The sequence below is a fragment of the Calypte anna genome, chromosome 8, assembly GCF_003957555.1.
Source record: "Calypte anna isolate BGI_N300 chromosome 8, bCalAnn1_v1.p, whole genome shotgun sequence".
NCBI classification, from domain to species: domain Eukaryota; kingdom Metazoa; phylum Chordata; class Aves; order Apodiformes; family Trochilidae; genus Calypte; species Calypte anna.
Window position 1 is genome coordinate 30,797,591 of NC_044254.1, and position 61,957 is coordinate 30,859,547.

The 61,957-nt window shown below is 43.2% G+C and overlaps 2 protein-coding genes and 1 long non-coding RNA gene across 3 annotated transcripts; 2 read left to right on the plus strand and 1 right to left on the minus strand.

The window, feature by feature from the left end:
* The first annotated feature begins 4,208 nt into the window (after nt 1–4,208).
* On the plus strand, nt 4,209–8,154 carry FPGT (fucose-1-phosphate guanylyltransferase). Its single transcript, XM_030455753.1, has 4 exons — nt 4,209–4,845; nt 4,970–5,137; nt 5,689–5,781; nt 6,216–8,154. The coding sequence occupies exons 1-4, from the start codon at nt 4,209–4,211 to the stop codon at nt 7,658–7,660; spliced, it is 2,343 nt and encodes a 780-aa protein (XP_030311613.1). The 3' UTR covers nt 7,661–8,154.
* Nucleotides 8,155–14,623: 6,469 nt separating this feature from the next.
* LOC103534742 (serine/threonine-protein kinase TNNI3K) lies at nt 14,624–59,528 on the plus strand. Its single transcript, XM_008500732.2, has 25 exons — nt 14,624–14,663; nt 15,287–15,395; nt 18,687–18,772; nt 20,078–20,175; nt 21,260–21,370; nt 24,423–24,521; nt 25,668–25,806; nt 31,475–31,619; nt 31,845–31,949; nt 32,559–32,653; nt 33,281–33,430; nt 34,537–34,623; nt 35,770–35,826; nt 36,786–36,878; nt 36,964–37,021; nt 37,146–37,340; nt 37,710–37,814; nt 47,709–47,761; nt 49,044–49,096; nt 49,823–49,955; nt 52,134–52,243; nt 53,957–54,016; nt 55,507–55,676; nt 58,296–58,375; nt 59,432–59,528. Exons 1-25 carry the CDS (start codon nt 14,624–14,626, stop codon nt 59,500–59,502), a joined length of 2,502 nt encoding a protein of 833 aa, XP_008498954.1. The 3' UTR covers nt 59,503–59,528.
* Nucleotides 59,362–60,117, minus strand: LOC115598672. Its single transcript, XR_003987820.1, has 2 exons — nt 59,865–60,117; nt 59,362–59,720 (listed from the first exon to the last, which is right to left on the minus strand). It is a non-coding gene; the product is annotated as an uncharacterized LOC115598672 (long non-coding RNA).
* Between the last annotated feature and the right edge of the window lie 1,840 nt (nt 60,118–61,957).

A 61,957-nucleotide genomic window follows, 5' to 3' on the forward strand; every position in this document is an offset into this window, starting at 1 on the left:
AGACATCAAGGAGAAGACTTTCCTCATCAGGAATTACACAGTATCCCGGTGCTTTGAGGGAGAAACTGCCATTAACAGCAACATGCCCACGGGTTGTTTTCAGGCTCAGTGGGGTATCAAAAGAGGTGAGGCCCATCAGGTTAGGAATGGAAGGTAACAAATGCACATTAGCCACTTTTCCAATTGCGTTATCATAGATGTACAGTAATCTTAATGTCTTCATGCTTTCCTGGGAAGATGCCTTATCTGAAACAATGATGAAAATTCACCCTACAGAAAAATATAATTTATTAACATTTATTAGGATTATAAACCATCATAACAGGCCAGCTCAGTACTGGAATAAATAGAAGTGACTTTGCTGACTAGACAAGGGGTGAAGGTGTCCCTGAGGATGATGATGCTAAACTGAGGGGTCACCACAGCAGTGCTGAAATGCCAGGCACTCTTTGAGCACCCACCTTGTACACAGCTATCTGGATTTACTGCAAATCACCAATTAGGCTCTCCCTAGTATTTCTTTATACAATTTAAAACGTGCAAAATACTCACAAGTTTTATCACTTTATCTGCACAGCAAAGATGTTTCTCTTTTCCAAACTACAGCCCTTAACCCAAATCCATTTCATACTGAGAAAAATCTGGAATACACATGTAACTAACTGTGTTACCATCATCATCCTGTCTGCTCTCTTACAAAGGAAGGGAGACCTCAAACGCTGAACCTTCTGCCAAACAGCAGGGTAGGCAGGAAAAAAGCAATTGCCTTTTTAGCATAAATGGCAAAAATTCTGTGAGCCCAAGATTTAACCACCTGTTCCTAGTAAAAACATTATTATGCTCAGACAGAAGAGCCTCCTCTGTGAATAAATCATACTTTATTCAAAATATACATTGCTTCTGAGAAATACAATTACACAAGCCTCAAGTCAAACCAGCTTTGATTTTGCATCTTCGCAATGTATCAGTGTTTACACAACGTGTGTGGAGCTCCAGCACAACACCAAGTGAATTGACATTGGTAATGAATTATTTGAGAGGATGCATTTTGCAAGTGAAAAAACAATCCTGCAAACGCCCCACACTCTTTAGACACCAGCTTTGATCAACACTTTGTCGACATGCAAGTACCAGGTTTTTGGAAGCAGAAACAAGACACTGAGTATTCAGTTAACTTCTTCACCATGAGCTCTCTTTGATTTATCCCTCAGAGACCCAGGAAAAGAACATAAAGACTACGTGGAAGGTTATGTGTTCAGCTTTAAAAGGATAATTTCAGATAACCCCAGAAAAATACTCAGGTATTTTTTTTAGTACTACTGATGAAATACCCTAGAGCCAGAGGGAAGAACTCCTCCAGCAGCACTAATGGTTCAACACCACTGTGCTAGCAGCCTCCTGCACAGGGCTGGCTGCATCCCAAGGGGTCAGGGAAAGTTCTTTGCTAACTCCTGGCACGAGTCCATGGTGAACTGTGGAATTGATCCATTGATCCATCTTCTTCAGCCAAGAGGACTGAGCTGCACCCACAGCAGGGTGAGGGACAGGCAGCAAGGCAGCTCCCAGCATCACACAGCACCTCTGTTTTCTGCTGGGTTTGAACCACTGTCTCCACAGAAAAATGCAACTCAAAAAAATGGGGACTCAGGCTTCAGTTAAATAGCAGTGGAAGGAGGTTTGCTGTCACAAAACTCTCCTGGCACTCGTTATCAGGCACAAACACTGAACACCTGGGCTTCCATCACTCACACAGAATGTGTTTCCTGGAGCAGTTCACTGGCTCTGCCACAGAGTCTAAGGAATCACCAACACTACATTATGTATTATTTGAAATTCTGGGGAACAGAGCAATGAAGTATTGATGAAATCTATTATTTCCTGGAATCAGCTACCAGGTTAAGCAATTAATCTGACAATATTTTGCAGGGGTGTTGGAACCAGGTGATCTTTAAGGCCCCATCCAACCCCAGCCATTCCAATTACAAAATAGTAATACTGGAAGTATGAATAACAATCCAACTGAAGTAAATTTAAAATAAATTATCATCAACAGGAAGAGTTGGATCCAACAATTATTCTAGACTTGGGTTGTCCTAGAGAGTGCAAACAGAAACACTTGCATTAGGAAGTCTGACTCATGGTGAAAACATTTAAAACAAAAATTCTGTTGAGCTGCAGCAATATTTCATAGCAAGCATTAGGGTCTCAATTATAGCTTCAAAGGCTTGCTGCAGTTAAAAAGGAATCAGTATCATTGTCAGTAAGCCATTAATTACTGTGCATCTCTAGTAGTTCCCTAAATTACTTATAAATTAGCAGGTATTTTTAACCTCACCGAAAACTGTCTCACCATTGAGCAAAATGTATCAGTTACAAAAGGTAACTCTCCCAAACTGCATTTATTACAACGTCTTAGGACAGAGGAGTCAGGGATTGATCAAGAAGAGCACAACAAGGGGGAATCTACCACAACACAAAAATAAACATACCTTTTCTTCCAGTTCAGAAGGCCAGGAATGCCCTCTTTGCAAATAAACTACAAGGAATGGGGCATGGGAAAACTTGCTGGTTAATATGTGAGAGCTCCCAGCTTTGCAAAGAACCACTCATTCTTCTGACTTAAAATAGAAAATGTTTGCTTAATGTCTAGAGCTTTTTGCAATGTAATTGGGGTGATGCCATTTTTAATTGGGTTCATGAAACACTGTCAGCTGATGGGATTCATCACCAACACTATATTAGGAGGAGGAAAAAAAGGGGAAAACAGTCTCAAACCAGCAGTGGATCTTCACCTGTTGTAACTAAACCTTCAGCCTTTAAACCCGGACTGGGGAGCCAGCAACTTTTTCTGATTGAAGGTGATGGAGTTGTTGCCAACAATGCAAACTCGATGCAAAGGAGAAGAGCAAACGTATAGTTCTGACAAGAGAGGCTGCGTTCTCTACTAAAGCTGAGAACACAAGGAAGGATCAAACAGATCTTTGTGGTGTACATTACTCTGATTAAGGATGTGTTCACATGCATCACACAAAAGTCTCAAACTGATAAAGCAGCAGAGAACATTCATCTTTTTTTCTTTAATCTTCTCTGTCAGCAGTTTACAATCATGAAAAACTGTGGATTTTTTTCTAACTTTTTAAATTCCTACTTCTTTTTTTTTCAGTAGTTCCCATAGTGCTTTGGTAGCTACTTTTGATTGTAAGCTTTATGCATAATGATATCTTATCAAGACAAACCTTCCTTTCATTTTTATCTGTTTGTATTTGTTATCTGTAGTCACAGCAGATTCTAAATTCAGGAAGACAAATGAAGTTCACAGATCAAAACCAACAATATCCAGGGCAAAGAAGTGCAGCAGGAAAAACTGCCAGTAGACACCAGGTAATTGTACACAACAAAAGAGTCTATGTTAGTCCTTGTAGGAACTACTCCTTGTAGACTAGTTCACATGCAACTAGAATTCTAGTCCTAATTAATTACCAAACCAGCAATCTAATTCATCCCACCCCCTCCTGTGACTGCCACATAGATGTAGCTTACACCTCCAAACCAGGCTCAAATTCTACATTCTGAAGCAGCCAAGGATTCCCAAATCTGAAGTTGTACATATGATTTTTTTTTTTTTTCCTGAAGATCAGGAAAGCCATTTCTCTCCCCAAAAAACCTTGCTTTGCATTCGATACCCCCAGGGCAACAACACAAGCTAGGGCACCAGGTGAGTGACTGCTTCTCTTCTGAAAAAAGCACCAGCAGCAACATCTCCAGAGCCCAGCAAACAGGACCTGGGGATGTCAGCTATTCAGTAAGTAAAACTTCTGGGGGAAAAAAGTCACATAAAAGAAAACAAAAGAAACATGCAGAATAAAAACAGGGCTCACATAATAGTGAAATAGTAAAAATTAGGGAAAAAACCATATTTTAGAAATTAGAGAAAAAACTGGTAGCAAACAGCCGGGTCTGAGACAGCCCCGCAAGAGAGAGGTGAAGGGATTGGAATGAGCGGTGCCCACAACTTCCCTGGGTTAAAGCCTTGAGCAGAGGGGAGAAAACGACCGGGTAATTGAATGCACTTTATTAACATGTCATTAACATATTAATGAGCTGTTAGCATACTAAAATACCCACCCTGGGCTAGATGCACCCTGCCAGCACAGAGCCCTCAACTCTTGTAGCAGGAGCAGGGACATTTTCGCGCATTGCCCCTTCGGATGAACCCGGGCGTGGGATTCCCGGGCGTGGGTGGGGATGATGGAATGATGCCAGAGGGGAAGTTCCCCCTCACGATTTGGGGTGTAAAGGCAGCACTGGCGTTTCGGGCAGCTGGCCCAGCTTTGCGGCACTCCGCCCGGCCCCTTCACTGCGCACAGTGGGTACCAAAGCGAAGATGTCGGCTCTGTGGATCGAGTTTCACACACCGGGTACCGAACGCGCTTTGGGACACGGCTGTGAGCCCAAACACGAGGGGCAAAACCCACGGGCAGGGCAGGGCAGATGTTGGCCCATCCGGCCCCGGGTCAGGCAGCACCGGGCGGGATCCGAACCCCAGCGCAGGTTCTGCAGCCGCCGCTCACAGGGGCGGAGCGGTCCCAGCCCCGGAGCCGCCGCCATCGCTCCCCCGAGCCGGCACCCGGCACCGGAGGCCAACACCGACCCGGGCCCCGCCCGCCGGCCCCTCCCTGGGCCCCAGCCCGGCTCTTCCGGGTCGCTGGCTCCGGTTCCGCCGCTCACGGCGGGTCCGGCGGGGCAGCCCGGGCCTCGGGGAGAGCGGGGCCATGGCGGGGGAGCGGAGCGCGGCGAGGCGGGAGGCCACGGCCCGGCGGCTGGAGCGGTTCGCGGCGCTCAGAGGTGGGGCGGCCCCGGGGCCGGGGACTGGGGGGGGAACCTGCCCGGCCCGTCTGCCCCCAGCCCGGGGCCTGCCGGGTCGGGTCCCGGTGTGTCGGTTCCTGAGGCGGTGCCGCTGTGTCCGCAGGGGAGGCCGCCCCGGCCGGGCAGTTCTGGGACGTGGTGGCGGTGACGGCCGCGGACGCCGAGCAGGGCCAGGCCTACAGGGAGCAGCTGGCCGAGAAGCTGGGCAGGGGGCAGCTGCCCCGCGGTGTCCGGTACCATGTCTGCGTGGATCCCCCCGGACCCAAAATCGGTGCGAGGCCGTGCCTGCCTCCTGCTCGGAAGGGCGGAGGTTGATCGGCACAGATTGGGTTCTGAAGCCCGGCAGTTACGGTTCTAGGAGCGCGTAAAATGCCCCAAACCATCCCCTCGTGTCCTGGGTTGTCAGTGTCAGAAGTCTGGAGGAGTTTCCGCGAGTCTCCGGCGAACTTTTTGAGTCTCTTTCCCCTGCTGGAACTGGTTCCAGGGTTGAGTTACAGTCCGGGAAATGCTGAAGGTCTGGCTGGGGCTGGGAGGGGAAACGCGGCGATTGCCCCCGGAATGGTTTGGGTTGGAGGGACCTGAACGCCCTCCCAGTGCCACCCTCGCCATGGGCAGGGACAGCTCGCCCCAGCCTGGCCCGGGGTGCACAGGGCTCCCAAAATGACTGCATGGAAAGCAGCGTTTAAAACACACTCCCTGATCACCCTGCCCCAGCACCAGGTCCCAGTGTGCTTCACATGTCCTGGCAGGTACTCCTGGTGCTCTTTGCCGCAGGTACTCCTGGTGCTCTTTGCCGCAGGTGCTAAAATATTTTTCCTTTAGGAAATGGGGGATCAACACTTCACGCTCTCCGATGCTTGGAAGATCTGTATGGTGATAAGTGGAGTTCTTTTCTCGTGCTGCTAATTCATTCTGGTAAGTTCTGGCTTACAGTTCACACTCTAAAGTTGGACCTCTTTAAATAATGTGATGGCAGAGTTAAAGTTTTGAAATACAGTTCCCCCTGAAAAGTTATTCTGGATGGGTCTGATCCGACCACTTGAATTGGTACCAATTGGTATTGGTACCAGTGACATATTACTGTCACTTAAGCATTTCCTCTTGGGAAATGCTCATTTAAGTTGTTCGATCAGTGAGTAGAGAAAGAATTGTGAATCAGAGGATCTAAATTAAGCTGCTGCTTTGAAATGTTTGAGAAAGAATGATTAATGATTTTTACATCTGTCATTTTTTAAGCAGTATTAGTCTGACCTAGCTGGGTGTGAGGGAGTCGATATCTTTGTATTGGTTCAGGTTTTGCTTACTGAAATTCAGTGCCTCTGTAATTAAAAATGTCTTTTTTTTTCAAGGTGGTTACAGCCAACGTTTACCAAATGCAAGTGCCCTGGGGAAGATTTTCACAGCTTTGCCTTTCGGTGACCCCATTTACCAGATGCTGGAGCTGAAGCTGGCCATGTACATCGATTTCCCCGGGCAGATGAAGCCAGGGGTTCTCGTTACGTGTTCAGATGACATCGAGCTCTACAGCACTGCAGAAACCATCACCTTCGACAAACCCGGATTCACTGCCCTGGCTCACCCCTCGGACCTGGCGCTGGGCACCACTCACGGGGTGTTTGTGTTAGATCCCTCCAGTTTTTCAGGGAAAGGAGGGCTGGAGTACACGTCTTGCCACCGTTTCCTGCACAAGCCTGGTGTCGAGAGGATGCGCCAGCAGGGTGCAGTGTGCCCGAGAGGGAGCCCTTCCCAGCTGGGTCCCTCTGGGCACCGCAGCGACCCAGAGGGGTGCTCCGAGTGTGTCTACACAGACAGTATTTTTTACATGGATCATAGCACTGCAAAACAACTGGTGACGTTTTACAAGGAGGTGGGCACTCTTTGTTGTGAAATAGATGCATATGGTGACTTCCTGCAGGCCCTGGGACCTGGAGCCACTCAGGATTACACAGAGAACACCAGTGGTGCCTCAGAGGAGGAGGCGCAGCTGGTGCAGGTGCGGCAGAAGCTGTACTCCCTCCTGAGAGGAACTGCACTCAACGTTATAGTCCTGCACAACTCCAAGTTCTATCACATTGGGACTACCCAGGAGTATTTGTTCCATTTTACATCTGACAGCAAGCTGAAATTTGAGCTCAACTTTCTGCCTGTGGCTTTTAGTGTCTCTTCTTGCCAAGGGGAGACCTTGGGTCAGTCAGCGAGTGTCATGCAAAGCATTCTTGAGCCTGGGTGTTCTGTGGGACCTGGGTCTGTTATTGAGTACTCCAGAATTGGACCTGAAGTCTCCGTAGGGAAGAACAGCATCATTAGTGGATCCTACATAAATTGGAAAGTAGACATCCCTTCAAACTGCTTTCTGAGTTCATTAAGCATAAAAATGAACAATCAATTAAAGTATATAAGCATGGTGTTTAGTGTAGAAGATGACTTGAAAAAGAGTGTGAAACACTTGTCAGATATACATTCACTCCATTTTTTTGGAGTCAGTTTACTAGAATGCTTGGACCTCTGGGGTGTGAAGGTTTCAGAGCAGCTCTTCTCCAGCAGGAACACTCGTTTGGGGCTGTGGACTGCTAGAATTTTTCCTGTTTGTTCTTCTTTAAGTGAATCAGTTAGGATGGCACTAAAAATGTTAAATTCTGTACAGCACATGTCAGCTTTTAAATTGAATGACTTTCAGCTCTTGTCTGTGGAAGAAATGCTCACTTTCAAAGATGTAGGAGACATGTTGAAGTTTAGGAAGCAAATCTATGATGACATCTGTCTACAAAGAGGAAAAGAGAAGTCTGGTTTGTAGAAGGAATGGTACTTGAATAAATTCCCTGTTTTCATTTGTGAATGGTTGATTACTTCCCAGCTTGTAAAAATCATAAAGAAAAACTACACAGATCTTTTCTCTGATGTAATTGAAGTAGAAATAATGAAATTGCATTAACAACATTGCTACAGCATAACAGTAATGTAGCAAATGCAGATTCTTTTGATGAAAGAAGTAATGAAATATTTAAGATTTTTGAAAACACTAAAACACTAATTGCTGACTTTCCTTGGGGTGCACATTATTATGTTTTGTATTCTTTGGCAGTAAGACAGGACAAGTAATGCAGGACAAGCTCATTTGAAATGTGGCTGAAAACTGCTTTAAAAGTTTCTCAAAGTAGAACACCAGCTACAGCAATATGGAATGATATATTAATAACTTGTATTCCCTCTTTTCGTGCTGTCTTTGCAGCATGAGTTGGTTTCAAATAGGTGGAGATTAATTTATTAAAAGTACTTTTTAAATCAAAATGTCTTTAATGTTATTAATTTCTTTTCTCAATTTTGTTTGCATCTTTTAAGTTTTTTTATTCTTTCTTTTCATCAGAGTTGTGTGGGAGATGAGTCTTTCCACTATGACTAATAATTTGGGGGTCAAAAGGTGGCATCAAGACACTGATTGAATTTTCCTACTGTTTATTGTTTGGTAGCTGATGGTTTAATAGGGCAGCTACCAACTTCTTGTTATCCACAGACTTACTGATACGAGCCACATGAAAACTTTAATTTCCTATTTCTCTGAATGAACTGAGTCCTTGGGGTGATGCTTAACCCTCACAGCAGGGAGGTTGGTACCACAGTGTTGTGTGTGGTACCACAGTGCACACCTGCAGAGAAGCACACCACACCTCTTCTCTCTTCCCCTGCTCCACCCTTTTCTACCAAAAATGTCCTTTTGTTTCTAGCTTGGGTGCCAAAGATCCACTCCAAAAAGGTAAGTTGCCTTTTACACTTTCTGTTCTGGCCTGATGAAAAAAGGGAGTGCCTTATTTTGTATGTACTCATTTAAATGTAAATGTTAAAATGTTAAATTTACTTGGTCACCTCTTCCCTCTCCCCCTTTTTTGGAAGCATGGGAGGTTTCCTGTCCCTGCCAGGTCATACCAGTGCTGTTCTGCTGTGGGCTGTGGCACCACCAAAGTGATGTGCAGGGAGAGCTGCAAACCTGTCCCACTCCTGTCACCCACTGTGCTGACAACAGCTTGTCCCCTGAACACTCAGTGTGTGCTACAAGGTGGAAAAAACTTTGTTCACACTAAGTTTAGATTCAGATACCTCAAATAATTTAATTTTCCTTCTATCATGACTGCACCTTTAGTTTTTCCATTTCGTTCTATTTTTATGAATGCACTGTGTATTATATCAGTGTAATTTGTCTGCAAACACAGGATGTCTTTTTCTCTGGCATTTACCTGTGGGTTTTCATGTTTTATTTAGTGTATCATTATAGCAGTGTTTATCTCCCGACTGACTGATTTCCCTAATGGCATCTTTCCTACGCTGCCTACCAGATCACAGTGTAGTAGCTCATGAATATTACCCAGGCTGGTTTAACCTTCAACAAGTTTCTTCTCATTGATAAAGAGATTCAAGAGCCATAGTACTTTCCCTGAGGATTTCTTCTGAGCAAGAAGAGATACAAAGGAGATAGACATGGAGGCTAGGAATGGCTGAGGTTGGCTTCAAAGGAATAAGGAGAATTTCTGAGGAAGCAGAGGTTTCTAAAGTCATTAGTTTAATGATGGAAACAGCAGTAGATTTGAGAACCTTAGAGTCAAAGACATGCATGAAGTTGCAAAGTGAAAAGTCAGCACATGAGCATGAAATGGTGGTGTGTATATCCCCCAGCCTGCACCGTAACTCCTCTACTGCTCAGAGTATACAAAAGTTTTGGGAAAAAAAAAATGTTTGGCATGGACTTGGCATCTTCCCTTGGCAATCAAACTTTAGTTCTGAGAAGACTTCCCTGATGATTACTTTACTGCTAGAAGAGCTTTCTGGATGTTTAGTAACAGTGAAGTTGCATTCTTTTAACAGGATCATTCACTTTATCTGTTACAATTGCATTTATTCTAAATTCCTTAAGTGCTGTGTATTGATTTCATTACCAAGAGCAGTCTGGATATAAGTAGAAAATGGATTAGCTTCTGACATGTAAGCAGTGGGGAAAAAAGGATGAGGAAAAGCATAGTGTAATGGAGTAAGTGTAGATTTGATTTAGGCAGAAAGCAGCACCAGGCTGTTATAAGTCACACTTCCACACTAAACATCTTTGTCTCAAGTTTTAGAAAGCAGAGTTTGGTCAATATTAGACATAGGTAATGTCAGAAAGCTTAATGAATTTATGCTGCAGGCACTGAAATATCTGGATTTGTAGTATTTTTCATTTTTAAACTAAGAGTTTAATGTAGTATGTTATGAAAACTTATTAAATATGTATTTTATTTAATGGAGAGCTCTATTCATTATTTTCCCGTATGTTTTTATGGCACATAGAGTTACATGTGTGCATGTTCACTCATTGTGTAAATTCATTTTTGGGCTTCACACTAAGAAACAAACACTTTTATATGTTTATGTGTTTCCACTAATTTCCATTGAGCCACAGGAAGTGCGTGTTTGCCCATTAAATTTCTAATGCATCCCTAATCCTTTGTGGTCCAATAAAATTATCATTGTGAAGTATGAGATTAGAAAGTTTATGGAAATAGTCAGAGAAAATGGACCGTGTTGTAGAGAATGTTAGTGCATGGAAATTGATAATGGTATTGGCAAGCCAGGCATCCATCTGTCAAGGGCTGCTGGAGTTTCAAAATTAAAATACATATCCGTTGCAATTTGATGAATTTTGGTGAAAGGATATGGTAGACATGTGGCACATTTTGCTGAAGGCTTTTTTGCGAGTATTAAATGCTGAAAAGTGGCTTTTCCCTGTCAAGCTGAAAGTAGCTCGTTCTGTTGACTTTCCTCTGTCAGCTCCAGAATAAAAACCTGAATTCATTCCCTATGTAACTGAAGTCGACAGGAGTTTTGCTTTTGATCTGAGCAGCTTTTGCCCCTGGCGAGTGTGCTGATGGGGTGAAGGTTTCTGGAGTGCAGCAGGGACAGAGCCTGGGGCAGTGCAGAGGAGCAAGAGCTGCAGAGCTCTGGCTGAGCATCCCAACAGCATCCCAGCCCTGGGGACCCTCCTGCCCCTGGTTCTGGGGTCCCTGGACAGACACAGCCCTGCAGCTGGGGTGCCCAGGCTGTACCTCAGCTTTCTGATTCACAGTCTGACATGCAGGTAAAGGATGGCAATTTTCTCAGGGCAAACTTGTCCTAGGGAAAGCGAGAGGCCGGTGAAAGGCAGGCAGTGAAACTCAGCAGCAGTTATGGGGTTGCTGGTTTCCAGGATCAGGACAGGACTGGTCTGGCATGCTGGCCTGCTGTTTCCCAGCAGAGGATGCAGTGCTGGAGAAGGTGGGACCTTCTAAGGACAGGAGGCTGAAATTTGGAGCTGGATTTTGATTGAGGCTTCTGGAGTTTGCTTGAGGGATGCAGTGTCCATCAGGTCTCTAGGTCATGGTCTGGTTCCATCTATCCTGCAATGCAGCTCAGGCTAGTGCACCCTCAAATAAAGCCAAGATGAGTGTTTAATTATTTTATTCATGTCAGCTTTCTTTATTTAATTAGTTTTGCTGTGTAGTGCAGTAATAGGGCTCATAATGAACATGATCTTAATGATTTCCCTGAATGCTTTTAGAGCATGCTGTAATGAACAGAGATTTATCCATACTGTATATGGTACACTATGAAATTTGAGAGAGGAGGATTACTTCAGCAACCTTCTAGGCAGGAAATTGAACACTGAGAAATTGGGCACTTAAAAAAGAACACAAGGGAAGGCAGCTGAAATAAAAATGAGCAGCTGAAAGATCTGTGCCAGAAGGATTTGGGGAACTGGAGAAACAAAGTAAGCTCCAACAACCATTTGGATCTGCACAGAAATATGCTTGACTTGGGCAGGGAGTTTGCATGTTCTGGAGCTCAGCAGTTCCAGCCTCTTCTCATTCCTAAATCTCTGATGCAACAGCTTCATTTTCTCCTCCCCACACCCCTGGAAGTCTAATTCCTGTGCAAATGCCACTGCAGTGCTGGGAGAGCAAAACCAGCAGCACTGCCCTTCTGTACACTGCTTTTAATCCACAGCCAGAGAGAAGCCATTGTAAACACCTGGTTCATCTCATGGGCTGCACAGCTCTGGGTACTTTGTTTTCAGGAAGATGCATTTTGTTTTAATATCACTTTCATTTTCTGTGGTGTATCTGAATGTCACCAGAGTGACACTGAAATGTGTAGGAGCAACTTGCAGCCTCTTGAAGTAAGTGATAGATACAGACATGTTCTGATGGCTTAGAAAATAAAGATCATTTCAAATTACTTAGTCCTGTGTAGGCTCCTGGTGAAGGACATATAAAACAAGAAACAGGAAAATAATTTTTCAGCTTTCTCTTGTAAGATTGAATGACAACTGAATGTTCCAAACATAAAACTGCATTAAAACTTCTAAATAATTAATCAAAGAAATTTTTACAGCTCAGTATTCTGTAAATATTACATCTGAAGACTTATTGAAAAACACTACTCTTGACATTTTAGTGCTATTTGTATGGATGTTAATTAGAGCTGGTCTGGCACAGTAGTCAGTGCAGTTATCCCTTTCTCCTCTGTTTGCTAACTGTCTGCCAACAGGCTTGCAATTATTATTAATTTTTGTCTTTTTCCCTGCCTAGTTTCAATTATTCTGCAACTGCTTCTCATATGTGTCATCACCCCTCACCTCACCCCTGCTGAAACCTCCTGCTGCTTCAAGCAATTTCCCACCAAACTCATCAATGCCCTTGGAGCTGCTGGATCCCACCCCCAGCTACAGGCACCCTACAGGATCCATACCTTTCCTCCACCCTGCCCACCTCAGGCCCTGCTTCCAGAGCATCTCCCACAAGCACTGGTATGAGGCAGAAGGCTGATTCATCTCATTTGCCAACCCAAGGTGATGCTCCTCGTATGGTTCACTCTCTCCTCTGTGCAGGTACCAGGAAGCTCCAGTGCTATGAAAAGACAAGGTGATTCCACTGGTGAGCTCCTGATGCCAAGTGTCCTGCAGGAAGGTTGACCCCACTGCTCTCCAGTGGGTGGGAGGGATGGCCAAAACCCTTGTCTTGGGCATTTTAGATATTCAAAGGAAACAAAGGGCACCCAGCACAGAGAAGCAGAGGAGGTACCTGTCTCAGCACTGCTTTGCTAGCTCTCTCAGTTGCTTGGCAACAGGATGGGGAGGATCAGTTACCAGAGTGGTGCTTTTTTTTCTTTTTGCAAATATTTGGATGAATGTCACAGGGTGTATTGTAAAAGCAGTCCAAAGTCTTCTGAAATACACCCTTGGTTTTGTGTGTCAGCCAGAGCAGGTGAATGGGAGAGCTGGTGCAGTGTCAGGAGCAATCCCAGGGGAGCAAGGCTGCTTGCAGTGGGATGCAACAGGTTGGAGATTTTATATGTGTGTTATCTATCTTCTTGCCTGAAATCACTAGCTGTGAAAACTAAGAACTTACACTGAGGTCAATCGACACACTTTACATATACAAATTGATACGTAAATACATATCTAAGTACATAAAAGTATGTATATTTTTATGCATTTGTGTATACCAAATAAAAAAGTAAATATAAAAATATATATTTTAAATATAAAGTAAACAAAACAATACAAACAACAAAAGAAGGAAAAGAGACATACAGAAACCAGCATGAATCCTATAACTGACTGGGACAACATCCGTAAAGTTGTTCCATTTGACAGAAAACACAGGGAATGGGTATGAAAAGGGCAGGCAGTAGGTGAGCAGATCTGTGCTAAGCACCTTGCTGTGGAGGTTCAGCCTGTGCAGGTGGAAACCAGAATTTTTTTGCTGTTGGCAAAACTTTCCTCAGCACAGAGCCTCTCAGGATGTGTCCGTGCACCACAGTCCATGTTCATTTTGGTTTGTGTGTGGGTGCACCCTGAGCCCAGCTTGCTCAGTTCACCCTTCCAGCTGGCCAGGTTATGGGGGTTTTACTGCATTCCTGTGGCACCAGGTCCAAGATAAATACCAACCAAGAGGAGAGAGAAGGCTGAGGACAGCATTCAGTCACAGATCTATGTAGATCTTGCTCCTGGGTTGTCTCACGTGTGGTCTGCTTGGGATGTGAACAGAGCAGCCTGACTGTGTCCTTCCTTTCTGGAGAGATTCCACCTCAGCAGAGCAGCATCAGAAGGACCCCGGGGTGTCCATCCCAGCCTCCCCCAGGTGATGTCCCTCAGAAGGACTCTGTGTCCCTTTGTGGAACCCCTGACTGCCCATTTCCCAGTCCAGCCCAGGGGCACTGCCCTGGCACAGGACCCTGCAGACACCACCGGGCTGCAGGGACTCCGTGTTTGCTGGCGAGACACAATCTGCACCTCCTAAAGCCCCCTCTGCTAGGACACATTTTATTATTGTCATGGGTGGAGATCATGTCTGTCCTCTCCAAACTGGGGACCCCCAGCACTCCTTACAGACCCATACAATATCTTTGGCATTCAGCTTCTGAAATTTTTTTTTTCTACAAAATTGGTAGCAAGCTGCTAAATTTTACCTGCTTCCCACCAGCCTGAGGTGGCCAACAGATGAAAGCAAAGGTTTCTCCTGGAACTGTCAGTAGACCTCCAAGCAAAGGGATTAGGTACCTTTGTTATATTTTTTACAGTCACCAGCACAGACTTGTGCTCTGTGTCATTGTTGCATGACATTCCATTTGGCACAGGGTTTATTTTTAGCCAGAGACTATCAAAAGTATTTTTCAGTAGGACTGTCACTGCTCTTGAACAAGGAATCATATTACTGCAAGAACTTTGCTGAAACAAAGAAGATAGATTGGACGAATGGGAAATTATAAATCTAGACCAACCCAAACTTGCACTGGTAATTAATGTTGCTTTTTTAAATGCAATATACCATCCATCCATCTATGAGCAGCAAATGGTATTTCAGGAAATAACTAATTGCTAATCCACTCTAGAGTTCAAGAATTAGGTATTGTATTGTTCTGAGCTTACAAGAAGAGTGGCTTGACCCAAACTGCAGTCTGTAAAATGGGATAAAAGGCTAGTAAACTAAATGTCTTTGTGCAGTTGTATAAGATCATATTAATTTAGATTATTGTTGATTTAACTTGTATTCATTAGAAAAACCTTTAAACTTCCAACCTCTCTATGCTGTGTCTATGCTAAGATTTAGGAAACGAGCTAACAAATGCAACCAGAAGTTTGGTTTTTGTCATGTTCAAATTAAAAATATTTCTGCTAAGGATTAACACGTATTAGGTGTCTCTGAAATCAGTGTGTATGTGCTTGGATTGGCTGCAGCAAGAACACTGAGAGATCTGTAATGTGTTAGACTTTCATACTCTAACAGAAGAATATACAAAACAGTGTACAAATGCATGCTTAAAAATGAAGTGCTTTGGTTCCCGGGACATTTTGCTTTGAGTTCCTGGATTTTGTATGTTTTGAAGGGTTTTATGAATTGGTGTTTTTTGTTGTTAGATGAATGGAAGAAGAAAGTTAGTGAGTCGTATGCTATCATCATCGAACGACTAGAAGATGACCTGCAAATCAAAGAAAAGGAGCTGCTGGAACTGAAGCATGTTTTCAGGTAAAATATTCTGGAAACCTGTCTATTAATTTCTTTCAAATGAGTATTTGCTATTGAACAGTATTTCCAGCTTCAGGTGTTCTTTTATGGAAGGAGTTTGTCACCTATGGAATGTGTGTTCTGTAATGTCTATTTCTGGGGATGTGTCATTTCAGTTCAAGGCCAGGGTCCCACAGCACAGCACCCAAATTAGTGGCTGTTAGTGCTGATATTTTACATTTTGCATACTTTTGTGAAGCAATTGGCTTTAATGGGGTGTCTAATTTGGCTGTGTACTTTTCAGTTTTGCCAGTGTGTTTCTTCAGACAGGAATATCGCTGAAGTAACACATTTTTAGCACAGAAGCTGATTTTCCTCTGAGAGGGGATTTCAGATTGATTATTATAATCTTTTTGTCAGGACAACACCTTGCCATCAACAAAGTAACTTGGTTGCCTGCTTGTTTTCTGAAAAACTCCAATACAGAAAACAACCAGGCCATTGAGTAAATTATGAAAATGATCAGGTGAATAATTTCAGACATCAAAAGCACCTGGAAAAACAGGGGATTCTGATCAGAAATAAATCACCAGCTCATAGCAGCCAAACTGGTCATATAAATTATTCATTATGCTCACTTTCAGCTACCATAATCACTGCTTGAGCCTGAGACATCCAAGCCATCACTGGTTTGTCACTGCAATGTGCTGCTCACTTTATCTGTGGTCCAGCAAAGTACCTTGGTACTTGGCTTGTCCAGGCCCCTCTAGTAGTAAAAAATAATTATCTTAACAACTCGGAGCCAGAATACTCTTTATCTTAGATAACCAAGACAACTGGTTAGACAGGGAAATTGCTTAATTCCTGCATTAGGTGTAAGAGTAAAGGAAAAGCTAACTTCAGGGTGAGCAGACCCTTGGCAGTTCAGGTTGTCATCTCACTGCCCCAGGCAGGTCTCACAGCAGCCAAACTCCTCTTGGATAGAGAGCCCTGCTCTTTCCCACACAAGGAGTAGGAATTAATGATAGTGGCCACATTCCATTGCAAAGACTTTTTTTTTTTTTCTGTGAGGCTTGAGAAGTCATCAGCCAGTGATTTCTGTTCCAAAGGCTTTACCCATGGGTGAAGAAATCACTCAGATTCTGTGAGTATTTAAAATCCTGGGTAAAAAAAAAAATCAATCTTGACTGTATGAAAACCATTTCTACAGTAGCAGTGGCTATTTTTGGAAGACTTCTCATTCCTGAATCACCAGAGGAATTCATTTTTTTTTCTCCCACTATTATAACAAAACCATTTCTTAAAAAAGATGGGGACTGAAAATCCAGATTGATTGGAAGCTAAGGAAAATAAGAGTAATTTGTCTGATGAAAATGAAACAAGGAGTTGCTAAAGTCCCTGCTCTGAGAGATTTGGAACATAAACAGGACAAAAATGACAAAGCCTAGCAGAGGAAAGAAGGGTCAGCATCCTCATTTTACACTTAGGGACCACACGCACAGGTCACTGGGGAAATGTCCACAGCCACAGAAAGCCAAAGCAAAGCAAACAAAGCTGCAAGAGATAAAAAGTAAATTTATAAGTAGCATGGCACCTGTCACTTCCTAGATAAAAGTTGCCCCTGTTCTATTCTCATATCTCAGAGCTATGAATGCATCCTAAAAATAAAAAGTTGGAATGTCTTTTCCTTAAAGCACACAGTTATGTCTGCAGAAAGGAATTAGGGGAAGTAGAAATTATTCCTTGCAATATTTTCTCACAAAACCATTAAAATTTTACCTGTTTACAAGAACTCAAATCAGATTAAGATTGAACATCGTTAAGAAAACAAGCTGAAACCTTTTATCATCATTTTTCTTGAAAATGGGAGGAAAGGAAAAGTTAAATATATAGCTAAAACTGTTAAACCTGGCTTCTTTGCCATACATGAAGTGCTGGGACTGTGGATTTTTAGTGTGATTCTAAAACTGAAGCAGCAGACATGACTTGGCAGTAGGAAGATGCTCTGTGGGTTTGAGACTTGCAGAATCCAGACCTCAAACAAAGCACTGCACCCCCCAGGGCAGGGCTGTACCTCCATGCACACCCAGCACCTCACAGCACAGGCAAGTCAGACACAAGGGCTTCTTTCCCAGAACCTGGGTTTTTTTCCTTCCTCAACGGCCCCTGAAGGGAAACCTGAAGAACAGATGAGCCTGGTATCAGTGTCATTAATCACAGTATGTCAGAGAGGAGCCGTGTGGAGATAAAATGTATTTGGAGAATGAGATTTTATTTTTCCTGAGCAAAGCATCTCCCACATTAGTGAAATGGAAGTGGCAGGTGAAGGGCTGTCACCAAACAAAGGCAAACGTGATTATAATGGGTGAAAAACTTCCAGGCACAAGCAGTTTGCATTCACATCATCAAAACGAGTTCCCTCACCAGCTGACACCCTGCTAAGGAATGCGTGTGAAAATCCAGACTGGTGTAAGAATTCATCTCCCTGAAGCACACAGCTGGGGCAAAGCAAGGTGAATTCCTGCATTTTTTAATAATTCTGGTTTTATCAGGCTCGTGCCCTGTTCAGCCCCCAGCCTGTTCCTGAGCACTGCAAAGCACTCCGAGCCGGGGTCAGGCAGGACTGTCCAGCTCAGCTCACTGCTCTGCCTGACAGAGAAAGCATTTTCCAAAAGGATAGATTTCATGAGAGGAAAAAAAAAAGCCAAGATTTCTCAGGCAGAAAGGTTTAAATTTCATTGGGTTTAATATTTAATTGCAATTTAATTTAATTCTACTTTGAATCACTGAACTATCTACTTACCTGCACAATACTTTGTATGTCTCTATTTCACACCACCATTTTCTTCTGTGGGTGGACATTCATGGAGTGCTCCTCTGACCTCATCTGGGGAACACAACCTTACCTGATGGAAGATTTTTTTCTGGTTATTTTTCTGCCTTACTTTGTTTGCAAATCCTGTTCGTAATTTCAAAATGGATTTATGGGTTTTTAAATACTTTTTATTATTATTATTATTGCTTCAATAAACTGGTTTTGTATAAGTTATATTTCTAATGAGTATAATCTCATTTTTCTAATTTAGCTGAATTTAGAATGTGTACACTGTGACCAAATAGCAGGGATGATCAGAAAACTATAAATCACTTGGTATCAGTAAAGTATTTTTAGATTTAGGGTGTAAACGGGCAAACATTTAGCTCTGTGCCTGAACAAATCCATTGAGTTTTATCTTTTGAATTTTTTTCCTAAATGAGAGAAACTGTGCTAAAGGATGAAAACAGTAATCGTGTAAAATCTGCTCCTTTCAGCTCTGATGAAGCCTTCTGCAAAGTCAATCTGAATTACCGCACCGAGAACGGGCTCTCCCTCCTCCACCTCTGCTGCATCTGTGGGGGTAAGTGTTTGAAATTGGTGTTCCTTAAGCACTTTATTTACACGACTGCTGTCTCGTTCAGTCTAACAGTTGTCAGGAAGATGAACTTTTCAGCACGTTTCTCTCTGTGCTGTCCTTGCTGGCAGCTGTGTAAGCAGCTATGAGCAGTGCTCCAAGCCCTTCTGCCCAGGAGGTTGGACCAAGTTATGCTGAACCCCATTACAGCTGAACCTTCACTCCAGGAAGGTGCTGGTTGGTAATGTTGCAGCTTTTGCTGCAGGTGTTCCACTAATTCAAAGTCACTGGCTACGTTCACTAGTGAATAAACCCACACTCATCATGTCCTATTGCTGTACTGCCCCTGGTACAGAGCGGGCTGGGGAGCCAGTGTTAGCAGCACTGCCATACACACACCTCTTTCCTAGTGCAATGAAAATACCTGTATTTCTTTTCATGGTGATTAAAGGTAGAATAACTCAATTGCTTTAGTGAAAAATGTCGGCTGATAGCATTTTTTGCAGCACTCCTTTACACAAGAAAGGAGTGCAGGATGTCTTCTGGGATGCTCATAAAAACACTCTAATGGTGGAATTTTCCACTCTGTTCCACACTGATGCTCTGTTATCCACACAGTGAGTCATTAGTTCATCCACTTGCACTATTTATACAGTATTCAGCAGAAATTGGCTGAGGGAGGCAAAGAGAATTTTTTCCCTGAGGTTTCAGCTCTGCAAACTACTTCCTAATAACATGCATCAACGATTTGCTCAGCCTTAGTTAGATGCCACCATGAAGGAGGACCTGGTCCTGCACAGATGCAAACCAAGGGCATTTCCACTCTTACTTTAGGGAGTGCAAGATCATATCCAAAGGTGGCACCAGTAACATCAGAATGATTGGCTGGCTTGCTGAGAGGAAGTTTAAAAAAAAAAAAAAAAAAGTTAATTAATGAGGTGATGTGAGCACATGAAGGAAGAAAAGAAGCTGTTAGATCCATCCTTGTCCTTCATTACTGTCTCAAGCACTGGGAGGCAGATACAGCTGGTGCATCAGGAAGGCAGGAGCAGGAGTGCTTGCCATGCTGCCAGCCACCAGCACCCCTCAGCATCACTGTCCCTGCAGGGATGTGCAAGGACAAGTGTCTGAGGAGCCAGAGGCTGCACAGCCACCTGGGAGTTCATGGAGCTCTTTGCAGCGTGGTCTGGGTGGCAGAAGAGGAGTCTGTTTCTTTAGAGGTTCAAGGACTCCTAAGGAATCTTTATCAAAGGATTTCTTCTGCGTGTTCTTTTCTGTAAATTCCTTTGTTTTCTGATTCTCCCCCTGAAGGTAACAAATCTCACATTAGAACTCTTATGCTAAAGGGACTGCGCCCATCCAGATTAACAAGAAATGGATTTACAGCTCTGCACTTGGCTGCCTATAAGGTAAATTATTTGAAAGGGAAATATGAAAAGAAAACAGAACTGAACAGCTTACTTCTCCTAGCTGCTAGTTGGATTCTCCAGTTGCTGCTTCTGGTGCAAATACAAATTTCACATTTACAGTATGCAGGAAACCAACCCATAGAGATCCCAAGCACCAGAAATCACCATGTGCTTCTGCAGAATCATCCATGAAGGCATGATATTGCTGTAGAAACACTGATTAGATCATGCAGGGCAACTCAAGATACAGGACTGTTCTTTTTTTTTTAGGTTTGCTATTAATAGAAGCAATCTCAGAAGAGTTTGTTTCACAGTTTCCCTCTTTTTGCTAACCTTATTTTGCTAACCTTTTTTGCTGTTCTGCAAGTTCAAGTTCCACCTTCAGGTTCAATATTGGTTTTTCTCACTATTTTATTTGTATTTTAAGACTCAACAATAACAGCAGCAAGGAACAAAGTGGACAAAGGCAGCATATTCCTGAAGAATTATGATTCTTATTTTGAGATGAAACATCCTGGAACCTTAATCCATGTATAGACTAGCCCCAAGGTACTCAGCTTTTTAGAGGGAACTCAGAAGTTCAGCCTTAGGAAGTCCCACGGGTGTCACAAGGTCACAAGATCCTCTTTCTTACGCAAGGTCTCATGGCAGATGCCATTCTGATTTGCTGTGTGCTCAGAGCTGGCAGAAGGTTAAGGAGCTTGACATGGGGTGCTACTCGACCCGTGTGGGGTGTTCCTTATTCTGCTGCAAGAGGGCACTGATGTGGGTAATGGTCCTTTACCCAAACACCCATCACTGGAACTCTGACCATGCCCCAGGGGTGTGGAGAGAGGTGTGAAAAGAGCTGGTCACCCAGCAGGCTGCAGGCTCAGGCACGGGGATGCTGCGGGTGCTGGTGCCCTGCATCCCCATGGCTGAGCTCTCCTGGGGATGCTGCGGGTGCTGGTGCCCTGCATCCCCGTGGCTGAGCTCTCCTGGGGTCTTGTCCCCTCCCTGTGCTGGAAGGGCTGGTGCTGCTCTCCCTCTCGGCAGTGCCCATCGCCGTGTCCCAGCACTGGGGAGGTCCCCGTGTGTGTTTCAGGACAAGGCGGAGCTGCTGACAGCGCTGCTGCACGGCGGAGCTGACATCCAGCAGGTGGGGTACGGAGCGCTGACAGCCCTGCACATCGCCACCATCGCCGGACACCCCCAGGTACGGCTCCTGGCAGTGTCACCAGGGACTGCTTCCACCAGCAGGTGCTTTGGGCTGACATCGATGCCACTCAAAACCAAACCAACTCAAAAGTGGTTTAGTGCGGCTGAGGTTACCCTGAACAACATGCCCAAGGAACAGGGGTCTGTACACCTCTTACCTTTGTATAAATACCTTCAAAGTCCTGGCAATAAATGGCATTGCTATCTAGTGATCAAAAGTGTTAGCCAATGGATACATGCCCAGCACACTCACTCCTACATGTCAGGATTTCTGACGCTGGGTATGGAGTGAGGTTCCCAAATGCTGTTTGGGTGTGAAGGAAGCACAGTGAGAGTTTTATTCCCCCCTCTGGGGATCACAGGCTCTGCTTCACAACTGTGATTTTCCCTTCAGAAAGAGACAGAGGCTCTCAGTTCAGAGCTGTTTCATACTTCGGATTAGTGCAGAGAAAACTGTTGTCAGGGTAAGTTTAGCATGAATCTCAAACATCCATATTGAGAAGCCTGCAATGGGTTGGAGACTTATCACTATGGGGAGCAGAGGAAGGAAGAGAGGGATGAGATTCCCCAGATGCCTGCAATCAGGCCCTTCCCTTTCTAGACATGCTGTCAGTCATGCATCTGTTTTCTTATCATTTACTACCTCCGTTCAGTCATTTCACACATCATCTCATTTCTGTCACCTTGGCAACAGCTCACTCAGTGCCATTTATTTATTTATTTTTAATCTCTTGAAGTACTGGGTGTGCAAAATTACTTCAGTAATGAAGGGTTTATGACTGTAAACATACTCATGAATTCAGGTATTTCAGTTTTTATCTCCTTTGGGTCCATTAAACAAGTAAAGATTTTGTCCTTTGCTTGAGTAGAAGTTTTAGCTCACACAGAGAGCTGGACTTATGTATGGTGACAGAAACATCAGCATTCTTAGAAGAGAGAGAGTCAACAAGAAATGCAAGGAAAAATAACTACAAAGAAGGCAAGATAGGTGCTGCTCTTACTTCCCTTTACACTGCAAGTTTGGTTGTGCACCTCAGACTTACAAATTCAGGGGCCCAGGCACCTTCCCTGCAAGTTCACCTACAGCTGCTTTTATTGCTTTATTCTGCCTTGTGCATCCTATTCCTGAAAAACAGACAAGAAACCTCCACAGCTAATTGTTCTGTGCAAGGATTGTAATGGAGATATTACAGCCTTCAGTGGTATTTTTCACTACTATGGAGTATGTATTTAATGATTCCTCTGTGGGACATACAAAGTACTCTTCCCTGCATCTGAGTTCCAAGTAATTTTTAAAACATCCAGGCTTTGTCCTGCAAATGTCAAAGGCAGCCTGCTGTTTGCCTCGTGTTTTTAGTTCCTGCTGAGCTTATTGAAAAATAAGGGTGCTCAGAGCCCAACAAGGATAAGACCATTAGCTTGATAAGAAATAACTTATTGTGACTGGTTTTGAAAAGCCCCTTATTTCTGCCTTGGAAATGATCAGATCTTTATCAGAAGTATTCTCCAGAAATGGAGTGGGACTCCATATAACTCATTTCGTTCATCTGCTGGCCTGGGAACTGAAGATTTATAGTACAAGTGTAAGCTTTTTCTTTCCTTCTTTATATAGCTTTGGTATTTTCTGTCAGGTGAGAATCTCCTCTGCTAGATTAAATAGCTTGTTTTGTCCACACTTTCATTAATATTCATGGAAATATACAATAATTTTTCCACCCCCCTCAGAATGTAATGAATTTAAGAGACAGTTCAAAAAGCTTCTGAATAAACCCTTCATAAGAGAATTTTAAGAAGAAAAGCTGCAAAGTAAGAGTATTGCTCCAAGTGTGGCTTTGTATCAAAAGGAAGCAGCAGGCATGGTTGTCATTTCTGCAGCCGGGAAAAAGGTATCAAAATTCACCTGGTTTTAAGGGTATCATCAGAGGGGGATCCACATTGCTCCACAGATTATTTTTTTTTTTCATCTTAAAGATATACTTTGACCCTTTTAGAGGAATCTATGTTTTGAATTCCAGCTTCCAGAGAGATGAAGGGAAGTCATAGTTGTGGTCATATCCCTGAGCACCTCACAGCCTCAGAGCTGCAAGTCTAAACAAAACCCAAACTGATCTAAACCTGTTTCAGCCATGTTCTTGTAAAAGCTTCAGGTCTGAACATCTCTTCCCAGAGCCAACATCTGCAGCTCCAGTTTTATGGTTAGTGTCTGAGATGAATCAGTCCAAAATCTGCAAGCCATGAAACCCCAGAGATTCTCTTGAGAGCTGGTGTGGGCTCAGCTCTCAGCATCCTGAGCCGCAGACACTGCAATTCCCCAGATCCCAAAGGATCTGTGATCCAAGCCCCTCAGTGTGCCTGAAGACTCCCCAGGGCTACAAAGAAGTCAGCAGCCCTCAGGCTCCAGAGTGCAATCCAGAGGGGTTTCCTTAGGATTCTGCATCAGCAGGTGCTCAGAAAGCCAATGCTTGATAACTCGTAGCTGTCCAGGAAAACATTGGCCTCCTGAAAGACCAAGAGAGGAGAAATTTGAAAGAAAGCCTTTAGGGTTATTGCTTTAAGCCAAAGGCCTCTTGTCTTCTAAAATACAAAGAAAGCTTTTTCACACTGAGGGAATTGTGCTTGGGGATTTACCTTCACACATTTATATTTAAAAGGATCTTCTGGTTTGGTTTTTGTTTTCTTACTCCTAAGCACTCTGGTATGTTTACTGCTTTTTGTTCATAATGGTTAAAAGAAAATTAAAGGTTATGCTGAAAAACTCCAGACAGCAATTTCTGTGCCTCTTACTTCATAAATCAGTCTTTTTACTGGCAAACACATTTTCAGGCTTATTTATAAAGCATCAGTGACATTCAGTGTTCAGTTAAAGTACTGTAAGTTAATCACTTTTACGTGTTGTATGCAGTTCTTCACCCTTATAGCTTGCTTGCTTGGGGCTTTTTGACCTGTTTTTTTTTTCTTATTGGAGCTGTAAGGTTTCAAAACCTTGTTTTACTAGCTGCCCACATATCTACAGTGCTTCTAATTAGAATTTTCTGTTTATCTCCTTCTAGGCTGTTGATATGCTTCTGCAGCATGGAGCTTATGTGAATGTTCAGGATGCAGTTTTTTTCACCCCATTGCATATTGCTGCCTATTATGGCCATGAACAGGTAAATACATGGGGGGATTTCAGAATCATCATCTGATGGGTTTTTATCCCACATTTCAGAGGCTGCATAAGGAATGTGAAGTTGCTGTGTCAAACCTCTCCAAGGAAGTGAACTTCACTTCCCAATAATAATTAAATGGCAATTCTATTGGCTTTCACTGGAATTCACAAACTCAGTTGTGGCCACTTTAAAGTTAAGGGGAAAAATGACCATTTACAGAGCAGGATTTCCCACGGAGTACTGTGCTCTTGAAGGTGCTCGTTCACACAGATCATGGGCTTACTGAAAATATATCTGAAGTTCTGAACGAAGCTGGCATCAAAACTCCCAGTTCTCTTTCTTTTAGTGAAGTGTAATTGACATGCAGTTAATCCAGCAGCCCAGTCATTTGCTCTGAAGAGCTCTTTTATGTGAAGTACAATAATGGCTCTGTTTTGGCTTAGGCAATGCATTCCCTACACCTTTCTTTAGCTAAAAGCATGTGTTCTGAGGTATTTTCAAGTTTCAAAGGATGACCTCTAGGCAGAGAGCATTTTTCATTTCAGTGACATGTTACTTTGAGTGCAATGAGAGTTGTTGTAGGAAAGGCTTTTGAAAGAACAGAGTCCAGAACAGAGGTGATTGACAACTTCTGGGCTGAGTGACAGCAAGGTGTGAACCAAGGGTGTCTTCCTGAGATCCTTCTTTTCTTGTCTATCTGCCTCATAACCCAGAAACAATAAGAAACTCCTTGCTTGTTGGGCTGAGAGAACAGTTTGGTTTTTTGCCATGAGCCCCTTCTGAACAAGTAGCCTTGTGGAATTATGCCCAAAGCTCCTGCAGTGCTCCTCTGGTAAGAGACAGAGCTGAGGCTCTGACATCTGGGGAACCTGAGGCCATTTGCTTCATTCTGCTGAGTGGCCAGTTACATGACTGCAGGGGTCAATGCATAGCATTGTAGAGAATGTGAGAGCACTTGCTTTTGAGAATTTTAATATTTTCATAGATACCTCACTTAGAAATGAGTTTTCTATTAAATCTCATCTCCCTGTTTTAGCTTCAAAAAAGATGCCTGCTTACAGTATTACCCAATGGGATATCCTGCCTGATTTTTGTCAAGAGATTCATTTTCATGTGATATTTCAATTACCTTGATGAAACACTTAGGTAACCCACCTCTTACTGAAGTTTGGAGCTGATGTGAATGCAAGTGGTGAAGTTGGAGACAGACCTCTCCATCTGGCCTCTGCCAAAGGCTTTCTCAACATTACAAAGCTCTTGATGGAAGAGGGAAGCAAAGCTGATGGTAAGAAAAGATATTTTCAAAATCACTTCTGACATACTGAGTTTCATAGACAGAGTCAGGACCTGCCTCTTGAATGAAACTTGCTAACTCATCCTCTATACCTGTTTGTGTTCTACCTTTTGGCAACTGAAGCAAAACAAATCAGTTGGAGAGTTTTCTTCACTTCTTTAGTATGCTTGGTTTGTGATCTTCCATTCATGCTGTTTCCATTAGTAAGTTAGAGATGAAAATCAGCAGCAGAAGACAAAACTAAGACAAATATACAGAAGTAACTAAGTATTGAGACACCCAATCAAAGAGCTCTTGGCTGTGTGGTTTGTAACTCAAATCAGAATTACTTCAGTGCAAAGTGAACTCCAGGAGAATGAAACACAGATGAAGGATTTTAAGTAAAAATTATACAGCGAGTAATTTAAAATAATTCAGATGAGAAATTGCAAATGGTTCACAGACAACTCCACAGAAAATGGGATCTTTTTAGCATATGGCTTATTACACTGCACAAGCTTCGTGCCCCTCACAGGGGGACATTTCCCACGAGAAGTTCTGTGTGGGGAGCACAGTGGGTTACAGAGCTACAGAACCTCTCAGCATCTTTGGGTATTCTGTGAAATCTGGGAACCTCTGCATTCTTTTCACAGATGACCTCACAGGTGCCAGTAAGGCTGAGACATTTCTGCTCAGTGCTGGATATTTTTCTTGTGCCAGAGTTTAAAATATTTTCCATGGTAATGATTATTAGCATGCAACTAGCAGTACTGCTGAATTCTGATGCTGGGGCTTTTCTCCCCTGCCTTTGTGCTACTTCAGTAATGGGAAGGCACAAAGCACACCACACGCCAGTCCTTAGCACAATTAATAATTAGCATTATTAATGCAGAGATTCTTAAATGCTAAACAACATGAAAATTATTTGGAAATAATTTTTTCATTCTTATAATGAGAGAATTAATAAATAATATAATTAAATATAATTTTAAAATATTTTTTTTAATGTACAATACATCACTTCTCTTTAACACACCTTTGGACTATGTCATTACTCTTGTTGACTTCTACCCACAGTATGCAATGTAAAATCTTGGTCCCCTTGAAGTCTTTGCCAAAACTTCCCTTAATTGCAGCAGGGTTAGAGTGAACAGAAGTGCCCAAAGCAGCAGCACTCACACACCCCTGTTTCTCCTCTGCTTGTGGCACAAAGGCTGCATGTCTCCCCAGTTTGCTCCTCTGTGCAGTGTAAACCTGCCAGAGCCCTGTGGGACTGCTCACACCCCCTGGCAGGCAGCACCCCAGCTCTGGCAGGACCTTCTCAGCAGCAGCTCCTGACATTTCAGTCTTGACGTGTGTGCTCTGAGCTGCTGTAATGACAATAAAGGGAGGGGGGAAAGGGATGTTCACTCCCCAGAGCAAGGCAGTGGGAGGCTCACTGCCAGCCAGCCAGCTTATTCCAAAAGGGAAAGAATCTGGGACACTGTTTTAGAGCCTTTTCTTTAAAATCAGTGTCTTCAGCACTGGAGAAAGAAAAAGGAGCCTGGGAGTGAAAAGTCTTTTGCTCACCAAGTAGCACACTTTGAGACTTGGTATAAATATGGCAGTGGAAGAACAACTCTTAAATACCTAGGAATAAAAGTAATTGGTGAAATAACCTGCAGAAATTTTGGCAGGGCTCTGTGCAGACCAGTAATTGGTGTCATAAACTGGGATTATTTCTTTAAATGCAACCTAACTGACTCATTTATCAGCTCTGAGGCCATGGCAACTGATGAAAAACAGTGACCACCAAATCAGACTGAAAAGGTCAGAACACTACTGAGATACGACATTTGCAGTCTCACAATATCCAAAGTTCTTCAACCCAACCACAGTATATAGGAAAAACATAGAAGAAATGTGTTACCCACATGTATATCATCACAAAGCTTCATGTAAATAAAACCAGTGTGTTATAAGTAGTCAGCTCTCCAGGTGCTAAGCTAATCATTTGCTTTAACATAAACACCCCTGGGGAGGACAGAGTAAATTCTGCATGTTTTCAGAAATCATATAAGGTCTTTCAAGCACATTTCTTGAGGTATTGATCAGGCTCCTTTAAGCTCCAAATTCATTTTGAGGTCATAACTCTATCTCAAAAGCCAATAGTCCATGACGAGCTGCTGTCACTTACAGTGCTATAACTATCTTGAGATTTTTTTTCAAACTGATTTAGCATGGGATGTCTCATTTCTGCTTTTTTCCTTAACCACTTCTGTTCCCTTCTTTCTTTTTTCACAAATTCCAAATTTCTAGAGATTTTTTTGCATTACTGGGTCAGTAGGACTGCTTCCAATTTCCATTACTTATTCTGTCAGGAAATTCAGTTTTATGTTTTAGACAATCCAGATGGCAGAATGTAGCAATAATCAGGGTACAAAGAGCCACTTCAGAATTTTTTATTTCTTCTTGTAATCTGGTAGATTTTTTTTTTCCTAGGAGAATTCTAATACACAAAACAAAGAGAAGGTTTTTTTCTTAGTGTAGAAGAGGAAGGTCAGCATAGCAAGAAACCACCAGCGTTCCTGAGCAGCCTTTCCCTCCTCATTTCATGGGACTGGATTCCCTTTTCCCTCTCTTGCTTTCTTGCAGCTTCACTACACTCACATACCCAACTTCTCTCTGTACAGAGAAGTTCTGCTGGTGTCCCAACATTACAGAAAAACAGGACTGGGCGAGTGAAGGGTGAGGTTTTTTTAAAAATAATGGTAATTTAGAATTATCAGTACATTCCATCCTTAGGTTCCTTTGCTCAGAAATCAGGGAAAGTCTGAAAATAATTGCTTCTCAAATGCTTGAACTTAGAAGTAGAACTTCTAATGCAGAAGTCTGCATGACCTCAAAAACTGTTCTTTTCCAAATCAAAGAAAAAGTTTGTGTTTTAAAAACTGTTTTATAGCCTGATAAGATAGCTAAGAAACAGAGTGTTTACACACTTAGAGAACTAACTGGGAAACAAGTTTTTCTTTTGCTTCACATGAGCTACATGCTACTTCTTGCTCTTCAAACTGGTGGTCCTGGGGATTTCTTTCAGGCACCATGTGATCTAAAATGTATTCTTTTTCTTTGTAACTCCTTTTTTTAATAACATTTGTCTGCTTTCAGGACCTCTGAGGTGTCTAGATCTACAGGTCCCCATTTTTACCCTTTTCATCATCCTTTTACTTGCTGAAATGATTTAATCTCTGACTTTCTAGCTCTGTAATGTCGCAGTCCTAAGAATAATTTCCACAGTTCTCCATTTTGTTCCAGACAAGAATGAAGTGTTTGCTCATTTTTATTCTTCAACTGTAAGGCAACCTTAATTTCTGATCCCTGACTGCTATGACAGTTGTACTAGGGATCCTCAATTTAATATAAAAACCCTCTAAAATCACAATTTGGAGAACTTTCTTGTAGTCTTCTTCAGCAATACCTGAATCAGTGTGCTGTACTTTTTTCTATAACTCACTCCTAAAGTGGTCTTGACTGATTTTGTTTTGTTTTGTTTTGACTCTGAACTTCTTTACAAGACAATTTTCCAGTTAACCTGTCATGGTTCATTTAGAAAGCAAAAAGCTGTCAATTAAAAAACATCATTCCAGTAATTATATATTGTTACAGGGGCAAAGGAAATTACTCACAAGTATTTGACATCATTTCCAGCTGCATAAAGAAAGGGGAAGATACCAGTTTTCTTCCTTGCTCCATCCTACAGCTCAGTGTCTCCTGGCCCTGAGACCCTGGTGTCCTTCGGGCCATTCTGTGGGTACAGATTCTACAACACTGACATTTATTATTATAAAACTCTGACATTTATTCGCCTCTTATTTATTGCACTTCAGAATAAATCTGTGTCTGGTACAGCATCATAATAAAAAGTAAAGGCTAACATGTCACATGGATCTATAAAGTGAAGAATTATTTTAGGACAGAGAAATAAAACTGTTTACTTACTGCTTTTAATGTAAGGCTGCTGGGAAGGTTAATGAAATTTGTGGCCACAAGCTTAATGTAAGTTACAGAAATTCCTATTTTTTCTTTTTTTTCTTTTTTCTTCTTTTTTTTTTTTTTTTTTTTTTTTGTTTTAAGCATAATTCATCTTTGGAACTACCTGTCACCAGCAGGCATCAGTGAAGTTACAGACTAAGCTCATGCTATAGGAGTGGCCATTTCTGTGAGCATTCAGCATAACTTCAGACAGGTTTTAAACCAGGATTTTCCTTTCATTTTCATTTTTCCTTATAATCACAGAACATCAAAAGAATACAGAGCCTCAGAATGTGTTTGGATTACCTTTTGTCCTGAGGAGGCTCAGCTGTAGGGAGGAATTGTTCCTGAGAGATATTTGTCAAAATTGTGCTTAAAAGCCTGCGTGGTACAAGTCTGAACACTTCTAATGGACAGGTTATTCCTTAGCAGGTTATTAATTTCTCGTAAACTGTCTCAAAGATCTGGTAGCAGACTGAATTCAAACTAGAAGCTGCACAAAGTAGACTGTATTTGTCAGTTCAGTTATGATATCAACCAGTAATGATTGTTCTGTCTTTAATCATAGAAAGAAATACATTAAGAAAGAATCACAGGAATGTATGATCTCGTTTGGAGCTGAATAAAGAGCTTTTCAGATAATGAGAACAGAATCTCTGCACCAGAGTTCTGCAGGTGCAAGAATACAAGAATTGGTCTTCAGAAATTCAGTAAAGAAACATTTTATTGGATAAATTTTTTATAAATTGTGTGCAGCATAGACAATAATTTTGTAATGTGAAGCACTGGAAGGGCAAAACTCTAAAAAAGATCAGGTCCTTTGTATCACACGTTGTTTGCTTCCCATGTGAAACTCTGTAGAAGCAACAGAGGCAAATACCCATCCCAGCCAGCAGTCCCTGGTTTTGTCTGTTCTTCTACACAGTATCTTGTTATGTCAGAGAATGTTCCCATCCTCTTAAATACAGGATCATCCCTGTAGGGAAAATGAGACTCTGGGAACAATGGAAATCCAAATGTTTGACTGGATTCTCCTCTTCCTTTCTTGCCTTTATGGATTTATATTTTAATAGCAACTATAAAAATATATCCTTATTGTGCCTCCTTTGATTTATTTAAATTTCTTTTTTGTCACTGTATAACTGATTTTAGTCCTTGATCCTTCTACTCAAGGAAGCTAACACAAAACCAACTGGATTTTCTTTTCCTAAGAGCAGCAGTGAAGTATTTGTAATTAATAACTATTTTTCCATGTGTTCACAGTAACTCAGTGGATTACTTTCCTACCTGTAGTGTCTAAGTATCTCACTTTTTTACTTCCTATTGTGATATACTGACAGCATTTTTTCTTTCCAAATGTCATTTATAACTTGTGATTCATTCATGGAAACCTACATGAAAACTTACATACATCTGTGATGGTAAGAAAGCAATTACACCCTCAAACTGAGAAACTGTCTTGACAGGGCACTACAGATGAGAGTGAGTGATGTTGTTTTGATGTAGGAAAGATCACAGTAATTTCCATATGAAAGAAGCAGACCCATAAATATTTTAGCAGAACAGTTTATAACATATACACAACACACAGAGTATTACTAAATACCAAAACAAACATCAAAAAAGCATAAAGAAATTTTCTTTGGTCTCTTTCTGGGTCGAATGGCAGTGAACGCTCAGGACAATGAAGACCACGTTCCTCTGCACTTCTGCTGTCGGTTTGGTCACCATGAAATTGTGAAGTTCTTACTGCAGAGCAGCTTTGAAGTCCAGCCCCACGTGGTGAACATCTATGGAGACACTCCCCTGCACCTGTGAGTCTGGGACCAGCCCCTCATGGATGCTGGGGTCCCCTGCACCTGTGAGTCTGGGACCAGCCCCTCATGGATGCTGGGGTCCCCTGCACCTGTGAGTCTGGGACCAGCCCCTCATGGATGCTGGGGTCCCCTGCACCTGTGAGTCTGGGTCCAGCCCCTGACGGATGCTGGGGTCCCCCTTACACACCTGGGGTAACCACTCTCTGCTGGCTCCCCCCGCAGCGCCTGCTACAGCGGCAAGTTTGAGGTTGTCAAGGAAATGATTCAGCTCTCAGGGACAGAAAGTCTCACCAAGGAGAATATATTCAGTGAAACAGCTTTCCACAGGTGAGATGTGTCGGCTGAACTCCTCCTCTACGTGTGTGTAACACAACTCCCAGAGCAGGACATGTCCCAGCGTGGCAGGGATGGTGAGTTTGTATCTGCAGGTCCAGGAGAGGACACCAGGCAGGACCAGGCAGTGAATGGGGAGAGGGAGAAAGGTGGGAAAGGCAGCAGGTTCCTCCATGGCTCTACAAATAGTGGTTTCTCTTTCTGTCCCCGTTGGAAGCTGAGCTGGGAGCCTGCTCTGCCCAGAAACCTGCTGGAGTCCAGATATTCCAAATCAGAGACTTGGTGGCAGAACAGGTCGTTCAAGATGCTGGAAGTTTTTGGATTGTTATTTTAGAGAGCCTGAGAGTCTTTACATTGCAAAGCAGACCATGTTAGTTCTGCATAGCTGTGCAAAATTAATTGACACAAGAATAATTGCAATGTTTCTGAAATGAGAGAAATGAATGTGTTAGGGTGGATTAATCATGAATTTGCACATTTCTAAAGATCCTTTACTCCATTACTATTTTTTTACCTTTGTGTAATTCTTTCTAGATTTTTGCCTACCCAAAGTATTTGTCCTTTCATGGACTATTACATTCACTTTTCCCATTCTTTTTGCAGTGCTTGCACCTATGGAAAAAACATAGAACTTGTGAAATTTCTTCTTGACCAGAATGTTGTAAGCATCAATCACCAGGGAAGAGATGGACATACAGGTAACATCATCATCCTAATTCTGTAGGACTTGCAGGTACCAGCACCAAAACATTCTAAAGCTGAATACAATCAGGAATATCCAGAGAAACTGGGAATCCAAGGACCTTCCCGACTTTTTTGAAATATGTTTGCAAGCAGGCCTAGAAATGGTAAGAGTTCAGTGAGGATGTGACAGGGTCCTTAGCTCATATATGAGTAGCAAAACCTGGTGTACACTGATCCTGTCATAGCAAGGCTTCTAGGCAGTTCTAAGAATTGGAGTCAACTATTATTATGCCAGGGACTGGGCATGTAGGGCCTGGTGTCTGAGGGACTGCACACCTCCATGTTCCTGCTGCAGGCAACCAAAAAAAAAAAAAAGAAAAAAAGGTAATCTTTGTTTCTGATTGCTTTTTCTCATGTACAAAGTCGTTAAATGTGATTTGCAGGTGGTGGAGTGCATGCTGACATGTTGTACAGCAGGCAATTGATTGGTTCTTGCACCATTAATATTTGAGTTTCACCTATTTCCTCAGGTATTTTTTGGGTAATAAACTCCTTCATAGAGGAAATCAGTTTGTGCTTTGCAGTTGTTGCTGCAAGTCCCATCATGATGTTCTGACAACTGTGCTTCTCTGATGTTGTAGGATTACACTGTGCTTGCTACCATGGCCATATTCGACTTGTTCAGTTTTTGCTGGATAATGGAGCTGATATGAATCTGGTAGCTTGTGATCCCAGCAGGTCCAGTGGAGAAAAGGATGAGCAGACCTGTTTGATGTGGGCTTATGAGAAAGGTATTGCAACTTTCTAGTTTCTGTTACAAAATCCATAGGAGCAGCAGAGGAAGGAGAGAACAGTGCAAAATAAACCCCCAGCCCCTGCAGGCTGGGAGTTATCACCATCTGCTTTCCAGTTCCTGGCAGCAGGGGTTGTAAAAACAGTCTCTTTCTTTATCTCATCAGATACTCTGTTAAACATTGGTTTGATTCAGCACAAACTCAAGGGCATGGGTACTTACATGCTGCTGAAATAGAGAGCATACAGCCTGTCCAGAAAAGGCTGTGTCTCCTCTGGTGTTTCTCCTCAGGAGTTTCAGCTCTGCTACCAACGGGGGCATTGCAAGGGGCAATGAAGCACTCAGTAATCTTAATTTCTTGCAAATCTGGGTCAAAGCAAGGCTTTTTTCATGGCTCCTGTTATACTGTCCTGTATGCCCAGCAGCATGTCAATTCTCTGTCATGTTTTTGACTCCATGTTTCCAACCTTCAAGTCCTTTTTCCCCTTTTTATCTTCCCCTGAGAGGGTAGCAGGGGATAGCAGAGAGCAGCTTTCAGCTGGTTCCTGGCTAAAACCATGACATGAAGAAAAACTCATCTCCGAGAGGTTTAGAAAATAATTTTGGCTGCTGCCAGGCAGAACATTGTGCACCAAACACCTGAGAATGTGACTGTGCATACACCCCTCTGCTGGTTCCTTGTGAAGGAGAAGGATGAGGTTGGACTCTGTCTGCAGCAATGTGATGTACAAATTTAGTGCAGTTTAGGACACTGGAACTCAAATTTCCAGGCATTGGTTGTCCTTATAAGGTCTATTGAAGACTATTGTCAACTTCCATGTTAGGATCTCTGTAGCAGAGCTTTTTCTATTGCCATGTATCACATTGTAGCATTAGGTGGACTCATAAAAATGTTTGGTTTTATTGGCAGGTATATTTCTTTATTTCTGTAGTTAAGAATCATAGTATATTTCACATTAGCACCGCTATATCTATATTTACATGTTTTATAGGCACATTGTACATCTTTTTAATTCCCTGATTTTGTATAAAACAATTTGAATAAAGGACTGCTGTGTGCTGTGTTTTACCTGGAAATCCTCACGCTTCCTCTTTCTTCCTTAGGTCACGATGCCATTGTGACCCTTCTGAAGCATTATAAAAGACCTCAAGATGAATCACCCTGTAATGAATACTCACAGCCTGGAGGAGGTAGGGTCTGAGAAATGACTGTATGTAGAACTGCAGGGTCTGATCCAAAGATTGCTGAGGTCTCTGGGGATGCTCCACAGATGTCAGGGAGCTTCGGATCAATTCTGTCTGGCACAAAGAAAATTAGTGTCATGAGATTCCCTGTGTTCCAGGTACCCTCTATTTATGTCAGAAGTCTTCCTTTATCTTAAAATAGAGTTGTCACTTTGTATTACTCACTAGAGAGAAGAGCTAAAAGCTGTGAGAGGAAGATCAGTCCCTGGTGATCATTACTCATACCTTTTGACATCCTTAACACCTTGTTTAGCCATTCTCTTTGCATTGTTTAGCTCTGGTGTTTCTTTGATTGCTGACATTCAGTGTATTTCTGTACTGAGCTGTCTTTATAAGTTTTAATATATTTGGGAATGAAATTCTCCCTTGGGAAGAGTTAATTACCCTTTTTGCTCCACAAATACTCATTTGTATTGGCAACTAAATGACGAGTGCCCAAAATGATGGTGAGGCAAGCAGGTAAAGAACAGAGGTGGGAACGCTGCCTCTGAGTCTGTCTGGGGCTGTGCCTTGTCCAGGTTGTGGATTCCTCCAGCCATGGGGGCAGGAGGAACCCTACAGCCAGCAGCATCCAGGTTTAGGCTTAGTAGACCTCAAGTCTGTGTAAATCTTGAGGGCAGTAAGTTATGTGTGTATTGGAAATTTATTTTGGCAACAGTTGAGACACCCAGAGATATTTTTCTTAATGATGATTGTTAAAAGAACTCTGCTCTCACTCAAGCATAAATACAAGAGAAGAAGGTTCTGGCACATGGAGAAAGCTGAGGTCTTTTGGAAAATCTAGTCAGTGAACTGGCAACAGCTCTGTTGTCAGAATTTGGTAATCTTTACAAAACCCACCTGATGTGGAGCCTGCCTTGTCCTTCTTGGGCACCAGTGGCAGTGTGGCTGCAGAGGTTAGTGAAGGGAGGCACCAGTTTCTTTCAGGAACACAGCAATGCAACATCACAGCCATCTCTGCTTCTCTGCTTGTGTGTATTTGCACCCCTGTATTTTTCATTCTGTAGGCAGTCATTGCCTCGTTAGTTTATCAGCCCAGATGCTTATCCTGACTTTGAATTCTGTAAAACTCATTCTGTTGTTTTATTTCAGATGGTTCCTACGTGTCAGTTCCATCCCCTCTAGGAAAGATTAAAAGCATGACTAAAGGTAAGCTCAGTGGCAAGGGAGGAGTTGAACTTCTATGGTCTTTATACCGAAGATGTTTGTCTGCCTTGACATATTTCACCAGACTGATTATTCCTGGAATTTTCTTTGTTCAGAAATGTAATGATGTGCATACAGAGCAGCCATGTTCCCCTGGGATAATTTTAGGAAGCAATATACTTAGCTTTGTTGTTCAGCATCATAATAATTTCTGTATTTATCTTCCTTTCATTTACTTTAAAAATATATTTATTTTTATTTCTTTGGAGAAAAACATGTGGTTCTGAATTAGTACTACTCTAATACACACATATCCATGTATGCAAACAAATTGTACTGAATTTCACTATAAAATGCCTGGATTATCACTACAAGAATAATTGTCCCCAAAATAATCTGTGTTAATCTGTAACGCACATGGATGAAACGTTCGGATGAATATTTGTACTCTAAAATACTGTGATTTTTGTGGTGTTTTCAATTTTCCACTTCAGATATTCACTCTGGGTATAATCAAGTCCTTGCATTCTTTACATAGCAGCACTGAAATGTTCCAATTAGAAATATTCTGATCAACTTTACAGCAAGGAGCGAAACCAGTCAACAAGGTAGAGATGTTGGAGAGGTAAATCACAGGGAGAAATTTAGGCTCCACGTGCCATGGGTCCCTGCATTATGGATGAGCACTATCTCTACAGAAAACAAGGGACTAATTCTCTGTATAAAGAATTTTACACAACCATCAGATGGTATGGGCAGGTCTGCCTGGGCCAGTGCTCCTCAGTGTCAAGGTCTGAAAGACAAGACAGGGAATTGCAGCCTTGCCTGCTGCTGGGGAAGGGGGTTACCAGCCCAGACAGTCAACTTCCCCCCTGCAATGGCTGTGTGGAGTGAAATGCTGACATCCTCCCCCTGCCCCCTGGCCCTGCAGCTGCACCAGAGCACATGTTGTCCTTTTGCAGAAAAGGCAGACGTCCTCCTCCTCCGTGCTGGGTTGCCATCACATTTCCACCTCCAGCTCTCTGAAATCGAGTTCCATGAGATCATCGGCTCAGGTACCAGAAATAAGGGTGCAGCTGCTTTAAATGCCTGATGTTGATCACAAACATCATTATGCCTGTTTATTTTAAATCACTTTAGGATCTTTCGGAAAGGTATATAAGGGACGATGCAGAAACAAGATTGTCGCAATCAAACGGTGAGTTTATCAGACTGCTCCATCTTGTTTGGTTCATGATCTATTTGGAAGTATTAAAAAAAAACAAACCCAAATTTTATTATGTTTTTGCCTTACTGCTGTTTTCTCTCATGTGCATTCTAAGCTATCGAGCCAATACTTACTGCTCCAAGTCTGATGTAGACATGTTCTGCCGGGAAGTTTCCATCCTCTGCCGCCTCAACCACCCCTGTGTCATCCAGTTTGTGGGGGCTTGCCTGGACGACCCCAGCCAGTTTGCCATAGTCACTCAGTACATTTCAGGGGGATCACTCTTCTCCCTGCTCCATGAGCAGAAGAGGTATTCCCCTCGTTCTCTGCTTGGGCTTCTGGGACAGAATTTGAAAGACTAGTAAATCTACGCAAGTGTAAATGTCATTCGTTTTGGTACAAAAGAGCAGAGAAGAGAATGCAGTAGGAGAAATTTGGCTTTGATTACAATTATTTGGAGTGAAGGGAAATTAATTAAGTAATCACAAAATTGCTACTTAGTCATTAGTTTACATTATATTAGACTCAACATTAACGCAACATAGAGTATATAATATTATTTTGTATTTAAGCATTAAAACTTCCATGATGTACAGATAATAATTATTTACAGATCTATTTTTTTCCATTTCATTAACTTTGGGTTACATTACTCTTTTTTTTTTTCCCCAAAATACAGAACTCTTGATCTGCAGTCTAAATTAATCATTGCTGTAGATGTTGCCAAAGGCATGGAGTACCTGCACAACCTCACACAGCCCATCATCCATCGTGATTTGAACAGGTAAGTCTCTTTCTTTATCCTGTTTGCAGACATTAGCCCTATGGGACAGCTTTTTCACAATTTAGGCTAGCAAGCATATTTCCCCAGTATACTCTTTGGAATCCAAAATGTTAATTCATTCATTTCAATTACTTTTGGAATGGTTTGATTTAAACTGGTCTCTATTTCTCTTGAGGTTGCCACAGAAACTCAGCATCCTGTCTCTGGCAGTGGCCCATAGAGACAAATTTGAAAGCCAGGCATGTACAAGAGAAGGTCTTGAGTTCTCTCTCTCCTCCCATGACCTTTGAGTTCAAAAGGCTATTTTCAAGAATGAGTACCTGCTCTTGAAGTCACATTTTTTAAACAAAACAATAATTCTCTTTGTGGTTACGAAAGAAGAAAATATCCTTGCAGACTGAAGACAATCATATCATAGCACATTTCTTCCAGTCTGAAAAATGCAGTCTACAAACCATTTCACTTCAAGCCATGCTTTGGGGATTTATGAGCCCTGGGTTGGTAATATTGGCACAAATTCCTCTTTATACTCCGACCACAAATTTGAGCACACTTTGCTTTATTGATCTTTCCCGTGGTCTGAGTGCATCCATCTGCTCCTCTTAACTGCTACACGCACGGAGAAATGGCTGCAGTTAAACACGGCCAATTACATCCCCAATTACTTGATTTAACTGTGCAGAGATGGTGTTTTGTACGGGGATGAGAGATGCACCATGTGTAGGAGGATGTTGCTGATGTGTTGTGTTCATCCATGCACAGAGGCTGCGTGAAGGCTGCATCCAAGTATGCTGCTGCAGCCTGCACTTGCCAGTTTGTCTGTTGGAAAACATTTTACCTGCCCTTTGTACTGCCTCAGTGCTTCCAAAAACCACTTATCAAAATTATGTTAGCCTAAGAAATCCTGAACTCACATTTCAGAGATCTCTGAAATGCTGAATTTTGACATTTCAAATTATTTCTTCCTAAGGTTTTTATTTTTTTAATTCTAATTCCAAGTTTTTAAAATAGAATTTTGCTTATCAAATAGATCTAAAAAATTAAATTGTGAGGAATCCTTGGGATTGGACAGAGCTTTTCTGCAGTAACCTTTCTAGAAAAAAAAAAAAATCTGTTTACAAAGGCAACATTCTTCCACCAGCCCCTGAGGCTTTTGGAAGTGCCTCAGAAAGCTGCTGAGGCCAGGCCCTGTTGGCAAGTGTCCAGCTTCTTAGAGCACAAGGTGGGTTCACTAGGATTTTTTGTGCAGAAAGCAACCTGTGTGTCAAGCTACAGAGCAGACAGGGTGGGAGAATTTCTTTCTGCCTCCTCCTTCTGCCCCTGTGGCTGTACCTGCCCCATCCCTGCTGCAGCTCTGGGCTGGATGCTGCAGCCCCGTGGAGCTGTGTCAGGACAGCAAAGACCCAGACATGAGGTTCAGCTTCAGGATTCATCACTCTTGGCTGTTAGAAAAATACCTCTGCACTGAAGGGATTTAAATAATATTTTCCTCAAAAGAAAACCGAAAGCAGCATCTCACGGGAGAGCCAGAAGCAAATCATTGCCTGACAGAACTTTTGCCAGGTGATATGTGTGAGGGTCAGGGATAATTTGCTGTGAGGGCAGCACTGGGGTTCAGGGGTGGTGCAGAACTTCTGAAACTTTCCAGAAGAAGTCAGGGTTTCAGCATGAGCCCCCTCAGCCCCCAGACACAATTATGAGATGAAAATCTTTACAACAGCTGAAGAGAAAAGACCAAGAGTGAAATTCTGACCTTCAGGTGTTAAGTTTTGCCAGTGGCTTCACAGGAGCCTTAAATTTTTTACCTTAAATTTTCACAGAGCTTGTAACCCTCCTTGAGAGTTCTGAAGCCTAACGCAATGCACATAATGCACTGAATAAATCTGCAACATGGCTTCACAGAACAGAGGAGAAAAATGAATCTTTCATGTCTCTACCCTGGAAAAGGGGTTATGCTTCCATTTTGAGAATAATTGGGAGTTTTATTTTGCTTCTCAGTTCTGGACATGTATCAGCTTGTTACTGCTTACACCATGGTGAGGGATTGTAGCCACAATTATTATAGCACTTTAATAAAAAAAAAGCAACCATTTTAGTATCAATTTAATTTAAGCCATAACAGCAGAATATGGCAGGGCCAAGCCTTTGAGCAACTAACCTTCATTTGATGGCTCTAAGCATCTGTAAAAGTTTCTGAGAGATGGCTTAGTGAGAAAGATGAAAGCGAGGATGGAAGCCTGGTGGTAATGGGGATGGTGTCTGCAACTCCTCTTTGTTATAAAATCCCTTATGAAATCTTAAAATAGCAGTTGCCTTTCATTAAACCCAGTCTGCTCAAGGTAGAAGGATCTTTCATGGCCCTGTGCCCCGGGAGAGGGACACTGAAGACACTTCTCTCTTGCCCTGGGAGGGAGCAGCCCCAGCAGCTACTGGCCTGCACAGCTCCCAGCTCCTGTGAAACCTGGGATGATTACACACTTCTGATCCCTTCTGCAGCCTTTTTCCTTCCACGATTTCATAAAGCAAATGATGCTTGGTCTCACCGTCTCCAGCAGTGTGTGGCCCTAGCAGCACACAATTAATTTCTGGTTCTGCTGAACTCATTATTAACCTTCTGTCAGCTCAGCTTGGATTTAGCTTGTTGTATTTCTCAAAACAGAGGTGGAAGAGTTCCCTTTCCCATCCATGGTTTCCAAGTGCCCCTGAGGCAACAATAGCATTTGTGAGGTACACCTTCCAAGCTGCATTTCTGTAGGTTTTATTTTTTGCTTTGAAAAAGCAAAATCAGCCACTGCAGTGGTCCCTGGGGGCAGCAGGGTGAAACAGCCCTGCCAGAGCTCTCAGATGGCCCCAGTGCTCAGCTCAGACCTGGTTTGTCACAGCTCACAGACTGCTCTGTGCTGCCCAGGGAGGGGCACAGGGGATGCTCGAGGCTTCTCAGCCTCTCCACAGCTGCCAGCCCAGGTCTTGATGATGCAAATCATCAAATTGGGTTTATTCAAGGTCTACACAATCCTTGTGTAGGGCTGGAGCTGAAGCCAGGGCTCAATACATTTTACTTGCATTGAGAAATGGTGGTAATTTTTGTTGCTGCTGACAGAAGTAAAATCTGAACAGAGATCACAGAAAAGTCTGTAGTTTTGGGTCATTTGGGTGCCTACATCCACCCCAGGGTACAGGCTTCAAGAGTCTCTCTAGTTTAGCCTTCTGTTTGATCAATATTTTCATTTGATATCTGGTGAAGGTCTCAGAACAATTCCATGTCATACTCAAATCAGCACATAGAGGAGGTAAAATCAGATTAAATATAAACTAAATGAGTCATGGTTGCATGGTTGGGTGTGAACCCACTACACTTTTATGATTACATTTATCATTCCAAGGTTTGGATTTAGGTGAAGCTAGAAATCTGGAAGACAGCAATTTGTCCTGGTTGGGAGAGCTTAAAAGCTATTATCTGGTGAAGTTTTTGTTCCTTACTTGGCTGTTCTTGGTTGTAAACACAGCTTTAACAAGAACAAGTTAGGCTTTTTTGTTGAGGCCATCAATATTGCTTTCATTTCCACTCCATCACATAAGCCATGCCAACTTTTTCATTTCTTTTTTTAGATATACTCTTCACTCTCTTGAATTTATTTGGATCAGTCAACATTTTGATAAATACGATGCAAGCATTGTTGTGTCCACATTCATACCCTTTTATATAGTAATTTGCTCAGCTCTTCAAAAGTCATGTGCTGTGGAGGCATAGCAACTGGTGTATGAAAACTTTAATCTTCAGAGGTACTGGAAGCTTCTGACCTAGCTAAAGCATTTTGTGGTTTGGTGGGGTTTTTTTCCTCCACATTCCCAGTTTGTTTTGAAAATCTGGTTTTGTTGCTGATTTCTAAAAGCCTTGTTCCTTATCTGTTGCCTGCAAATGGTTGGTTTTGCTACCTCTTGTGTGATCTTGGCTGAAAATGAAAACAATTGCAATAGCTTCCTTGAGCTGGTAAATCAGTTTTCAAGAGCCCATATGCACTTTTTCCTGCTAAATGACATCTTGCAAACTGGCATGGTTGTGGTCTGTGTTCTCATACTGCATATTGCATGCAGTACATGTCTTTCATTATCAAACAGTTAATTAGCAAGTATTTAGTCTTTGTCCCTGTGCTTTTTATAGAGCTGTCCAACTTTTATGGAGCTGTAAATGTGGCAATAGATCACTTCTCCAGTTATTTCTAAAGGCTTCCTCTCTCTTCAAGTTTCTGTACCAGATACAGAATCTCCTTTTTCTCTGGCAAGTGTGAAAGTGATTGAACCTTGTCTTGCTGGCTCCCCAGGTACCCAGCTAGACCTGGCTGGGTGCAGAAGTGGGGAGATGTTACTCCAGCTCTTTCCATATTTTCTGGTTCCTGGCATCTCTGGCAGGTGCCTTGTTCCCTGCACATGTTCATGGTTGCATCACAGTGGTTTGAAAAACAAAGTATTTGTTTTTCACTCAGGATTTTCCTCTTCTTCTAGAAAAACTGATGCTCAACCACACTATTGCTGAGCTGCCTGGAAAAGTACAGCTGATTCCTCAGGTGTGATCCTACTAGGATGAAATCTGAGGGCAGTGGCAGGAGGGATCTCCTCCTGTACCCAGGCAGCCTGGCAGCAAATCTGTGCTGGAGCAGCACCTCTGCTCTTCCTCCCTTAGCCCACTGCATTTACAGATATCTTAACTCCTCCTAGGCATGCAGATCCTTCCCTGCTGGCTAGAGCATCATATGTACCTCCTAAATAATCCTAATTTGTGCTGCATCCTGCTGCATCCCTGCCTCTGTGCTGCTGACTGCACGGAATCTTGACATACTTGAGTTGGTCTTTCCAGATTGGGATAAATGTAATATTTTGCTTAGGACACGCACATCAAGTTCCTTTTTCCTTGCCCGCTGGCTATGTTTCTTCCTGATCAAACACAGAAACAAAGGAAAATAATCAGATCTTCCGTTTTGTTAATTCCTTGTATCTCTTCTTCAGAAGTTTGCCTTCCATTTTGCATTTTACGTGCTAACTGTGAAGTCTCTCCCAGGAAACAGAGACCCATAAAGCTTTTTCAAAGTCTGAAAGAAAAGCTTACATCTCCAGGCATCCCCCTAGCATAATAATGAATTCTGATCTGTTGTTACTGTTCTGTCACAACAAATGGATTTTATTGAGCCCTTTTAGGGAGCCCAGAAATAAATGTCAGCTCTCGTGTACTTGCTGGGCTGTAAGCATCCTCCCTGAGCAGAGGCTGAGTGGTAGCTGAGAGGCACTGCCTGTTCAACACCCCCAGCCTGGTGGGCTCCAGCCTCAGCTGGAGGAGATGAGCTCAGGATGCCTCTGAGACCTCCCTTGCACCCACCCAACCACCCCTTCAGACACTGCCTTCCAGCTGTGCTCACAGCCTGGTGTTCACCTGGAGTAAGTAAAGTCAGGAAAGCAGAAAGAGATAAAGAGGAATGATCCCAACCTCTGCAGGCACACCCAGGAGATGCAGTTGTATTTCTGCAAAGAGAAGAGAGAGCAGGAATCCTGGTTAGTCAGGATGTGTTGTGTGATACTGTTAAATCTGTATCTCTACACCTGAACAGTTAGCAGAGGTGCTGAAGCCTCAGTTTGCAGGGACCTGGTTGTTACTCCTGTCCATGAGCCCAAGGATGAGCACAGGATGCTGATGGCTTTGGGCTCTGCCACACATGGTCTGGAAATGCCTGATCCAGAAATGCTGCTCAGGGTTCAGGAGCACAGAAACATTTTAAGCTGTTTGGAAAGCCAGGGTCTTTAACATGAAGACTGTTCTGCTTGCATGTATATGCTTTTGCAGGAAAAAAAGCATGCCAGTATTACAAGGAAAGTAATTTGGACACTAATGAAATTGATAAGTACTATGGCTTATATCAGAAGTTTGTGTAGAGTAACATCCCCTGGAATCAATGTCCATTGCAGGATACAACCACTTACAGTTCCACACTGGTCTTGCAATGATCCACTTCAAGGCTGAGAATAAAGGATCTCAGAAGCTGTAAATAGAGCAAAGTGAATCAGATCACCTTTAGTCTAACTAGTAGCTATCCCTACTTGAAAACTATTACCCTTATTTTTTTACAATTTACAGACCCCAAACTATGGGTTTCCAAACCTTTATATCATACAATTTGGCTTCTTTTCTAAAAAACCTTCAATTGAGAGTGTCATGTTGAGCAAGATGTGAACCTGAAATAATTCTGAATACTGGAAAACAAACTTAGATTCAAAATAGTCTGTTTCTGCTCAGCCAGGAATGAAAGCACACCATTTTTCTCATGTGGGGGGTATTTTTCAAACACCATGTTTAGTCTCTTGTTCATCCCACTCTGCAGATAATAAAACCAAAAATAGCCATTTTAGTCATCGCTCAGCATAGGGCTGTGGGACCTTCTGTGAATCAACAAACATAGAGTAGGAGCTCACCCTGATTCCAACTTGAATAGAGAATAAATCCACTGCAAAAGTGGTAGCTGTTTTTTTTGCTACCCTGGCTTGAAAAGAGTCTTTCTACAGCCAGTGCTGAGCGTGAGGAGCTGAAACATGTTTGGATATGGGGAGGGAACACTCCAGTTCTGGTAACAGCATGCTGTCAAATTTGTCAGCATTGTAGTAAAATGACACATCACTTGTATGCTCAATATCATTTGAAGAAGAAGAAGAGCAGGAAGAAGTGCCTTTGAAAGGCATTTATGGATCTGCAGAAGCAAAAGCCCATATGTGTATAAATATGGATATAGCTGTTTACTCAATGCTTGGGGAATTAATGAATTCCCTTAGCAAATCCCTCTGTAGTGTGTTGCATAAAGAGCTGCCTGTGTGCTGCCAGATTAAAGAGAAACCACTGGAAAGCAGCAGTTAACAAATTCATAAAGCTGTTAAGTTGGGAGGGACCTCCAAGATCATCTAGTCCAAAACCTTCCCCAAAGTTGGACTGACTTCAAAATGAAATGCCTGTATGAAATCCTGTAATAGTTTACAAAGCTGCCTCCAAACCTTATCTCTGGCAGAATATTTCATTTCATGTGGCAAAGCCTACCCATAGATTAGACCGAGCCCCTTGCAAACCACGGAAAAGAAGGCATTTTGGACTAGATTCAGTTTTGCTCATTTTGATTGACAGAACTCCAATTCTTTTCTTCTCTATCCCTCTGTGAAGAGGCACTGCAGAGGAGGAAGGACTGCTGCCAACAGCTTTAATTTCAAGTTTTACAGTCCAGTCAAAAGCCATGAAATGGAGTCTGTATTAGGACAAAGATGGATTTTCAAGATGAAAGTTCAGCAGATTCACTAAGCTGTATTTGCAGTGTCAGTGCTCATAAAAACCAGCAGTGACTCCTAAATGACCAGGGAAAGTGTCTGCCTTTGAGAGGTGTAACCAAGAATCCCAGAGAGACCGATTTATGACAGTGAGACTGCAAGACAGTGAGAGGAGAAAACAGATCTCTGCTCTTCTTTTATTTTAATTTTTAATTTTTTTCTTTTATTCCTTTATTGGCCAATTAAGGAACGGGCACATATGAATAAGATTTGAAAAAAGTATACCTGATAAAGCCTATTGCTCCCAAGTGGTTTAGTTCTGCAACACAGAAAAGTATCCTAATTTGTAGTGCTAAATAAGGTAACAGAATTACCTTATTCTGTAGGAATAAGGAAGCAGCTCCAACATTTCCCATGCTTTGTAACTCTTGGCTCTTTTTCTTTCACATTTGACAAGGTAAGTATAATTTGAATTATCTCTCCAGAATGAACATGTGCATTTAAGCTAAAACAAGTGTTATCAAAGGGCAAAATTGATCCGTAACACAGAGACCCAGAGTAAAAGAAAATTCAGAGTGCAAGATGCTTGCAAGTTGTGCGCTGCATCCCCCTCTAGTGACCGCACAAACCTTGGCAGGGCTGGCAGGAAACTTCACGTCTCAGCTATTTTCTACCCGACAAGTTGCGGTTTGGGGTTTTTTTTCAGCCATGCACCATGTTCATGGAAATTCTCCCTCTCCAACAATTAGTTAGACGTTCACTTTGAGGCTGGATAAATTTCATTTATCAATTGCTACTTACTTAAGAAGTGAAATCTCATTTCTATTTTGTTTACTTTGGGTTTATATTGTTGATGAAAGTGTAAAATGAGAACTAAGAGCTGAGGCAGCACTGGAAAGGTTGTGTTTAATCTGTTATAGACTGATGTTGCACACCTGATCTGATGGGTACCTGTTCACTCCCCTGGCAGAGACAGGACCTGACGGCTCTTTGCCTTCTCAGCTGTGTCCTTTTAGTAACTATTGAGGAATGAGATTTAGTAACTATTGAACGAGCATTTTACCACATTCTTTTAGAAGGGAAGTGCATTCCAGCTGCCCTGTGGCTCTGAATCTTTTCTGATCCAGATATTCATCGGGGAGACAGAACCAAAACCTTGCAAGTCACTTGCTTAAGTTTTACCATTTTCTCTTATTTGAAGCTATCGAGGTGCAAATGTGTAAAAAACACCTTTAGTTCTTATCTAATCTGGATGTTTTCACAGTTCTGGGTTAGAAATACTCTATTTTGGTTTGGTGTGGTTTGCAGCTCTCCTGCCCACCTTTTCACAAGACAACACTTCCATAAAATGCATAAGAAATATTAGTAACCTTGTGTAGAAACCTTTTCATGGTTGTTTTGTTCATACATGGAAGCTCATGTTTTTAAATCCTCTGAGTAATAGAAAGGATGCATATGTAGGGTAAGGATTCCTGCCAGACATTATCCATTATCCCTCCTGGCTTTGAGCAAATAATATGTAAATAAAGCTGAATTTTCTTCACATTACTTTCAATAAAAGGGTTTAAACCACCACACAAATCTAATAATTCACCTTGTTGGTTCTCATAGCTTTAAGACAAATCTATCAGGCTTAACTTTAAGCCTCCAAATATCTCTGCTGGCAATCTAAGGTGAAGTTCTGGTTATCCAATGCTTTGAATTCACTGAGACCTGCAGTTGCTATGGTTTCAAAGATGCCACTGAAATCAAAACAGTTTTATAGGTGCTGGTACAAGACATTATTGTTAATAAACAAATTATCTGATCTCTAGATGCCCTGACAGAGACTGGCCCATACATGTCCTGACCAAACCAGACCAAACCCTGCATTTATTCCCTCCTTCCTAATTCCAGACACTAGGACAAAGATGCAGACTTTATATTGAAGTAATACCTAACATGCTGAGACAAGCTACAGGATAAGAGGTGTGTCTTCTCTCCCTAAACTAAAGGAGATGCTCTAAGAAATACAGAACCTTTGTTTCATGGAAGTCACTGTTCCATTAGTCAGTGTGAACAATGAATTGAATAGGGCTCCCCATTGTCGTGTTGGGGGTTTTTCCCAGCTTAATGGATTCCTTATGGCTTCTAGAGATCCATTCTGTAGGGACTCTTCAGATCTATTCCTTCCTAAATGAATTAGTAATTACCACTATGAATTTACATTTATGCAAGGCTTAAAAGAATCAGTCCATGTCATTTTTTAAAGGCCACCACTGTGTTTATATTTTTCTCATCTTTTTCACTTCATCACTGTGATTACATGCACATATTGAATAAAGATGTTATACTTGATCTATACCTAATTACAGAAATTTTGTTCTAGTATTGATTAGAAACTGACATTCTCATTTATGAAGTTATTGGGTTTGCCTTCTCAGAGTTAATGCATACTTTCTAAGAATAAATATGAGATGTAGCTAGAAGTGGTTTGTCTATAGACAATAAGCAGGGGATTTGAACTCCTCAAGAGTTTAGTTATGAAACAAAAATTGCAAAATTTTTCCCCGTCTTTAAGACACTACTAAACAATTATATGTAATGTTTTTTTTTTTCCAGTCACAATATTCTCCTGTATGAGGATGGCCATGCAGTTGTTGCTGATTTTGGAGGTAAGGAGCTTTTATCATTTGACCTCAAATTCTCTAGAACAATACATGTGCTGGCTGAGAAAATGCTGAGTCTCATTTTATTATGAAACAACAGAAAAGGCTTTCAGGGATGAGAATACCCCTAATTTTTGTCTCATCTAAACTAGCAGGTACTGTGAAGTACCTCACTGTCTATCTCAGAAGGAAGCCCAGACCACGGTGAGATGGATACATCTCAGTTTTCCTAGTGGCAGTGGTAGAGGAAGCAGCTGAGTGAAGATGCCTCTGGTAGATGTGCCCTCCTGCAGGGCAAGTGCTGAGGGTCTGAGGCCACTGCTGCTCAGCAGCCCCCATGGCAGTGGGGCATGTTTCTGTACCTGTACCTAGAGAGCAGAATATAGCTGGTGATCTCAGTTACCAATTTTCACGTTTCTGTGCTCAAAATTAGGCTGTTCTTCATGTATCTGTATTTTGTTCTTTGTCTTGGTGCTTGCCAGTCAAGCCCCACAGGAATGTGTTCACAGGGGTGCAAGGGGGGAGTTCAAGGAGCTGGGTTTGATCCAGCTCCTCAGGAGCTACTTTAAGACATGGCCATTGTCTCAGGCAGGATCAGCAGAGATGTGATCAGCAGAGATGTACAAACATCAGCCTGAGCTGGGAGGAGGGTGGTAGCAGTGTGACCACATCTGGAGGGGCTCATGCTGACCAGACCTGCCATTCCCTGCCTGCTGGAGCAAGGAGATGGCACAAGGCTTGGACCACATGGGAGCAGCTGCTTGTCTGGCACATTGCTGACACTGCTGCTGCCCACCCAGATGCACACTCAAGTGTATTTTTCTGATATGTCGAAGGCATCCAAGTCCTGCTTGGGGACTTACTTATCTCTCACAACATGTAGCGCATCCCAGCTGCATGACACTCCTCCAAGATCTTGTCATTTTAGGTGGGCTGCTTTTCTGACAGTCAGTCAGTCTGACAGGCTTCTGTGGGACTGCATTTTAATGCAGGGCTCCGTGACTGCCTGCTGTAAATCCAGATACAGTTACATTAATTCACAACAAATGCCACCAGGTCACACGTTCTGGGACAGACCCTCAGCTGATGTAAACTGCTGTTGGTATCAGTGGAGCTTTGTAGATCTATGCCAGTTGGACTGTCACTACCCCAGAGTTGTTTAAAAGAACAAAAAACCAAACACACACCACAAAACCAAAAGCAACTTTTTGCCACAACTTTTGTATAATGAGGGGGGTATCAGTACTGGCTCAACAGTAAGTTTCTTTTTTTGTTCTGTGTGTTTCAGAATCTAGATTTTTGCAATCCCTGGATGAAGACAATATGACAAAACAACCTGGGGTTTGTTTCTTGTTTTGTTCCACTTATTATGTCCACTTATGACATGAGAAATATTTTAGTCAGAAACTATGTGCTGTTACACAATTTCATCTCAATGCTTCTTTGTGGTGTCATTTCTTTTTCTTTTAAGCCTCTCTAATGGCATAAATCAGTGAATATAGAATATCTGCAACAGAAAATTATGCTTTATAAGGTTCTATTTGGGTGTCTATTGCCTCAAAAATCCCTAGTGAAATTTCATGCTTTAATCCACCCTTCCCCACCCCCATGCTCTCATTGCTGGCAGTTGATTCCTGTTTATAACCTCTTTTTTTTTTCTGAAAGCAGTGCAACCCAAGGCAGAACCCATCAGTTTTGCCATCCAGCAGCTGGAGCAGTAGTTAGTTATTGTCATATGGCATGCTCAGACCTTCTGAGGTGGTCTCCAGACTTCGAGGCAGGCTGGTTTGCTTTTATTCTACTTTTATGCCTCCAGCCTGATCAGTCTGGCCTTGTGGGGCTGAGGCAGTGAGACAGCTACTGCATTGATGCTGTTACTGATGATACACAATAATCTGCTGCCTAAATTATCCCAGATTTTTCCCAGCAAATTTACTGGTTATTTTATGGAGCAATGGAGGAAAGGAAATAAGAACAGAAAGGAAAGCAATCACACAAATAAAGGACAAGATGCATATATGAGGAATTAACCACTGTGAATGTCTCTGTGTGTTCCCTGCTGCACAGAACCTGCGCTGGATGGCCCCAGAGGTGTTCACACAGTGTACAAGGTACACCATAAAAGCAGATGTTTTCAGTTATGCTTTGTGCCTCTGGGAGCTGCTAACAGGGGAAATTCCATTTGCTCACCTGAAGCCAGGTAAGATGCTCATTGGATTAATATTTAAGTTTCTCTGAACTAGAGAAGTAGCTACACTGTGTAATATTAACCACCATTGTACTGATGTTTCTTATGAAGTGCAAAGATTACCCACCCAGTGAAAAGCAGAGAGGTATCCCACTATAATCACATACATGACATAAAATTCATTATCCAGTTCAAGGATAATGGATGGGTGACTCTAGTGGCAGCCTTCTATCTCACATTGGTGCTGGGATTGTAAAGCCATCTCTTGAACATCTCCTGGAATGTATTCTCCTGCAGCTGCAGAAAGGGCCTGCAAACGGCTGTGGGGTGGCAGCAGCAAATCAGCATTTCCAGGGCTACACTTTGCATACCCTAAAATTTTGGGACTGTTGAAAGCTGTGGGTGCCTCCTCATGGGTAATGAGAGGGTTTGGACCCCCCCTGCATTGACCCCAGCTGATGTAGTAGGAGGTGGATCTGGCCCAAAATCTCTTCCACATTTTCTGAGGTTTGGAGAAATCATGGCCTTTGGCAATGTTTTGACCTTGAAAAAGGCAAATTTATTTTAATTTGTACAGATGCTTATACCTAAGCAGACTGTAAATATCAGTAGCTGTACACTCCTTTGGTGCTCGTACCTCTATGAGTGTCTGTAGAGCTGTATGTCTAATTCTGTGGTTTTTAGGTGCCAATATCCTCTTCCTTATTAGGTCAATTGCTATATAAAGTACTCAAATACTATATTAAATCTGATATACTTTTCCCATTAGGGCATTGTTCTTGTATTTTCATGTATCATTTTTGATACATGCAAAGTTTTACTTTTTAATTCCTTCCTTGGTCTACTTTTTTGTTTCTGTTGGGGGAATCATTAAATAAAGAATTGCTTTTCTGCTATTATGAGATTATACCTTGATTAAACTCCTTTGGATGCCTTTATGATGTTCAGAAGCTCAGCCTCTCACATGGAAAGATTATGGAAGTATACAGAGGCACACGGTGTGTTCCTCCTTTTCTTTTTCTAATCCTGACCCCATTAAACAGATGGAATAAATCCTATTAACTTTGGTAAGACAAGATTTTGCCAACAGGTCATATATGTCTTACATTACTTTGGCAGGGAAAAAAGGACCATTTTTATTGCAATCTAAATCCGATTTGCATTTGCCCTTTTTTCATAGTGTCTCCTAGGCAAAAGGCAAATCCAAGAGGTCTCCAAAACCTTGCTAGGGCAGAGGCAAAATTAGGCAAGCTGTTTGCCCTCCTGTCTTCATATAGATACAAAATCACAGGTTTTGTCTGATATCAACATTCTGAAACACCATTATACAGAAAAAAGCTGCAATGAGTACAGACAATGGCTGAAATTAATCTGATCTTCTGATGAATACTGTGATGAGAATGGGATCTGATTAAAAAGAAGTTAGACCATTCTTGTTACAGTCTCATGGTTGCAATCTTACAGGTCCCTGCATATCTGCTATACTCTGATCACATAAATTTGAACTGCCAGGCAAACAAAGGATTTACTTAATTTTTTATATGAGCTCACAATACATTTGTTTTGACTTGAAAAATGTTAGCTCAAAAGAAACAGGAGGGATTAACCAGGATTCACTGAATGTGTAAACTCAGGAAATCATTTTGGCAATTTTGTCTTAGTCAGTAGCAGCTTGCACTTGGAAAATTTACATTTACTAGATTTGTGCTGAAGAAATACTTAGAATTTATTTTAGTCTTAGACTGTAAAAGAGGCCATGGGCTGGTTTAGGACATCTGAGTCTGTTACCAACCTGTTATGCAACTGGAGTCTCTCCTCATGTCATAATGTCTTAATCTCATATGTTTTAATAATCTCATAATGTCTTAATAATGAAGCATTTAAAAAAAACAATAATGTAAAAAAATAATAATCTTCAACATTAACAGGTTTTTTTCCCCAAAGGCCTTTTCTCTTTTAAGGTTCATCCTGAATCAGAGTGCTTAGCCTTACCAGCAGCCTGTGTCCATTCAGGGTGATGGACTGCTCAGCCACCAGCAGCACGCACTGGAGAGGAAGCCTCTCTCTAAGATGCAAGTGTTTGCCCACAGGCTGGGTGTCTGAGCATTCCCATCCCTGCTGGGGGTGTCTCTGCCAGCAGCAGCCAGCAGGCTGTGGGGTCGGGGTGCTCACAGTGCTGTTGTCTCGCAGCGGCGGCAGCAGCAGACATGGCTTATCACCACATCCGCCCTCCCATCGGATACTCCATCCCCAAGCCCATCTCTGCTCTCCTGATCAGGGGATGGAACGCCTGTCCCGAGGTGAGTGACAGCTTCCTGGCTCTTAGGAAGAAGTTCTTCAGGAGGAGGGTGGTGATGCTCTGGGACAGATCGCCCAGAGAAGCTGTGGCTGTCCCCTCCTTGTCCCTCTCCATAGCAGGGCTGTCGTGCCTGGATTGCCTTGTAGGGACCATCCCTCCTCCAGCTGCACCTCTAGCAGCACCACCATTCTCCTCTGCATCCATTAGGTTTATTTTCTTGCCCTACACCACGGCATGACATCTATGTTTGCAAAACTGAAGGCTATCTGTTCTGTTAGATTTCAAAGTGACTCCATCGCCTGTTGTTATCCTGGCTGTTGTTTTGGGATGCATTTGTCACTGCTTCGGGAAGCAAGGAAGCAGCAGCTACTGGTGCCAGGAGGGGTGTGAGTGGATGATGTGTGCACTTCACAGGCACGGCTCATTCTTATCAGCTGCACCACTGCTAACCCTCTCCTCTTCCAGCTGTCTTGGCTCTTTATGGCTCTTCCTATTATATCTGTTCCCCCACTCATACAGGATGGGATTTAATTTTCAGAGGCTTAAAATAGTAAACACAAGGAATTATTTTCCCCCAGAAGATGTCCTGGGAATTTTCACATGGGACTGATTAATGCTGATAAAGACAACCCTCAGAGATGTGTTACAATTAAAAGAAAGCAACAACCTCTTCTCTAGCATAGAAGGTAGCTGCAGTATGAATTTCAAGGCTGTGTGCTGCATCTGCTGTAATTACTGTCTGTCGGAGCCCAGCAATGCCTGCAGGGCAGGAGTCAGATCTAACAAGGAGCTACTGTAGTGAGGCTGCTGCTACTGCCCCTTCCCCACATGCTGCAGTTGTGCCTGGTTTTTGAGTGATTGGAGGAGTCTGATTATCCCAATTAACTCAATAGTAACAGCATGAAGGAAAATGAAACACACACATATTCCCTTCTGAGACTGTAAAATGGTGGGTACAGAAAGATTGGTTTATGTTGGCTTTTGCAGTGTCTCATTTCTGTGCTAAAGGGAACATGAACTCACTAAAGCAAGTTTGCAAAATCCCTGTCATCCTCAGACTGGCAGCTTTTAGGGCCACAGCAGGATTAATGGTGCTTGAGACCATCCACAGGGGAGGGACAGAAGTGACCTTCCCCTCTGTATCTCTGTCCCTAGATTGAAGATCAAATCCTCTAAAGCAGGGCTGATAGCCAGCACCTCTCTGGGGTGCATCCCACTGCATTTCCTGACAGATGTGTTATACACAGATCTGTGTGTCTGGATGTGAAGCTGTAGCTGTCCCCAGGGCTGCCACTCCTCCGGCACCCACACAGCACAAGAAGGATGGGTTTGTGATGGAAAAGAGGAAGCAGCCAGCTGAATGTCCTATCTACGAAGCATTTCTCACACAGGACTCTGGAGGCGTGTGCCAGCCAGGCACAGGACCCTGTGTGCCCCACGGTGCCACCTTCACATGTCTGGCTGCAGTCATTGCTGGCTCAAATCTGATTGCTACAGAAAAAAGAGAAGGATAATGCAGCTAAAGCTGTTATCCACACCCCTCCCTGCTGCCCTGCTGAATGTGCAAGTACCACCAGATTCCCGAGCAGACTGAAGGGAATGGGGGGAAGCAGCGCTCCATCCCGTGTCTGTCAGTTTAACCACAGCAGATACTCTGTGACTCTGCACAACACACCCACGGCTCTATTTAACTCTTTTTCTGTTGTGTTCACAGGGGAGGCCAGAGTTTTCAGAGGTAGTCACAAAATTAGAAGAATGCCTGTGCAATATTGAGGTAAGGAGGTTATTCCCAGCAGGGGTGTCTGTGCCTGGGCTGGGAGCACGATCAGGGAGAGCAGCAGCAGCAGTGGTGGGACACGGTGACACCTTCTTGAGCTGCCACATCCTATTGCTCACCAGCATCCCTCCATCCCAGTCAAGATCGCATGGATTAAAGGGGAGGAACTGGCCAAGGCCCTTGGTAGCAAGGTAAAAAGAGAAAACATAAGAAGGATAAATGCAGAGGCAGCTCCTGCCTTGGACTGTGGCGATGGCACAAAGGGATGTCCCCATCTAGTGCAAGATGAGTGCTCAGACAGAAAGTGAGTGTTTCAGGGCTGCAGTTCCTGAACCTGTATTTTCTCTTTGTGTGTGTGTATGGGTGTAAAAGATTAAAACAAACTAAGAAACCAAAAAAACACACAACAAAAAAACCTCACACCCAGCCAAAACAAACAAGGAAAGACAAACCTCCTTTTAAAATTAATCACTGCTTTTGAGCTGAAGGCTCAGAAAGACACCCATAATCTATTGCATCTCTCCATGCTCTGACTGCAGCTTGTTGCTCTGTGTGTAGGTGGAAGCTTTTAAGTGGGGGGGGGGGAAAAGTGAATCACTGTATCACAAGATGCTGTGTCATCTCATGGGAGACCTGGCTTCTGTGATACACAGGCAGCAGTGCATGCAGGAAGAAATCTGAGGCAGCAGCTTACACACAAAAAGAAAACTAAAGCATTGTTTAGCTGGGGAGTTGGATCCAAGCTCCACTGTGCCCAGGGCAAAGACTGTATTGAGAGGACTTTTAAGGAATAAGATTTCTAGTGAGTGAAGTGCTGCAGATGATGAGATGATGAAGGATTAATTCCCTCTGTCTCCTCTTTTTCTTCTCCTACCTCAGTAAATAATTTCTGCTCCTCTTCAGTGTCTCTGAGGCCAGAAGTGGCAAGGAACTTTTTTTGCCAGCAAGTCCAGGTCCCTGCTTCTGCTGGTATTTGTGTTGTATGGGTGGTCCATAAGTAAAACCACCTAAACTGCTGCACCAGCCCTGCTTTTACATTGGCTGCAGCCCTGCCTGGGGACACTCAGAGAGAACAGCTGAGGTCTGGCATCCCTTACCTGTGGGAAGCCTGAGGAATATCTCCCAGGCACACCATGGATGCCCACAAGCCAAATAACACGTGGCTGAACTAAAGCATCTCTCCCGAAGAGCCATCCAGCCCCAGCTGGAAAACCCCAGAAATGGGGAGGTGGCTGCAGGCAGCCCTCTGTTCTCAGCTGGCCCAGGCCAGGAGGCACTGCCTTTGTCACCCAAACTGAAAGGATCTGGTTGAGGGTGTCCTTGCTTACTCCAGGGGTTGGACTAGATGACCTTTAGAGGTCCCTTCCAACCCCAATTATTCTGAAATTCAATGAAGTGCAGTGCAAACGAGAGAGAGCTGAGAGAAGAGTTGTGAATATGCAATAGCAGTGCTTTTTTTGATTTGTCTTGTTTTGTTTTCAATCCAGCTGATGTCTCCAGCCTCCAGCAACAGCAGTGGCTCTCTGTCTCCCTCCTCATCCTCAGACTGCCTGGCTGGACGGGGGGGCCCGGGCCGCAGCCACGTCGCAGCTCTGCGCAGCCGCTTCGAGCTGGAATACGCTGTGAACACACGGGCATACGCTGCCTGGTCACAGAGGTGGGGTGGCTTGGGGGCTTGGTTTTGCTATAAGTTATATAAAACTGGTAGGAAATCAAGCCCGGCAGTGCACGGGCACCACACACTTTGAAGATGAAACAAACTGGTGCTGAGTGTCCAGCCATGGGGATGCAGAGTAGCTGTGGGTCGGTGGGTGGGTGGAGGTACCTGGGGAAGGACAGGGTTTATAGCATAACATGTTTTCCATTTGAAATAATTTTACCAAAAAAAAACCCCAAAGCATTTATTTTCTTTGAAAAAAAAAATATTCCAGTGTGCAGCCTTAGTCCTGGAAGGGGCCAAGAGCCACCCGGTGGTCTCACCCCTCCCAACAGCAATCCAAGCCCTGCAGAAAGGTGACAAATGTGTTCCTGACCCGTGTCACATGCATGGCTTGTTACCTATGCCAAAATACAACTCCTAATCTTTCTGATTAGGAGGAATAAAGCACACTTGGAAAAAAAACAGCTAAAAATCTTAGAAATGAGAAAAAATGGGAAGAAAGGTCGCAGTGAAATGCCATTGTGATTATTAGGGAGGAGAAAGTTTGTTCCTTGTTCCATTTGTATGTGTATGTCCCTTTTATGGAGTGCATAGCCTGTGTCTGACCAAGTATGTGAAAGCTATTTTCTAACATGCCCTCACCTCCCTTAGGTTCTGAATGTCAGTGGAGTTTCTTTAATGAGAGGGATCTCTGGCGGGCAGGGAGAACACCCAGTTCCCTGGCCATAAGAGCCTGTGCTGAAGATAAAACACAGGGAGAGATCAGTAGTCAGCCCAGAGAGCAGCTATGGCAGAACAGCAAAGTAACTGAAGGCGTGTCAGATGTTGTTTTTCCAGTATGGATTTTAAGTTTTGGGTTTTTTTTTTCCGCCTTGATCTCAAGTTGTAGTATGATTAAATGGTGCAGTAGATGGTATGGCAGCATCGGGAGACTGCCCTGGGTTAGGAGGGCAGCCCAAGAGGAGGGCAAGGACAGACAGACAGACACCCGACTGTCTCATCAGGTACAGAGACAGCAGCTGCAAGCACCAAGTCCCAGGGGAGAGGAAAAGGATCTCAGCCTCACAGAGCAAGTGGAGTCAGCACTGCTGGGGTTGTTCCTAGTGCAGTACATCCTAAAATTTACTTATTATTCTGTTTATGGCCACAAAAGCGTAAGGAGAGCTGGCAGTGTGGTCTAAGGCAGAGCCACGGGTGGATTCTCTGTTACTGTGCCTTGAAGTTCCCACCTGAGGCAGTCTGTCCTGCTGCCAAGGAGAGCTGGGTTTGAGAGCAAACGTAGCAATCTCTTGCCTCTAGGAGAGGACTGTGGAACTGAAATGATGCTCCTCACTCTCCAGAGCAGCAGGAGCAGAGCCAGCCCTGTCCTCCCCCTGGGGAGGGGACACCAGAAACACACCAGCACAGTAGCAAAATGAGGGGACACCAGAAACACACCAGCAAAATGAGCCTGTTCTGCCCATCTGGGAGGCTGGTGTGGGGAAGCAGAGGCCAAACCCCTGCAGGCACTGAGAACTGGTACACAAACACAGGGACCAGACCCGGACCATTCGTCTGGCAGAATGTGATACCCTGGAAATTGTGCTGCTCTTGTCTGCTGCAAGACATGGAGGTGGCTGCTGAGGTCAGGATGCAGGCAGTGTCAGATAGGCTATTTTCTGTACAGAAACGGGTGCTGCTGCCGAGTGTAGCTGATCTGCATAAAAGGAATAAGAAAGTGCCATGCCTGGATGAGTGCAGACAGGTATTTCTGTGTTCCAGTGCTGCACTGAGACTCCTTAGCCCACCAAAACAGGCTCTTCTGTCACCCAGAGGTGTATTCTTTTACCAAATGCTCTACCATTCAAACTAACAACACTCAAACCTATAAAGAGCACTCAGAAAGACTGACCCAGAGGCACAGCACTCTATGAACGTGAAAAGGTTTCCACTCTGTTAGTAGTTTTTTCAGTTCCACAGCACACTGGGATCATTAATGACATCACTTCCTAATGACAGGTGTTTCTCAGGGCTCCATTTCTGTAAGTGTGGGCATTTTCAGAGGGAAGAGGTCAGTGTCTGGTTTTCTCCCCAGCTGGGTTGCTTTTGCTGGGCTGTCTCCTGTCTCCATCACTCTGGCAGCTCTGTGTCCATGCAGCACTACAGCAAACCACTCTACTCTGTGGCAGGAGCAATTTGTCTCCATCTACCATGCATGGAGTTATGCAACCGTGGCAATGGAGTTATTTGTGTGTTTCTTGCCCTGTAACTTTGGGGTCTGTTCAGTGGATTGCTCTCCAGAAGGGCAGGATGCAGGAGGCTCATAAGGAATTGGATGCAGTAGCAGTGCATGTGTCTGTCTGACAGGAGAGCCTAACACGGTAACTCCTCACTGGAGAGAAATTTTAACATTGATTTTGTACTTCTCGACACCTTTATCATTTCCAGCAGAGCCCCCTGAAGACCTCCTGGCTCTTCCCATGGCCTGCAGATGCTGCAGTGGCTTTCTGTAGCCCTACTTCAGGCTGATGTATTGCACGTTACTGTCTTTTCCTTTCAACCCTGTCCAGTTCTCATGGTCTGGAAAGATGACTTTATCAATCTCACCTAAACTGACCCCTCCTGTCTCATTTGCAGCACTGGGCAACACCCTTCCCAGGGTCTGTCTTTGGAAGACATGAGAAGAAGCTTCCAGTACCCACAGATTGATAAAAATGGTGAGTTAATGCAGAATACTTCTCTAAGCTCCTTGGTGTGGTCAACCAGAGCAGAGCTGCAGCCTCCTTGGGTACCAGAAGGTCTCCTGAGAAAACTGATGTTCAGTGGAGGCTGCTGGTTGCTGTCAGAGCTGGTGAGGTCTCAGCCTGTGATCCCGGCAGCTGTTGGCCTCTTTCCCTGCATGTGTGCCCTGCTGGGGGGTCCTTTCTGTCTGCATGTGTGGAGCTGGGAATAAGATGTGGCATTATACCCTCAAGGCTGCTTCTGCAAAACATGGCTAAGTCCTATTTCTGGAGCATAAAATAACAGAACCTCTCCTTTTCACCATTCACCCTCCTCTCAGCCACTGTTCTGCAGTCCTACAGAGCTGCTGCTGCTGCTTGCTGTCCTGTTTCTGTCCCACCACATCACCCTGCTCATGTATCACCACACAAACACCTTTCCACCAGCATTTCCTCACCCCTGCATTTGCAATCATCTCCAGTAAACCTCTCTTGCTGAATGGCCTTTGGACTAGGCTAGCCCTGGTTATCAAGTGGATTGTTCATGTTAGTAGAGTCCCTGTGACACTGGGCAGGGAAAAGTGGTTTCTTTGGCACTGTTGGAGCAGCTTACTGAAAATACAATACTGCCAAGAGCAGTTGCTTTCTGTTTTGTAGTGTCAAGAATTAAAATATTTTAAAAACACATCACGATACTTGAGTCCTCTAAAGCTGTAGCTAAAAGAGCAAAAAGTACCTTTTTAAATATCAAACCTGCACTGTGTTACTAAAACAATAAGATCTGTGTTTTTCTGTCAGTAACCAAAGCTTCTTTGTGCATGATTATTGTGAGAACGTGGCAGGAAGGACAAGGTTCTGTTTGCATCCTATTTAAATTTTTCCGGAGGAGATAATATTGAGTGGAGTTTTGCAGGCAGCAGAAGAAAAAAAGGTATCAGCATGATCTGAGGCCTATCCACCTCAAAATTATATGCACATCACTCTGTTGGCATTATTAATTATTTGCACATTATTCTGCTGAGACACAGGTGAACTTCTCTCTGTGCCTTGCAGGCTACGTCTCGGATCCCCTGAGCACCATGAGGTTCCACCCCTGCAGTGGCAGCTCCGAGGAGAGCAGCTGAGAGCCCCGAAACCCCCACAGCCACGATTCCCACCCCACGCCCAGCTCCAGGCCCTGCTTCTGCCTGAGGATCTCTGACCCCCACAGCTGTGTTTGGGGGTGGTGAATGTCCTTGCTCTGCCTCCTGCTCGAGCAGCTCTCTCTGCTGACCTGCTCCAGGACGGGGGTGCATCTGTTCCTTAGCAATGGGAATGTCCACCAGGAGTGCTGCACTCTCATCTGCAGCAATAATAATTTTAAAATATTAAAGTAATAAATAAATAAATGCATCAGTTGCGGTTTCAGAGTTCCAAGGCACAAAAGCATTGGGGCTGTCAGTCCTCCCAGGTGCCCAGTGAAGAAGAGGAGCAGCCTCTCACTCACCCCCACCATCCAGACCTCCATGGGGGAAAAACTCTTCCTGCCCCAGCTTCTGAACCAGCTCTGGCTGCTTTTTTGTGTTCCTTGCAGTCCTGGACACATCCTATGTCTTGTTTTCATCCTCAAGGGCTCACGCAGCTCCCCAGCATAGCAGCCCCACTGCTGCAGCCCTTCAGAGCCCTGATCCCTGGATGCTTTCCTGCTCGCAGAGAATAAAGACACACTTGGGTGGCCATCTCAATGCTGCTCTTCCAGAGGGCTGTGTTTTATTTCCCACTCTCTTGGCTAGGTTTGTTCTCATCTTATTTCTTTTCCCCCAAACACCCACCAACCACAGACACCCAGCAGCCTCCACCCACTGCCACCACCCACCTTGAGTGCACAGCCCTGAAACAGCACAAAGAGGGGAGATTGCACTTAACATTTTGTTCCACTTCGTTAAACATTCAGTGGGGGAGAAAGGGCAGTGAGAGTGTAGGTCCAGGGCTGAGCTCCTTCCTCTTGGGTTTGGTTCATGCTGCAGGAATGGAAACTAAGCTGGACCAGAGGAAACAGAGGAAGGGAAAATACCTTCCTTTGCAGCAACACCTCTGTGTCCCCACTGACACCTGAGCTGCCTGGTATGATCTGAGAGCACAGGCCTGGAAAGTATCGAAGTGCACGTGTGGAAACAGCAGGGAAAAAAAATAAATGAGGAAGCTTTTGAAGGCAAAACTTGCAAGCTCTTTACAAGGCCAACTGCTTGCAAATAATTTTTACTGGTAATTAAAATTACTGCCTCCTTGAAGAAAACAATGTCTTAGTTAATTGGTCTCCATAGAACAGACATCAGGCTCAGGAGCAAAATGTTTCACGGGACTGATCAGTTATTAATACAAATGAAAACTCTGAATAATGTAAATTGCTGAATAGAACATGCTCTAGAGTTGTGTGCAGAATGAAACTAGTCAGTGCCATTCCTAGAGGAGCCCAAGGGGCCCAGCACACAAATATTTACAAAGAACGAGACACTCTTGAACATGAAATAACAAATTATCAGCTTTCCAGTTCTTTAAAAGCACTGCTGCATTGCTCTCCTGGGACTTCTGTGATGCCCCAGCTCTCCTGCAGCCAAGTGCCTGGGGCCTTGAGCTGTCTCCTGGGTACCAACTCAAGTCTTCTTTTCTACAAGGCTGAAGTGGATCTAGCTAGCTGCTATCTCTCCCCAAACTCACCCTGCCACCTCATCACCTTCAGCACACTCTGAACTCTGGGTTTCTTCAAAGGAAGCTCCTACCCACCAGGAGAGGACCCCTTTGGTACCACAGGCATTTGCTTTCCATGGGTATCTGCACAGTCATTCTGCTACAAAGCAGAGATGAACACTGACAACCACGTCCTACTTGACTGCAAGAATTATTCTTATAATCAAATAATTTGCAAAAATTCAAGGAATGACAGAGACTGGTACAGGTTCTTCTACAAACTCAAGTAAATGCACAGGTGTGCATACATAACACAGAAATACCAAACCTCTGGAGAAGGTCCTTAGCATGAATTTAAATTCTGAACACTTCACATACCAGGTGTATTCAACTGTAGAGTACATAAACACCTTTTATCTATTTACTGCTCTTGTTTTATACTGAACAACATTAAAAATGTCCTGGCCCAGTGAATAAGCTAATTGTGATTTTATGCATTTCCTGGTTAAAATGAAGAGACCTCTTGCTGAATGGTCAGAAGGCAAACTCACACTTTGTAAGCAAATACTGCACATCTTGCAGAGAATAAACATTTCACCCGCAGCACTCGGGGTCACTTGATGCAACTCTTTCATCTAAACTGATGAGGATCTCATAAAAATTACTCTTTTTTTTCTACTTTTCTCTTTCAAAGCACTTCCTGGTATCCAGATTGAAAATACAAATGCAACCATCTTTAGTACAGGAAGGAACAAACAGGAATTAATCACATTTAAATTTCCTACCTGTGTGTGTATTGATCTTAAGCAACTCACAGTAACAATCCATGCAAAATCCTGCTCATTTCAGTTTCATTCCCACCAGCAATGCCTGCTGATGACCACAGGCACCCACCCACGACCCTGAAGCTGG

Coding starts and splice junctions, on each gene's coding strand:
- FPGT (XM_030455753.1), top strand. CDS start 4,209: ATGAACCCGGGCGTGGGATTCCCGGGCGTGGGTGGGGATGATGGAATG. Junction 4,846..4,969: donor GCGGTTCGCGGCGCTCAGAG/GTGGGGCGGCCC, acceptor CTGTGTCCGCAG/GGGAGGCCGCCCCGGCCGGG. Junction 5,782..6,215: donor CGTGCTGCTAATTCATTCTG/GTAAGTTCTGGC, acceptor TTTTTTTTCAAG/GTGGTTACAGCCAACGTTTA.
- LOC103534742 (XM_008500732.2), top strand. CDS start 14,624: ATGGGAAATTATAAATCTAGACCAACCCAAACTTGCACTG. Junction 25,807..31,474: donor AGAGGGAAGCAAAGCTGATG/GTAAGAAAAGAT, acceptor GTCGAATGGCAG/TGAACGCTCAGGACAATGAA. Junction 31,620..31,844: donor GGAGACACTCCCCTGCACCT/GTGAGTCTGGGA, acceptor CTCCCCCCGCAG/CGCCTGCTACAGCGGCAAGT.